Source organism: Salvelinus fontinalis, chromosome 7, assembly GCF_029448725.1.
Source record: "Salvelinus fontinalis isolate EN_2023a chromosome 7, ASM2944872v1, whole genome shotgun sequence".
Classification (NCBI taxonomy): Eukaryota; Metazoa; Chordata; class Actinopteri; order Salmoniformes; family Salmonidae; genus Salvelinus; species Salvelinus fontinalis.
In genome coordinates this window covers 16340406-16412494 of record NC_074671.1, presented here as the reverse complement: position 1 = coordinate 16412494, position 72089 = coordinate 16340406, and the positions used below count along the sequence as shown (strand labels likewise).

At 42.9% G+C, this 72089-nt stretch overlaps 2 protein-coding genes across 3 annotated transcripts in view; one reads left to right on the top strand and one right to left on the bottom strand.

Moving 5' to 3' along the window:
• The window catches only part of si:ch211-161h7.8 (thiosulfate:glutathione sulfurtransferase), a 6682-nt gene extending 2638 nt beyond the window's left edge, over positions 1-4044 (bottom strand). The window contains exon 1 of one of the 2 annotated variants that reach the window (XM_055928453.1): positions 3642-4044. In XM_055928453.1, the coding sequence (XP_055784428.1) occupies positions 3642-3792 (151 nt within the window). In that variant the 5' untranslated portion in view covers positions 3793-4044. Of the gene's footprint in view, positions 1-1725; positions 3607-3641 lie in introns of those variants that run through there. The other variant, XM_055928456.1, reaches the window with a different exon arrangement.
• Positions 4045-12473: 8429 nt separating this feature from the next.
• Positions 12474-49919, top strand: LOC129859087 (SH3 domain-containing kinase-binding protein 1-like). The gene is made up of 19 exons (XM_055928452.1): positions 12474-12770; positions 14197-14354; positions 29573-29675; positions 30998-31104; positions 32129-32273; positions 34039-34112; positions 34247-34330; positions 37117-37186; positions 37346-37440; positions 44945-45046; positions 45154-45205; positions 47017-47094; positions 47377-47515; positions 47703-47767; positions 48059-48168; positions 48239-48385; positions 48685-48911; positions 49069-49132; positions 49224-49919. The coding sequence occupies exons 1-19, from the start codon at positions 12767-12769 to the stop codon at positions 49260-49262; spliced, it is 1863 nt and encodes a 620-aa protein (XP_055784427.1). The 5' UTR covers positions 12474-12766; the 3' UTR covers positions 49263-49919.
• The last annotated feature ends 22170 nt before the right edge of the window (positions 49920-72089 follow it).

Below are 72089 nucleotides of genomic sequence, written 5' to 3'. Positions count from 1 at the left end.
GTTAGAATTTACTTAAACGGCCAATTGGGAACATCAGGACTGATCATGACATTCAAAGCTAGATATCTACTCAGACATTGTTTTAAAATGTTAAAAATTGTGAATGTGTCTACAATAGACTAGTGAAAACAACAAAATCACTGTATTACATGGGTAAAAATAGTCCTTTAACCGGTATATGGAGGGGTGCAACATTCACATGGGATGGGGGGGAACATGTCCCCCCCACATTCTGAAATTTCAAGATTAAAAAGTCTTCCCTTTGATCAGCAGGAGCCATTTGCTTTCCAACCTGTGTTTTCCTGCGATTGTATTTGAAATATTGCGAAAGGCCCGTTTTGGCTGTATGCTGTTCACTGAAAGATTGGGCAACACACAATAAACAGCTAGGATCCTCTGTGGCGAAGTTATAAGCCTACTCCTGGTCTAGTATTCTGAATTGTTTCATTTCTTTCTGAACAGACTGCAGTAATTCTATAACTTTGTCAAATTTATTTCAATGTATCATTCATTTCGTATAATGTTACGAATTACAATTCTGCCATCTCTCACCACAACATTGGCCAGTCGGTCATGTGTTGTTCTCAAACATCAAATCAAAATGTTATTTGTCACATGCGCCGAATACAACAGGTGTAGACCTTACAGTGAAATGCTGAATACAACAGGTGTAGACCTTACAGTGAAATGCTGAATACAACAGGTGTAGACCTTACAGTGAAATGCTGAATACAACAGGTGTAGACCTTACAGTGAAATGCTGAATACAACAGGTGTAGACCTTACAGTGAAATGCTGAATACAACAGGTGTAGACCTTACAGTGAAATGCTGAATACAACAGGTGTAGACCTTAGAGTGAAATGCTGAATACAACAGGTGTAGACCTTACAGTGAAATGCTGAATACAACAGGTGTAGACCTTACAGTGAAATGCTTATTTACAAGCCCTTAACCAACAATGCAGTTTTAAGATTTTTTTTATCTAGACTTGGAGCTCTGGTACCGCTTGCCGTGCAGTAGCAGAAAGAAAAGTCTATGACTAGGGTGGCGGGAGTCCTTGGCAATTTTTGTGGCATTCCTCTTACACCACCTGGTATAGAGGTCCTAGATGGCAGGAAGCTTGGCCCCAGTGATGTACTGGGCCATACACACTACTCTCTGTAGTGCCTTGTGGTCAGAGGCCGAGCAGTTGCCATACCAGGTGGTGATGCAATCAATCAGGATGCTCTTGATGGTGCAGCTGTAGAAGCTTTTGAAGATCTGAGGACCCATGCCAAATCTTTTCATTCTCCTGAGGGGGAATAGGCATTGTCATGCGCATTTCACAACTGTCTTGGTGTGTTTGGACCATGATAGTTTGTTGGTGATGTGAACACCAAGGAACTTGAAGCTCTCAACCTGCTCCACTACAGCCACTTCAATGAGAATGGGGGCTTGCTCAGACATACTTTTCTGTAGTCCACAATCATCTCCTTTGTCTTGATCACATTGAGGGAGAGTTTGTTATCCTGGTACCACTCTGCCAGGTCTCTGACCTCCTCCCTATAGGCTTTCTCATCATTGTCAGTGATCAGGCCTACCACTGTTGTGTCATCAGCAAACTTAATGATGGTGTTGGAGTCATGCTTGGCCATGCGTGAACAGGGGCCACAGGAGGGGACTGAGCAAGCACCCCTGGGGAGCCCGTGTTGAGGATCAGTGTGGCGGCTGTGTTGTTACCTACCCTCATTCCTGGGGGCGGCCCATCAAGAAGTCCAGGATCCAGTTGCACAGAGAGGTTTTTAGTCCCAGGGTCCTTAGCTTAGTGATGAGCTTTGAGGGCACTATGGTGTTGGACGCTGAGCTGTAATCAATGAATAGCATTCTCACATAGGTGTTCCTTTTGTCCAGGTGGGAAAGGGCAGTGTGGAGTGCAATAGAGATTGCATCATCTGTGGATCTGTTAGGGCAGTATGCAAATTGGAGTGGGTCTAGGGTTTCTGGAATAATGGTGTTGATGTGAGCCATAGGCAGCCTTTCAAAGCACTTCATGGTTACCTTGGTGTTCTTGGGCACATGGACTATGGTGGTCTGCTTGAAACATGTTGATATTAAAGACTCAGTCAGGGACAGGTTGAAAATGTCAGTGAAGACACTTGCCAGTTGTTCAACGCATGCTGACCTGTTTAAAAGGTCTTACTCACATCGGCTACAGAGAGCGTGATCACACAGTCATCCGGAACAGCTAATGCTCTCATGCATGCTTCAGTGTTGCTTTCCTCAAAGCGAGCATGGAAGTTATTTAGCTCGTCTGATAGGCTTGTGTCACTGGGCAGCTGTGCTTCTCTTTGTAGTCCGTAATAGTTTGCAAGCCCTGCCACATCCGACAAACACCCGAGCTGGTGTAGTATGATTCAATCTTAGTCCTGTATTGACGCTTTGGCTCTTTGATGGTTTGTCGGAGGGCATAGCAGAATTAGCATCTGCGTCCTCTGACCACTTCCAAATTGAACGAGTCACTGGTACTTCCTGCTTTAGTTTTCGCTTGTAAGCAGGAATCAGGAGGATAGAGTTATGGTCAGATTTGCCAAATGGAGGGCAAGGGAGAGCTTTGTATGCGTCTCTGTGTGTGGAGTAAAGGTTGGTCTAGAGTTTTTTTCTCTTCTGGTTGCACATTTAACATGCTGGTAGAAATTAAGTAAAACAGATTTAAGTTTCCCTGCATTATAGTCCGGCTACTAGGAGCATGCCTCTGGATGATAGCACAGTTGGTTAGGAGTACGTAAAAACGGCAGCCATCCTCGTCGGCACCATTCTGTCCAGAATGTTGCACAAACCATAAACCCAGGCCTCCCAACCAGAATACATTCTTAGAATAATCAGGCAGCGGCTGAAAACCTAAATTTTCACATTACTTTTTTTTAGGGGGCAGGACATTTTACGAGAAGGCAATTTCAATTAACTCTGTTTTTATTATAACTTTTACATTGCATTGAAAATTATTCAATAGGTTCTGGAACGAAACAGTCCAAAACAGAGGTGGCTCAAATTAAATCTGCAAGAAGTAACTTTTTGGGCTACCTGACCAAATACACATTGAAAAGTGGAAGCCACTCTAAGAAGCGGTCTAAGTGCGCTATTTCTATGTTTCCCGTTCTTAAGTTTAGGTTTTGCGTCTTTTACTTCGGTTTTGTACACCAGCTTCAAGTAGCTTAATATAAAATAGTTTTGGTTATGGAAAATATATTTCACAGAGGTTTAGATGGTGCAATGATTTTCAACTATACTTGCTTGTTTTGTCACAAACTGAAATTAGGCAAACTATTAGTATTTAGTAACCAGGAAATAGCGGAGTGATTTCTGCATAGTGCATACATTTTAAGCACTGTCAATGGGTAAGCTATATATAATTAATTCAAAAGTCCAAAATTGATGTATCAATCACAAATTGCCCTTAAATTAAAGGTGCCTTAGGCTATATGATGACATTGGTAACACATAGGCATTTAAGTTATTACACGGGTTTATATAGCGCAGTCACATTGAACAACAACTAGGTAGGTCTATGTTGAATTCAGGTTGAACAACTGATTTTATTAACCAAATTGACAGGCCTCAAGATGAGTGGTGACCGTGACAGGTGGAAGCATTATAGCCTACCGGGGTTGGGCAAAGAGGACTCGCTGAATCTGGTTGTTGAGGTCGTGAAACCACACCATTGGCCTCTCGTACCGAGCGAAACGCGGCTGCTGGTTTCGACAACGGTCAGAAATATTCTCCGTAACAGCAGACCGAACACCATGTTGACCATAGACCGTCTTCCCGTTGTAAGCAAAGCAACAAACTATAAATGTATTACACAGTATTTTCTTTCTGCCCTCTGCCGACAAATACGTGTTTACAATTTTTCAAGAGTGCACGTACCCTAACCATTGTTTAAGTGTTGAGAAATTCGGCCATGCCTATCTCGAGTCATATTATCGAGAAAGATAAGATTGAGGCTATTGCGTCGATTTATGAGTTCTAGGAATTAGGCGCATAGTGAATGGGCGCGTTCGAGCAGATTACTTTTCTCAAGTAGGTGACCATCGTTGATCACTGCCTTTCAACATGTGTTGCATTCCGGGAATAAAATTGCCCGACTGCATGAACTTTACCAAAAAAAATAAGTTTTTTACTGCAGCTTTCTGCAGTTCTTCACCAACTTCATCCTGCAGCCATCGCATGCATTGTGGAAGGCTCTATTGTTCTAACTAATAATTAATGTATTTTTGTTTGACCCACACGAACGTGACCAAAGGTAAGCGAGACATCTCACTTGGTAATTTTGTCTCGCCAGACGGAGCACGAGAAAGGGAACGCCCAGACGACAAATTCCCTTCTGGCGTGGACTAATAAAGTGTATTTTATCTTATCTTATACAGAAAGGAACCTTGACCATTGTTATAGTTTAGCCTATTTTACAATCAATATGTTGAGTTCCAGTGCAGTGCATGATAATTATTTACAGGACAAAACATAAAATGCCAAACTTGGCTGGGGCCCAAAAAGTTACATAGGTCTACTTCTACATCAGCGGTCTGCCAGTGTGCTGATACTGATGTGTTGTCGGGTCTGATGGTTTGTTTATATAGCAGGTTAGGATAATTAATATGACAGTTTAGGAGAATTCATGTGTCAGGTTAGGATAATTAACGCGACAGGTTAGAATAATTAACGTGAAAGGTTAGGATAATTAATGTATCAGGTTTGGATAATTAACGTATCAGTGATGACCCATCATTCAGGGCAGGTGGGGCTGTTTTTACCTAAAAAAATGTAAATACCAAAAATGTAATAAAAAAAATTGTGTGGGGGGGACTTGCCTGGTTTGCATGTTATTTTGCCATTAATGTGTCACATATCAGTTTTTTAAACAATGTAAAAAATATATATAATTGAGTTAATAGAGCTCCAAAATGCAGGTCTTTCAGTTTAGCTCAGTGCTTTCTGTGGTGGTGGGGCAAGCCAGCAGAAAATATGCAGCGTTGTTCAGTGTTCTGTCACTCATGGGAACACTACATCACCACCAAGTCAAAGGGTAGAGCTAGAGAATTCTACCTCCTTGAGTGCTGCCATAGAGTTACATTACAAGTGCCCATCCAAGAAGGCTCAAGGTTATTGGCTGCAGATAAAATGATGTCAAATCACATTATGTCTACAGTAGCTTTGATTGGACTGATCATGTCAACATCATACTTTAAAAATCTTAGCTAGCAGTCATAATAAATCAAGTCGACAATCTAATGGCAAATCCTTTTTAATCCTTGTCATATGAAGATAAATAAGAGAAATGATAGATAAACGTATCACTGCTCATCGGCCATTGGACATAAACATTACACAACAAGTTGGAAATGGCAAATTCAACAATGTGTGGTTTGGGAGGAATCAGTGACAGTGACTAACTGCAAGCATTGCAAAGCAATCACTCACCTGCTATTCAGTGGAGTGGCTGTGTGGTCCCAAATCTGGTATTAAGGGTCTCTTTTCCAAGTTTAAAATGATAAACATTCAACATTGGCCATGCTGTCAATGAAGCATGATTTGTGCCACATTCAAAATAACTGTTAAATCGGAACTGCGATAACTTGACTTCAGTGAGTTCAAGACAACTGGGAAGTCGGGAATAAACAAGCTCCGACTGAGAATATACGTTTTGAACGGTCATCCAACACGGAATTGTAAATCCGGCCTCTTTCTAGAGCTCCGAGCTGAAGATCAATGACGTCATCATAATTCGACCTTTACAGAGTTCCCAGTTGTTGTGAAAGCACCATACATCCAGAGAATGTCAGACTTTGAGAGGCTGAGAGAGGCAGCAGAGAGGTGCTGCCTACATACAGACTTGAAGTCATTGGCCACTCTAACAAATGGATCACTAGTCACTTTATTAATGCCACTTTAATAATGATGTTTACTCATCCCATATGTACATAATGTATTTTATACCATCTATTGCATTTTGCCTATGCCACTCTGTCATTGCTCATCCATTATTTGTATGTACATATTCTTATTCCATCCCTTTACTTAGATGTGTGTGTATTAGGTAGTTGTTGTGTAATTGTTAGATTACTTGTTAGATATTGCTACACTGTCGGAACTAGAAGCATAAGCATTTCGCTACACTCGCAATAACATCCATGGGTATGTGACTAATACAATTTGATTTGATGTTAATTTTTATTGTTTATTTCACTTTTGTTTATTATCTAGTTCACTTGCTTTGGCATGGTTAACATATGTTTACCATGCCAATAAAGCCCTTTAATTTAAATTGAATTGAGAGAGAGAGATAGAATTAGAGAGAGAGCTGCAACCAGAGGAGGGCAGCAGAGGACAAAACATAAACACATAAATGTAATTTTGTCCTTGAGACATTTTAATGACATACTGTAAAATTCTATCTGTTCTTATGGGGGACTGCTCATTTTGAGGAGTACAAATATGGCAGCTGGTAGCTTCAAAACCTCTAATTGGGGTTTATACATTGAACATCCCTGTTAGTGAGCATTTCTCCTTTGCCAAGATAATCCATCCACCTGACAGGTGTGGCATATCAAGAAACTGATTAAACCGCATGATCGTTACACAGGTGCACCTGGTACTGGTGCAGTTTGGTCACACAACACAATGCCACAGATGTCTCAAGTTTAGAGAGAATGTGCAATTTTGTATTTATTTTATTTCACCTTTATTTATCCAGGTAGGACAGTTGAGAACAAGTTCTCATTTACAACTGCGACATGGCCAAGATAAAGCAAAGCAGTGCGACAAAATCAAACAACACAGAGTTACACAAACAAATGTACAGTCAATAACACAATAGAAAAAATCTATGTACAGTGTGTGCAAATGTAGAAGATTAGGGAGGTAGGCAATAAATAGGTCATAAAGACAAATAATTACAATTTAGCATTCACACTGGAGTGATGAATGTGCAGATGATGATGTGCAAGTAGAGATAGTTGGGTGCAAAAGAGCAAGAGGGTAAGTAATAATATGGGGATGAGGTAGTTGGGTGGGCTATTTACAGATTGGCTGTGTACAGGTACAGTGATCGGTAAGCTGCTCTAACAGCTGATGCTTAAAGTTAGAGAGGGAGATATAAGACTCCAGCTTCAGTGATTTTTGCAATTCGTTCTAGTCATTGGCAGCAGAGAACTGGAAGAAAAGGCTTGTGTTGGCTTTGGGAATGACCAGTGAAATAAACCTGCTGGAGCGCGTGCTACGGGTGGGTGTTGCTATGGTGACCAGTGAGCTGAGATATATAGTGGGCCACTACCTAGCAAAGACTTATAGATGACCTGGAGCCAGTCGTTTTGGCAACGCATATGTAGTGAGGGCCAGCCAACGAGAGCATACAGGTCGCAGTAGTTGGTAGTATATGGGGCTTTAGTAACAAAATGGATGGCACTGTGATAGACTGCATCCAATTTGCTGAGTAGAGTGTTGGAGGCTATTTTGTAAATGACATCGCCGATGTCAAGGATCGGGTAGGATAGTCCGTTTTATGAGGGTATGTTTGGCAGCATGAGTGAAGGAGGCTGTTGTGAAATAGGAAGCCGATTCTAGATCTTGGCTCTCTATAATTCTCTCCTTCTCTCTTTCTTTCTCTCTCGGAGGACCTGAGCCCTAGGACCATACGTCAGGACGACCGGGCATGATGACTCCTTGCTGTCCCCAGTCCACCTGGCCTTGCTGCTATTCCAGTTTCAACTGTTCTGCCTGCAGTTATGGAACCCCTACCTGTCCCAGACCTGCTGTTTTCAACTCTTAATGATCGGCTATGAAAAGCCAACTGACATTTATTCCTGATTATTATTTGACCATGCTTGTCACTTATGAACATTTTGAACATCTTGGCCATGTTCTGTTATAATCTCCACCCGGCACAGCCAGAAGAGGACTGGTCACCCCTCATAGCCTGGTTCCTCTCTAGGTTTCTTCCTAGGTTTTGGCCTTTCTAGGGAGTTTTTCCTAGCCACCGTGCTTCTACACCTGCATTGCTTGCTGTTTGGGGTTTTAGGCTGGGTTTCTGTACAGCACTTCGAGATATTAGCTGATGTACGATGGGCTATATAAAATAAACTTGATTTGATTTGATTTAATTTTGCATTGGGGATGCTTAATGTGAGTCTGGAAGGAGAGTTTACAGTCTAACCAGACACCTAGGTATTTGTAGTTGTCCACATTTTCTAAGTCAGAACCGTCCAGAGTAGTGATGCTAGTTGGGCGGGAGGGTGCGGACAGCAATCGGTTGAAGGGCATGCACATAGTTTTACTTGCATTTAAAAGCAGTTGGAGGCCTCGGAAGGAGTGTGGTATAGCAAATCAAATCAAAGTTTATTTGTCATGTGCGCCAAATACAACAGGTGTAGACCTTACAGTGAAATGCTTACTTACAGGCTCTAACCAATAGTGCAAAAAAGCTCGCATTGAAGCTCGTTTGGAGGTTTGTTAGCACAGTGTCCAAAGAAGGGCCAGAAGTATACAGAATGGTATCATCTGCGTAGAGGTGGATCAGAGAATCCCCAGCAGCAAGAGCGACATCATTTATGTATACAGAGAAAAGAGTCAGCCCGAGAATTGAACCCTGTGGCACCCCCATAGAGACTGCCAGGAGTCTGGACAACAGGCCCTCTGATTTGACACACTGAACTCTGTCTGAGAAGTAGTCGGTGAACCAGGCGAGGCAGTCATTTGAGAAGCCAAGGCTATTGAGTCTGCCCATAAGATTGTGGTGATTGACAGAGTCGAAAGCCTTGGCCAGGTCGATGCTGCACAGTACTGTCTTTTATCAATGACGCTTATGATATCGTTTAGGACCTTGAGCGTGGCTGAGGTGCACCCATGACCAGCTCCGAAACCAGATTGCATAGTGGAGAAGGTATGGTGGGATTCGAAATGGTCGGTGATATGTTTGTTAATTTGACTTTCGAAGATTTTAGAAAGGCAGGTGTCGTGTAAAATTGCAAGATTATGTTATAGTGCTTGTAAGATTATATTATAATCTTTGTATTGCATTAGAATGGTTGTTTTATTCGACAGAATAGAATCTGTCGACTATTGTGTGTGTGTGTTCCACTGAGGATGGGCCTCTATGAGATAGCACTGACAGAGGATATTTCCGATGTCTTTGGCCAATAAAGCCTAAAGAGCATTCCAGATAGTGAGGTAATGTTTTTGTACTATGAAGTACCAGGAACGAGATTAGAACCTCGTTTTAGAGACCAAACTGAGCGATAATTTATAGCGAATGCAATCTGGCTAAGGGATACTCCTTTCTCAAGTAAAAGGCCCTTTGTGCAGAATTCCTAAGATCTGTGGTTCGTCATGTAAGTTGAGAGGGGTGTATCTTGGCTATAAAATATCTTTGTATTCGACTGTAGGGACTCTCAGAATTCATTATAGAGACTGACTTGATCTGAGAGTCAAAGGGCTATTGTAAAGCTCATATTATTAAAGATTAAGTTTAAGTATAACTCTGACTGGTGTGTGGTTTGTAACTCTCCTCATTTCGTAATACATGAAATTGCTACGACACAGGGCAGGATGGATATAGGTCTATAACAGTTTGGATCTAGAGTGTCTCCCCCTTTGAAGAGGGGGATGACCGCAGCAGCTTTCCAATCTTTGGGGATCTCAGACGATACGAAAGAGAGATTGAACAGGCTAATAATAGGGGTTGCAACAATTTCGGCAGATCATTTTAGAAAGAGAGGGTCCAGATTGTCTAGCCCAGCTGATTTGTAGGGATCCAGATTTTCTAGCTCTTTCAGAACATCAGCTGTCTGGATTTGGGTGAAGCAGAAGCGGGGGGGCTTGGGCAAGTTGCTACAGGGGGTGCTGAGATGTTGGCCGGGGTAGGGGTAGCCAGGTGGGAAGCATAGCCAGCCGTAGAAAAATGCTTATTGAAAGATCAATTATCGTAGATTTATCAGTGGTGACAATGTTTCCTATCCTCAGTGCAGTGGGCAGGAGGAGGTGCTCTTATTCTCCATGGACTTTACAGTGTCCCAAAACTTTTTGGAATTAGTGCTACAGGATGCAAATTTCTGTTTGAAAAAGCTAGCCTTAGCTTTCCTAACTGAGTATATTGGTTCCTGACTTCCCTGAAAAGTTGCATATCGCAGGGGTTATTCGATGCTAATGCTGAACGCCACAGGATGGCATGCTGACTGAAAGAATGTCCATCAAAGCTGCTGCCAGAGAATTGAATGTTCATTCCTCTACCTTAAGTCGCTTCCAACATCATTTTAGAAAATTTGGCAGTACGTCCAACCGTCCTCACAACCGCAGACCACGTGTAACCACGCCAGCCCTGGACCTCCACATTTGGCTTCACCTGCAGGAACACCTGAGACCAGCCACAAGGACAGCTGATGAAACTGTGGGTTTGCATAACCACATAATTTCTGCACAAACTTTCTCAGGGAAGCTCATCTGTGTGCTCGTCATCCTCACCAGGGTCTTGACCTGACTGCAGTTTGGCATCGTAACTGACTTCATTGGGTAAATGCTCACCTTCGATGGCCACTGGCACGCTGGAGAAGTGTGCTCTTCATGGATGATTCTCGGTTTCAACTGTACCGGGCATATGGCGTTGTGTGGGCGAGCAGTTTGTTGATGCCAATGTTGTGAACAGAGTTCCCCATGGTGGAGGGGGGATACGGTCTGTGCAGGCATAAGCTACGGACAATGAACACAATTTTAATTTTATTGATGGCAATTTGAATGCACAGAAGTACCGTGACGAGATCCTGAGGCCCATTGTCGTGCCATTAATCCGCCACCATCACGTCATGTTTCAGCATGATAATGCACAGCCCCATGACGTAAGGATCTGTACACAATTGCTGGTAGCTGAAAATGTCCCAGTTCTTTCATGGCCTGCGTACTTACCAGACATATCACCCACTCAGCATGTTTGGGATGCTCTGGATCAACGTGTGCGACAGAGTTTCCAATATCCAGCAAGTTAGCACATCCATTGAAGAGGAGTCGGACAACATTCCACAGGCCACAATCAACAGCCTGATCAACTCTATGTGAAGGAGATGTCGTGTTGCATGAGGCAAATGGTGGTCACACCAGATACTGACTGGTTTTCTGATCCATGTCGTTTTTTTTTGGTATCTGTGACCATTAGATGCATATTTGTATTCCCAGTCATGTGAAATCCATAGATTAGGGCCTAATTTATTTATTTCAATTGAGTGATTTCCTTATATGAACTGCAACTCAGTAAAATCTTAGAAATTGTTGCATTTATATTTTTGTTCAGTGTATATATATATATCAATATGCCATGTTAAACACTACGTCCACATTTGCAGAGATCGGATACAGATCAAATGTATATAAGGTTTCTACATACGAGAAACTATGTGATAATCTGCCCAACATGTCTGCAATGTAGGCAGCATGGAACGCCACCAAATTCTGTTCAGGCCTGTGCAGATTATCCAGTCTTTATTTTCAATGGCCGGAGGACGTTTATCATCTCATAATCCACATTAATATTATTGGCCCAGGGACGATTTTAGCATGTAAATCTTGGTGGGGGTAAACTCCCAAAAATATTTTTTAGATGCATGCCAGAAAAACCACTACATGAATTGCACTATAACGGCGACAAGCGGTGCCCACAAATGTTTAGGGCCTACATAAAGCGGTCCCTACAGCAGAGCTTTCTTGCCAGCACAATGGAGTGAATTTACCACCCCTACACCAGGCTATCAGCGGAGTCTTGTCTAGCAGCGAAACAATTCATTCAGCTTCGTTTACTGCCTTTAAAAAAAACAACATAGCTGATATGGTTGACCATATCTTCCTGGCATATTACATAATTTATGCAGCAGCATTTTTTGTCATTAAAGAAAAGTTGGATGACCGTTCAAAACATATGTTCCCAGTCTGACTTCCCAGTTGCAATGTTTGCGATTATCCACTGTCACCGATTCCTTCCAAACAACTCATTGTTGAATTTAAGTTTTCCAACTTGTTGTGTAATGTTTCTGTTCAATGGCCGATGAGCACTGATACGTTTCATCTATATTTACTCTTCATTATTTTTCTTAATTTGACAAGGATTAAGAAGGATTTGCCAGTAGACTTGATCCGCGAGGATGATTGCTAGCTGAGATTGTGAAAGTAAGATGTTGACATGATCAGTCCAATCAAAGCTACTGTACATATAACGTGACTTGACCTCATTTCTGTGGCCAATGACCTTGAGCCTTCTTGGAAGGGCACTTTTAATATAACTCTATGGTAGGACCCAAAGGCCTGAAATTTTGGATGTCTACCCTTTCTAAAGGACTGAAGCTAGCCTCTGCCCAACCTGCCCGGAATGACGGGTCGCCACTGTATAGGCCTATAAAAAAAATTATATCGTTTGTGTATCTGGAACGCACCCAATCTTTTGGTGGAAGATTCGTGATTTCTCGCGATATTTTTTATACTGACGTGGTACGCAGCTCAGGGCAAAGAGAAAGCGAGCGCGCAGATCTTTCTGTACATCAGTGGTTTTCCGCTATCTGACTGCTGTCTGGTGTGATAAGGAGATAAAGCGGAAGGAATATGGTTCCATCTCACGTCCCTCCGGCTGCAGCGCTGTCATAACGGAGTTTTCGTGCGGGCGGCTGGGGCTTGTACTCGGTCCACCGAATAACCAGGATTCCTGCCTTTCCCGTTTAACACGGTAGTCAGTCAGCAGTAGCTGAGCGTCACGGGAACAGATGGGTGAGTTGAGACAAGATGATTTTTTAATATATTTTTTTACCTTTGTGATTCGTCAATTTATAGTTGTAACAGTAGAAAACCTAAACACAACTGGACACACCTGGATACTTTACAGTACAGATGCTGAATGTAGTCTAAACTATGTTTTCGTTAGCTGCGTGTCCTGATGACCATAACGCGATGCTTAGGCGGGGAACTTGCGTGTGTGTTGCGAGTACAGCAGACAGTAAGAAGACATTGATGTGCTACAGATGATGACACGTTTACATTTTCATTCTCCGTCCTCTCTCTTCCCCTATCTCGCTCTTCCTCTCCCCATTTTTGCTCGAATATAGCCTAACTGAGTGTAAATGGGTTTAGTTGTAGAGTTACTGATAGGTAGTGAAGCTCCCTCCAGGTAAACCCCAGGGAGAAGTGGGGGGAGAGAGGAGGGGGAGAACCGGAAGAGAAAACAGCTTCATGATCTATACTGTAATACAGACTGAGATAGGCCAGATGTCCCCTCCTCTCTTCCTCCTCTATTTCAATCCTCTCTTCTTCTTCTCCTCTCTTCATTCTATTCCTGTAGTGCCTGTATAAGCCACCCCCCTAGTTGTGACCAATAATATACTCATTCAGATACCTACAGACACCACCTGGCACCATCAGTTGGAGTCCTGGTCCCCATGGTAACCAGACACCTCAGCAGCACCTCCATGGGGATTGTTATTGGTGGCCAGCTGACATATGAATATTCATGATGCAGCTGCAGTGTGTCATCAGTGTTGTGTGTGTGCTCTACTACTGAGTTGGGAGTGTATTAGGTCTACAGGCATAGTTGGTACACACATATGGTTCCTCTGTTCTTTCTCTCAGTACAGAGAGGCACAGGGTAGATGGGGATAGATATGGAGAGAATGAGAGGATGTTTTAGGGGTTGGGAGCTAGGAGGATTGAGTTATAGCAGTCCTCCGTCTCATTCCACCATTCCCGTGGTTACATCCCCACCATTCCCGTGGTTACATCCCCACCACCACCCACACAACTATGACAGCGATCTGTGTATTTGTGTGTCCTTTTACAAACTGAGCTATTCTCTTTGGGCGCATTCCTGACTTGGGATGCAAACACAACTCAACTATTGCGGAAATCAAATAACATTTTATGGGTCACCTGCACAGTTTAGCAGGTGTTATGGCGGGGCAGCGAAATGCTTATATTCCTAGACCCTATCAGTCAATGCAGTAAATGACTACAATTAAAAATAAATAAAAAACAGGAACTAAATGATGCATTCATGTCAATGGAAAAGTTGATGACTTCGGCACAGATCTCTCACATTAAGATTCAGGCTTAAGTTTGTTAGCCATTAAGTCTAAATAGTTTGTCTTTTCTCTCTTGTCTCTCTTGTCTTTCTTTTTCTCTCTGTCTCTGTGTGTGTTTCCAGTGGAGGCGGTGGTAGAGTTTGACTATGAGGCTCAACAGGAGGATGAGTTGAGTCTGCGTGTCGGTGACATCATCGTCAAGGTAACCAAGGATGACGGAGGGTGGTGGAAAGGAGAGATAGACGGACGGAGGGGGCTGTTCCCAGACAACTTTGTCAGAGTGAGTAACAATGACAACACACACTCAATGTTGTTGTTCCCATATTGTGTTTCAAGAGCATTGTACAACCAAGTGTTTAGGATCTGTAGCACTTTTTAACTGTGTCAATGCATTTAGAATGTCAATGAAAATGCTTCACAGTGTTTAAATTGTAAATACCTCAACATGTTTATTCACCATAACACTTTTTAAACACATTAACATATTTATTTAGCACAATGCGTTTTAGGTTTTAAAAACTAAACACTGGGGATGAGGTTTTAACAGTGTAGGGTGTAAAGCACAATTTGCATATTTCCCAGCATGCATTTCAGGTGAATGTGAGAGACCCACCCATCAAATTTATTTATATAGCCCTTCTTACATCAGCTGATATCTCAAAGTGCTGTACAGAAACCCAGCCTAAAACCCCAAACAGCAAGCAATGCAGGTGAAGAAGCACGGTGGCTAGGAAAAACTCCCTAGAAAGGCCAAAACCTAGGAAGAAACCTAGAGAGGAACCAGGCTATGGGGGGTGGCCAGTCCTCTTCTGGCTGTGCCGGGTGGAGATTATAACAGAACATGGCCAAGATGTTCAAATGTTCATAAATGACCAGCATGGTCAAATAATAATAATCACAGTAGTTGTCGAGGGTGCAGCAAGTCAGCACCTCAGGAGTAAATGTCAGTTGGCTTTTCATAGCCGATTATTAAGAGTATCTCTACCGCTCTTGCGGTCTCTAGAGAGTTGAAAACAGCAGGTCTGGGACAGGTAGCACGTCCGGTGAACAGGTCAGGGTTCCATAGCCGCAGGCAGAACAGTTGAAACTGGAGCAGCAGCACGGCCAGGTGGACTGGGGACAGCAAGGAGTCATCATGCCAGGTAGTCCTGAGGCATGGTCCTAGGGCTCAGGTCCTCAGAGAGAGAGAGAGAGAGAGAAAGAGAGAATTAGAGAGAGCATACTTAAATTCACACAGGACACCGGATAAGACAGGAGAAGTACTCCAGATATAACAAACTGACCCTAGCCTCCCGACACATAAACTAATGCAGCATAAATACTGGAGGCTGAGACAGGAGGGGTCAGGAGACACTGTGGCCCCACCCAATGATACCCCCAGACAGGGCCAAACAGGAAGGATATAACCCCACCCACTTTGCCAAAGCACAGCCCCCACACCACTAGAGGGATACCTTCAACCACCAACTTACCATCCTGAGACAAGGCCGAGTATAGCCCACAAAGATCGCCACGGCACAACCCAAGGGGGGGCGCCAACACAGACAGAAAGATCACGTCAGTGACTCAACCCACTCAAGTGACGCACCCCTCCTAGGGACGGCATGAAAGAGCACCAGTAAGCCAGTGACTCAGCCCCTGTAATAGGGTTAGAGGCAGAGAATCCCAGTGGAGAGAGGGGAACCGGCCAGGCAGAGACAGCAAGGGCGGTTCGTTGCTCCAGAGCCTTCCCGTTCACCTTCTCACTCCTGGGCCAGACTACACTAAATCATATGACCTACTGAAGAGATAAGTCTTCAGTAAAGACTTAAAGGTTGAGACCGAGTCTGCGTCTCTCACATGGGTAGGCAGACCATTCCATAAAAATGGAGATCTATAGGAGAAAGCCCTGCATCCAGCTGTTTGCTTAGAAATTCTAGGGACAATTAGGAGGCCTGCGTCTCGTGACCATAGCGCACGTGTAGGTATGTACGGCAGGACCAAATCGGAAAGATAGGTAGGAGCAAGCCCATGTAATGCTTTGTAGGTTAGCAGTAAAACCTTGAAATCAGCCCTTGCCTTAACAGGAAGCCAGTGTAGGGAGGCTAGCACTGGAGTAATATGATCACATTTTTTGGTTCTAGTCAGGATTCTAGCAGCCGTATTTAGCAATAACTGAAGTTTATTTAGTGCTTTATCCGGGTAGCCGGAAAGTAGAGCATTGCAGTAGTCTAACCTAGAACTAACAAAAGCATGGATTAATTCTTCTGCATCATTTTTGGACAGAAAGTTTCAGATTTTTGCAATGTTACGTAGATGAAAAAAAGCTTTCCTTGAAACAGTCTTGATATGTTCGTCAAAAGAGAGATCAAATTTTATTTGTCACATACACATGGTTAGCAGATGTTAATGCGAGTGTAGCGAAATGCTTGTGCTTCTAGTTCCGACAATGCAGTAATAACCAACGAGTAATCTAACCTAACAATTCCACAACTACTACCTTATACACACAAGTGTAAAGGGATAAAGAATATGTACATAAAGATATATGAATGAGTGATGGTACAGAACGGCATAGGCAAGATGCAGTAGATGGTATCGAGTACAGTATATACACATGAGATGAGTAATGTAGGGTATATAAACATAGTGGCATAGTTTAAAGTGGCTAGTGATACATGTATTGCATAAAGATGGCAAGATGCAGTAGATGATAGAGTACAGTATATACAGTATATCACAAAAGTGAGTACACCCCTCACATTTTTGTAAATATTTGAGTATATCTTTTCATGTGACAACACTGAAGAAATGACACTTTGCTACAATGTAAAGTAGTGAGTGTACAGCTTGTATAACAGTGTAAATTTGCTGTCCCTTCAAAATAACTCAACACACAGCCATTAATGTCCAAACCGCTGGCAACAAAAGTGAGTACACCCCTAAGTGAAAATGTCCAAATTGGGCCCAATTAGCCATTTTCCCTCCCTGGTGTCATGTGACTCATTAGTGTTACAAGGTCTCAGGTGTGAATGGGGAGCAGGTGTGTTAAATATGGTGTTATCGCTCTCACACTCCCATACTGACTGGTCACTGGAAGTTCAACATGGCACCTCATGGCAAAGAAATCTCTGAGGATCTGAAAAAAAATAATTGTTGCTCTACATAAAGATGGCCTGGGCTATAAGAAGATTGCCAAGACCCTGAAACTGAGCTGCAGCACGGTGGCCAAGACCATACAGCGGTTTAACTGGACAGGTTCCACTCCGAACAGGCCTCGCCATGGTCGACCAAAGAAGTTGAGTGCACGTGCTCAGCGTCATATCCAGAGGTTGTCTTTGGGAAATAGACGTATGAGTGCTGCCAGCATTGCTGCAGAGGTTGAAGGGGTGGGGGGTCAGCCTGTCAGTGCTCAGACCATACGCCGTACACTGCATCAAATTGGTCTGCATGGCTGTCGTCCCAGAAGGAAGCCTCTTCTAAAGATGATGCACAAGAAAGCCCGCAAACAGTTTGCTGAAGACAAGCAGACTAAGGACATGGATTACTGGAACCATGTCTTGTGGTCTGATGAGACCAAGATAAACTTATTTGGTTCAGATGGTGTCAAGCGTGTGTGGCGGCAACCAGGTGAGGAGTACAAAGACAAGTGTGTCTCGCCTACAGTCAAGCATGGTGGTGGGAGTGTCTTGGTCTGGGGCTGCATGAGTGCTGCCGGCACTGGGGAGCTACAGTTCATTGAGGGAACCATGAATGCCAACATGTACTGTGACATACTGAAGCAGAGCATGATCCCCTACCTTCGTAGACTGGGCCGCAGGGCAGTATTCCAACATGATAACGACCCCAAACACACCTCCAAGACAACCACTGCCTTGCTAAAGAAGCTGAGGGTAAAGGTGATGGACTGGCCAAGCATGTCTCCAGACATAAACCCTATTGAGCATCTGTGGGGCATCCTCAAATGGAAGGTGGAGGAGTGCAAGGTCTCTAACATCCACCAGCTCCGTGATGTCGTCATGGAGGAGTGGAAGAGGACTCCAGTGGCAACCTGTGAAGCTCTTGTGAACCCATGCCCAAGAGGGTTAAGGCAGTGCTGGAAAATGATGGTGGCCACACAAAATATTGAAACTTTGGGCCCAATTTGGACATTTTCACTTAGGGGTGTACTCACTTTTGTTGCCAGCGGTTTGGACATTAATGGCTGTGTGTTGAGTTATTTTGAAGGGACAGCAAATGTACACTGTTATACAAGCTGCACACTCACTACTTTACATTGTAGCAAAGTGTCATTTCTTCAGTGTTGTCACATGAAAAGATATACTCAAATATTTACAAAAATGTGAGGGGTGTACTCACTTTTGTGATATACTGTACATATACATTTGAGATGAGTAATGTAGGGTATGTAAACATTATATTAAGTGGCGTTGTTTAAAGTGGTTAGTGATACATTTTTACATAAATTTCCATCAATTCCCATTATTAAAGTGGCTGGAGTTGAGTCAGTATGTTCCATTAAATGTTAGTGGTGGCTGTTTAACAGTCTGATGGCCTTGAGATAGAAGCTGTTTTTCAGTCTCTCGGTCCCTGCTTTGATGCACCTCGCCTTCTGGATGATAGCGGTGTGAACAGGCAGTGGCTCGGGTGGTTGTTGTCCTTGATGATCTTTATGGCCTTCCTGTGACATCGGGTGGTGTAGGTGTCCTGGAGGGCAGGTAGTTTGCCCCCGGTGATGCGTTGTGCAGACCTCACTACCCTCTGTGTGGCCACAGCCATACGGTTGTGGGCGGAGCAGTTGCCATACCAGGTGGTGATACAGCCCGACAGGATGCTCTCGATTGTGCATCTGTAGAAGTTTGTGAGTGATTTTGGTGACAAGCCGAATTTCTTCAGCCTCCTGAAGAGGTGCTGCTGCGGCTTCTTCACAACGCTGTCTGTGTGGGTGGACCAATTCAGTTTGTCCGTGATGTGTACGCCGAGGAACTTAACTTACTACCCTCTCCACTACTGTCCCGTCGATGTGGATAGGGGGGTGCTCCCTCTGCTGTTTCCTGAAGTCCACAATCATCTCCTTTGTTTTGTTGACGTTGAGTGTGAGGTTATTTTCCTGACACCACACTCCGAGGGCCCTCACCTCCTCCCTGTAGGCTGTCTCGTCGTTGTTGGTAATCAAGCCTACCACTGTAGTGTCGTCCGCAAACTTTATGATTGAGTTGGAGGTGTGCATGGCCACGCAGTCGTGGGTGAACAGGGAGTACAGGAGAGGGCTCAGAATGCACCCTTGTGGGGCCCCAGTGTTGAGGATCAGCGGGGTGGAGATGTTGTTACCTACCCTCACCACCTGGGGGCGGCCCGTCAGGAAGTCCAGTACGCAGTTGCACGGGGCGGGGTCAAGACCCAGGGTCTCGAGCTTGATGATGAGTTTGGAGGGTACTATGGTGTTAAATGCTGAGCTGTAGTCGATGAACAGCATTCTCACATCGGTATTCCTCTTGTCCAGATGGGTTAGGGCAGTGTGGTTGCGATTGCGTCGTCTGTGGACCTATTGGGTCGGTAAGCAAATTGGAGTGGGTCTAGGGTGTCAGGTAGGGTGGAGGTGATATGGTCCTTGACTAGTCTCTCAAAGCACTTCATGATGACGGAAGTGAGTGCTACGGGGCGGTAGTCGTTTAGCTCAGTTACCTTAGCTTTCTTGGGAACAGGAACAATGGTGGCCCTCTTGAAGCATGTGGGAACAGCAGACTGGGATAAGGATTGATTGAATATGTCCGTAAACACACCAGCCAACTGGTCTGCGCATGCTCTGAGGACGCGGCTGGGAATGCCGTCTGGGCCTGCAGCCTTGCGAGGGTTAACACGTTTAAATGTTTTACTCACCTCGGCTGCAGTGAAGGAGAGCCCGCAGGTTTTGGTAGCGGGCCGTGTTAGTGGCACTGTATTGTCCTCAAAGCGAGCAAAAAAGTTATTTAGTCTGTCTGGGAGCAAGACATCCTGGTCTGCGATGGGGCTGGTTTTCTTTTTGTAATCCGTCATCAGATCAGGGTCCAGAGTAATGCCGAGGTCCTTCACAGTTTTATTTGAGACGACTTTACAACCATCAAGATTAATTGTCAGATTCAACAGAAGATCTCTTTGTTTCTTGGGACCTAGAACAAGCATCTCTGTTTTGTCCGAGTTTAAAAGTATGACTGTGTTTTTTGGTGAGAGAGACATAGTTGTTGATTTCAATAACTTGATTGACCATACCTGAACATGTTACTTTTTAAAATATAAAATAAACTCCAACTTGGCAATAACTAAAGGCCATTCACATATTATACATGTCATCCGTTGTTTAGTTATGACCTAGTTATCCTCCATAATGTGTTCTGAAAATCTTGACTCATGGGCCTCATCAGACCTGCAAGTCACAATACACTGGTTTGTGAAGTGATTAAATCTTATTGGAATACAGATGGAGGGTGTATATCAAACAATTTAAATATTTTTTCACTCAAGACATGGCATATGGGGGAGCAGTGAGATACCCAATCGGTTAGATGATACTTTTCTCGTCAATCTTCTTGGGGAAAAAAAATGTATAGTTAAAGATTGTACTAAAAATCGCTCCACCATTTCCTGGTTGCTAAAATTCCAAAAGTTCTTCTAATTTCAGTTTATGTGGCAAAACCAACAGGTAGAGAATCATTGTACTGTCTAAACCAAATATTTGCATAACCAATACTATTGTATTTTCAGCTGTTTGAAGCTGGTGTATAAAACCGAAAGTGAAATACGCAAAAAACTAAACTTAAGAACAGAAAGTGTAGAAATAGCGCACATAGAACTGATCTACCTCTTCTTAGACGTGCTTTCATTGAGATCTATAACACACATTTTTATGTGAATTTGGTCGGTCCGCCTAAAAAAAGTTACATATTGCAGCTTTTGAAAACTCGAAATCAACCAAAGGTCAAATGCTTTACTATCTAAAGGTTGCAAGTGCGTGGGCGACGGAGAGAAACAAAATGGTGCAGTTTAAGGCCATGTGGCGGAGAGTGATGCAGGCGCTGGAGATGGGGGTGTGAGCAGTTGGGTCCTGGCAGGAGTGATGTCGTGGATGTTTGTGTGCATCTGTATGTTGTCGTTTTGTATGTGGATATTTTGTATTATAAAAATATATATAATAAATAAAATATTAAAGCCAATATTTTTTCACCCAAACCTGCACTCAGAATGACTGCTATGGTGAAGGACTTAACAAACAATAGTAGCTTAACCATCTAAACTGGAACCACCATCTCAGCAACGGGTGTAATAAATCCAACCCCTTACAGATTGGATTAGTTTAGAAAAATGCAAGTTATTTATCTTTGTATAGTATACAATCAAGTAATCAATCAATGTGCAGGAGGAAACATAGATATTAAAACGAACTATTCTAAAAATCAACCTGCAACCAAACATGCTGGACAAAACTGATAATGAGGCCCCGCCCATGTCTTTTTCTCTCAGAGAGTTGAACTCAACACAGTTGAGAAACAATAACACCACGGGAATGGAAACATTTCTTGAATCAAATGTCTTGTTCAGTTATGCTGAAAAGGTAGGTTTGATTGATTGATTGAATTTATTTGACAATTTGTCAAATCTATACATAAGGGCGCTCCAGCTGGTGACGCCTCCACATACAATTGAAGGAAATCATCAAGGATAACACAATAAATCTTAACAGCTTATTTCCATTATGGTCCTTTTGAAGAGGGAAATGTGGCAGACATTCCTAATACTGATCTGAATAGAAGGCATGGAAAGTCACATCCATTTCTATTGACTAAAGCCACTCTTAACAGGACTACGGGAAAGTAAACACTAGTGTTTAAAATGTGAACACTTAGGAGATGAAGGTGCTCTCCTGGTTGGAAACTGACTGGAAAAAGCTCACTATCATGTTTAATCTTGCATTCGAAATGCTTGTGTTTAGGATGAGAACACTTATTGGCAAATCTAAATGTCTAACGTTAAAGTTTTAAACACGTCACGTTCCATGTTTTTTACAGTGTAGCCTAATGAACCTAATGAATGGTTCTGCGAACCTGTAAAGAACACAAACATGGTCTTTGAATGTCCTGGATGGGAGACCAGATGCTGCAGCAAAAACACTGACACCAGTATCTAACAGTGGTGTGGTTGTGTGGTACGGGGGAAGCATCCACTTCCTTTCACAGTAGAGGAAGTAAAAATGATACAAGCAAACATGAACCCAGTGTTGTGTGTTTCTTTAACCCTGACTGGTCAATGATAAAGTTGATCTAGAATAGAACGGACGAGATATTCATCTGCTCAGTTGTTGCTCCTAAAAGTCATGATTTAATAACTGTTGTGTTGAATGTCACTGCTCCCACAGATTACACTCACCCTGTGCTCAGTTTGTGTGAGTCATGAGTCATGCATGTTATCATTCTCTTGTTCTTCCCAATAAAATGTGCATTTGTTCACTCCCCTCATGGGATGAATATTTTTCAGAGAATCTTTCAGGTTTCAACACCAGGAATAATACATATTATGCAGAGCGTCCCGAGAAATAACTATCTGTGGTGGCCCCCAGTTGAGCAGTGAATTTCAACCACAGATTCAACCACAAAGACCAGGGAGGTTTTCCAATGACATGCAAAGAAGGGCACCTATTGGTAGATGGGTGTAAAAGCAGACATTGAATGTCCGTTTGAGCATGGTGAAGTTATTAATTACACTTGGGATGGTGTATCAATACACCCAGTCACTACAAAGATATAGGCGTCCTTCCTAAACTCAGTTTGCAGAGAGGAAGGAAACCACTCAGGGATATGAAGATGAGGCCAATGGTGACTTTAAAACAGTTACAGAGTTGAATGGCTGTGATAACAGAGAACTGAGGATGGATCAACAACATTGTACGTATTACTCCAGAATACTAACCTAACTGACAGAGTGAAAAGGAAATCCTGGTAGTCTGCTTTCTACCAGACACTGGGAGATGAATTCACCTTTCAGCCGGACAATAACCTGATGAAGGAAAAAGGAAACCGCACACTGCTCTTAATAGTATCACTGATCTTTAATAAGCTTGCGTATCGGCCTCACGGCCTTCGTCAGAGCTTTTGTGATTATCTAAAAAAGTAGCACCGTTATGTAGACCTAGCCCCACCCACATCCGTTACACGCATCGAAAGGGGTTGGAGGCGAAGGAAAAATAAATAAGTGCTACCAAATATAACAATATGCATTTCATAAATATTCGAATAAAGTGTGTAAATAAGACGTATTAAACACGTCTGTAAAACAACAATGAAGACATAGCACGTTTTCATTAATCATCGTATGAAAACATCAGAGTAATCTTAAATAGGAACATAATTCATGTTCAAATTCACAACATAACATACATAGGCATTTCATCATTAAGTCCTTTAGGAAATAATGTCTGGAGGGTGAAAATCCCAAAACATTCTCTTTTACTCAGAGTATTATTAATATCACCTCCCCTGTCTGATATCTCAACTTTCTCTATACCACAAAATCTAAAGGTGGAAATGTCATGCTTCAGGTCATTAAAATGTACTGCGACTGGATAATCCGTGTCGCTTCTCCTGATTGAACTTTTATGTTCACTAATTCTCTGTTTGAGAGAGCGGGAGCTTTTACCGACATAGCAGAGCCCACATGGACATTTAATAATGTAGATATGGGTGGTGGAACACGTAATAATGTCATTTATTTGGAACCGTTTTCCTATGTGTGTGTTGCAGAAATATTCACACTTCATCATATTGTTGCACTGTGCGCATCCTCTGCATTTATAGCTACCATTTGGTAGAGGGCGTAAAAGAGCTTGGCTGATTTTCTTTTGTGGCTGGCAGTTGGCATGAACCAATTTATCGCGTAAATTCCGACCTCGCCTATACACAATAAGTGGTGGTAAAATATGCCAGTGTTTCTTGACCACATCTCCCACTTTTCGCGAATTCAAAGTATATGTAGTTGTGAACATTACGGAGTGTTCTGTAGCTTTAGCGGGTCTTTTTTGTAGCAGTTCATCTCGTGTTTTTTCCAATGCCAAATTAAGAGCTTCAAACACACATTGTGGCGAATAGCCTCTTCTTAGAAACCTAATGCGCATCTTCGCTGCTTTTTCTAGATAATCCTCTGTGGAGTGGCATATACGGCGCAGTCTAAAAAATGGCTTCTTGGAAGTCCTCTTTTTAATGGCTCAGGGTGGAAGCTGTCACCCTGTAAAGAGTATTTCTGTCCGTTTCTTTTCTGTACAGAGTTGTAAACAGGGTTCCATTTGATTTCTCAGGACAATAACCTAAAACACAAGGCCAAATCTACACTGAAGTTGCTTACCAAGAAGACAGGGATGGTTCCTGAGTGGCCGGGTTACAGTTTTGACTTAAATCTACTTGAAAATCTATGGCAAGACCTGACAATGGTTGTCTAGCAATGATCAACAACCAATTTGACAGAGCTTGAAGAATTCTTGAAAATAATAAATGGGCAAATGTTGCACCATCCAGATATGTAAAGCTCTTAGAGACTCACCCACTCAACTGTAATCATTGCCAAAGGTGATTCTACAAAGTATTGACTCAGGGCAGGGCCGGCGCCAGAACAATTCAGTTGGACCGGCCATGTGTGCACCCGCATGCGCGTTCATAATTAGTTTCAATAAGTGTAATAGTAAAGGCCATAGGCAGCTGGGGAATTTCAAGTTTGGAGAAGCTTACAATTTATCCTACCATTTCTACCGATCTATCTTTTATATGCACATTTTTGTGGAACAGTTTAATTTCAATAATAACATTTTATTTTCTCAATCATTGTCACGTGGTTAATCATAAAAATCTGAAATAAAATGATAAAATGTTCAAATTCAACTGAGGTGAGAGCAGCAGCCTCTCCCATATGAACACATTGATACACTGTGATCCATTGGCGGCTAAATGAGCTCATAGAACTCCGAGATAGCCTATAGGCCAATGTAGCAGTAGGTCTATCCATCTCAACAAAGTAAAGCTGACAAATAAAAACAGTAGAAAATAACCTGATAAATTCTGGTTCTTTCAATCACAATCATCTCTCTTCTCCACCTGTCTGCCTCCCTTTCTATCTGTCTTGACTTGAGCTATTGCTAGTGAAAAAACAAAACCAAAACTTTTGGACAAAACCAAAACTTGTTTATCACAAGTTTAGAAGGTTGTGAACTCTGCAAGCAATGTTTCCACTCCGAGAATGAGAACGGTGAATTACTGTAATTAATACATGCATTGATAGAAGTGTATGTAACCATATGATGAGGGAATAACAGCACATTTACTAGGCCTACTGGAGACATATATAATGGGGAATTGATCAAAAATGTACCATCAAAGGGCAAAGAATTCACACTGAAAAAATGTATGGGCAAGAATTGGCGGTAGACAGCTGAGCACATTCTGGAGAGCTGCACCATATCTTGTCCAAACAGCCCTCCTCCACACACAGGTCTGCACATTATACCCCTAGAACACCATTGGTCTTGTACTGGACAGATTTAGGTAAGAGTTAGCCCTCTCACTTCGCCTTTTCCTGTCTGCTAAAACTATATCACCGGAGAAAGCATCTAAGTGAGTGGAACAGCACCCCTCTATATATAGACCATGTATCTGACGCGGTCTGGCCAGAAATAGTATGACATGCTATAATATTTTGGTCCAGACAGCATTAGATATATGGTCAACACATACTGAGATGTAAATGTAAACATTTCTAAAAACATCTTTTCACTTTGTCATTATGGGGTATTGTGTGTAGATGGGTGAGAGAGAAATACAATGAATACATTTTTAATTGAGGCTGTGACAACAAAGTGTGAAATAAGTCAGTGGGTATATTCTTTCAGAAGGCTCTGTATGGTCACTATGGCAGGGTTCTCCCCAAACAAGAGGGGTGCTGCACCACCTTGGCAGCTTGGCTGTGCTAAGAATTACACATTTTATGATTCCCTTCTCCATCTTTCTGATGTAAAAAGGGTTTTATAAATATATTTGATTTAGATTATTATCATTTGTTTTGGTATTAATAAAGCATCTCAGAGCAGATCATAATGCATAACATTACATGGACAGAGGGTACCTGCTCCTAGATCAGCACTCCTAGTCTGTAATGCTTTATGGATATGGGCCCTGCTGGTATGTGTTAGTACTAGGCTGGAACAAAAACCTGTAAAAACAACTGCTTTCCAGGACCAGGGTTGGAGAATGTTAATCTCAAAGGAAAAGAGTTTGACTAGATGTGTGTGTGTGTGTGTGTGTGTGTGTGTGTGTGTGTGTGTGTGTGTGTGTGTGTGTGTGTGTGTGTGTGTACAGTCGTGGCCAAAAGTTTTGAGAACACAAATATTAATTTTCACAAAGTCTTCTGCCTCAGTGTCTAGATATTTTTGTCAGATGTTACTATGGAATACTGAAGTATAATTACAGGCATTTCATAAGTGTCAAAGGCTTTTATTGACAATTACATGTAGTTGATGCAAAGAGTCAATATTTGCAGTGTTGACCCTTCTTTTTCAAGACCTCTGCAATCCGCCCTGGCATGCTGTCAATTAACTTCTGGGCCACATCCTGACTGATGGCAGCCCATTCTTGCATAATCAATGCTTGGAGTTTGTCAGAATTTGTGGGGTTTTGTTTGTCCACCCGCCTCTTGAGGATTGACCACAAGTTCTCAATGGGATTAAGGTCTGGGGAGTGTCTTGGCCATGGACCCAAAATATCAATGTTTTGTTCCCTGAGCCACTTAGTTATCACTTTTGCTTTATGGCAAGGTGCTCCATCATGCTGGAAAAGGCATTGTTCGTCACCAAACTGTTCCTGGATGGTTGGGAGAAGTTGCTCTTGGAGGATGTGTTGGTACCATTTTTTATTCATGGCTGTGTTCTTAGGCAAAATTGTGAGTGAGCCCACTCCCTTGGCTGAGAAGCAACCCCACACATGAATGGTCTCAGGATGCTTTACTGTTGGCATGACACAGGATTGATGGTAGCGCTCACCTTGTCTTCTCCGAACAAGCTTTTTTCCGGATGGCCCAAACAATCGGAAAGGGGATTCATCAGAGAAAATGACTTTACCCCAGTCCTCAGCAGTCCAATCCCTGTACCTTTTTCAGAATATCTGTCTGTCCCTGATGTTTTTCCTGGAAAGAAGTGGCTTCTTTGCTGCCCTTCTTGACACCAGGCCATCCTCCACAAGTCTTCGCCTCACTGTGCGTGCAGATGCACGCACACCTGCCTGCTGCCATTCCTGAGCAAGCTCTGTACTGGTGGTGTCCCGATCCCGCAGCTGAATCAACTTTAGGAGACGATTCTGGCAATTGCTGGACTTTCTTGGGCGCCCTGAAGCCTTCTTCACAACAATTTAACCACTCTCCTTGAAGTTCTTGATGATCCGATAAGTGGTTGATTTAGGTGCAATCTTACTGGCAGCAATATCCTTGCCTGTGAAGCCCTTTTTGTGCAAAGCAATGATGACGGCACGTGTTTCCTTGCATGTAACCATGGTTGACAGAGGAAGAACAATTATTCCAAGCACCACCCTCCTTTTGAAGCTTCCAGTCTGTTATTCGAACTCAATCAGCATGACAGAGTGATCTCCAGCCTTGTCCTCGTCAACACTCACACCTGTGTTAACGGGAGAATCACTGACATGATGTCAGCTGGTCCTTTTGTGGCAGGGCTGAAATGCATTGGAAGTGTTTTTGGGGGATTCAGTTAATTTGGATGGCAAAGAGGGACTTTGCAATTAATTGCAATTAATCTGATCACTCTTCATAACATTCTGGAATATACGCAAATTGCCATCATACAAACTGAGGTAGCAGACTTTGTGAAAATTAATATTTGTGTCATTTTCAACTTTTGGCCGTGACTGTACAGTAAGCAGGTGTTTCCTGTTCTGACATTGCAAATCTGTTCCTCTTCCTTTTGTTATATCAGTTTGGTTTCCTTCTATAGAGAAACACACTCACTTATACTCTGACACACTGAGGTGTGAATGTGTGTGTGTGTGTGTGTTATTGCATTAGTCTGTTAGCTGCAGAGCAGGGATTATGAAACTGCATCCTGACGAATGCATTAAAGAACTGTGAAATACACAGCCTTGTGTGTGAATAAAAAGTGTGTATGTTGCAGCTGTAGGGATTTGCTGACGTACACACAGTAACTCGGGTAGGGCAACGCTGACGTACACACAGTAACACGGGTAGGGCAACGCTGGCGTACACACAGTAACACGGGTAGGGCAACGCTGGCGTACACACAGTAACTCGGGTAGGGCAACGCTGACGTACACACAGTAACACGGGTAGGGCAACGCTGACGTACACACAGTAACTCGGGTAGGGCAACGCTGACGTACACACAGTAACTCGGGTAGGGCGACGCTGGCGTACACACAGTAACACGGGTAGGGAAACGCTGACGTACACACAGTAACTCGGGTAGGGCAACGCTGACGTACACACAGTAACTCGGGTAGGGCAATGCTGACGTACACACAGTAAATTGGGTAGGGCAATGCTGACATACACACAGTAACTTGGGTAGGGCAACGCTGGCGTACACACAGTAACTCGGGTAGGGCAACGCTGACGTACACACAGTAACTCGGGTAGGGCAACGCTGACGTACACACAGTAACTCGGTTAGGGCGACGCTGACGTACACACAGTAACTCGGGTAGGGCGACGCTGGCGTACACACAGTAACTTGGGTAGGGCAACGCTGACGTATACACAGTAACTCGAGTAGGTCAATGCTGGCGTATACACAGTAACTCGGGTAGGGATTTGCTGGCGTACACACAGTAACTCGGGTAGGGATTTGCTGGCGTACACACAGTAACTCGGGTAGGGATTTGCTGGCGTACACACAGTAACTCGGGTAGGGATTTGCTGGCGTACACACAGTAACTCGGGTAGGGATTTGCTGACGTACACACAGTAACTCGGGTAGGGAAACGCTGACGTACACACAGTAACTCGGGTAGGGAAACGCTGACGTACACACAGTAACACGGGTAGGGCAACGCTGGCGTACACACAGTAACTCGGGTAGGGCAATGCTGACGTACACACAGTAACTTGGGTCGTGTGTGTCCTGTGATAGTTTACATAAGAAAAAAAGGGCAAGACACAATAACTGCGTTTGCGTTTGTGGGTGGACATGAAGTGTGTGTGTGTGTGTTCCTCTTCCTGCTCATAAAGGGTTAGGTGTCTCGGGTTACAGACCTTTTAACCATTACCATGACTTCAGCACCTAATAGATAGATGGGACATAAGATACACAGAGATACAAAACATTCAAACTCTCTCTCTCTCTGTGTGTGTTTCTGTCTCTCTCTCTCTCTGTGTTTCTGTCTCTCTCTCTCTCTGTCTCTGTCTCTGTCTCTGTCTCTGTCTCTGTCTCTGTCTCTGTCTCTGTCTCTGTCTCTGTCTCTGTCTCTTTCTCTCTCTGTCTCTGTCCAGGAGATGAAGAAGGAGGTGAAGAGAGTGGCGGGTCCTAAATCTGATTTGTCCAATGGCAGTACAAGCCTTGTACCTGAGACTGACCTACGACCAGCCAGGAAAGGTACCCCCCCCCCCCCCCCCCTTCACACACACACATCCTTAGGTAGGTTAATATCCCCCTGCTCATACACAGATCCTATTAGAGTGATAGGGATTAGCGTCAGGTTATCCTTTGTCCTTCACACACACGTGCACACATTCCTGGTACTACCGTTCACTAAAGGAATTATTCACAATATTAACAGTACTATATATATACATACTGTTGAAGTCGGAAGTTTACATACACTTAGGTTGGAGTCATTAAAACGCGTTTTACAAACACTCGAAAAAATTTCTTGTTAACAAACTATAGTTTTGGCAAGTTGGTTAGGACATCTACTTTGTGCATGACACAAGTAATATTTCCAACAATTGTTTACAGACAGATTATTTCACTTATAATTCACTGTATCACTGTATCACAGAAGTTTACATACACTATGTTGACTGTGCCTTTTAAACAGCTTGGAAAATTCCAGAAAATTATGTCATGGCTTTCGAAGCTTCTGATAGGCTAATTGACATAATTTTAGTCAATTGGAGGTGTACCTGTGCATGTATTTTAAGGCCTACCTTCAAACTCAGTGCCTCTTTGCTTGATATCATGGGAAAATCAAAAGAAATCAGCCAAGACCTCAGGAAGAAAAAGCGTAGGGTCTTCCATTCCTGTGGTGGTCCTCATGAGAGCCAGTTTCATCATAGCGCTTAATGGTTTCTGTGACTGCACTTGAAGAAACTTTCAAAGATCTTGAAATTTTCCGTATTTTCCGTACCTTCATGTCTTAAAGTAATGGACTGTAATTTCTCTTTGCTTTTCTGAGCTGTTCTTGCCATAATATGGACTTGGTCTTTTACCAAATAGGACTATCTTCTGTATACCAACCCTACCTTGTTACAACACAACTGATTGGCTCAAATGCATTAAGAAGGAAAGAAATTCTACAAATTAACTTTTAAGAAAGCACACCTGTTAATTGAAATGCATTCCAGGTTGCTACATTGTTAAGCTGGTTGAGAGAATGCCAAGAGTGTGCAAAGCTGTCATCAAGGCAAAAGGTGGCTGTTTGAAGAATCTCAAATAAAAAATATATTGTTTAACACTTTTTTGGTTACTACATGATTCATATGTTATTTCATAGTTTTGATGACTTCACTATTATTCTACAATGTAGAAATTAGTAAAAATAAAGAAAAACCCTTGAATGAGTGTTCTAAAACTTTTGACCGGTAGTGTGTGTGTGTATATGTGTGTATATAATGTTAGTATGTGTGCAGTGGGCTACAAATAATATTTGTGAACATAATAAATAGTTAAATAATATTCTAGTGTGTGTGTTCCAGGAGATCAGATCAGCCAGAGGAGGTGTAAGGCTTCCTTCAGCTATGTTCCCCAGAACGAGGATGAGTTAGAGCTGAAGATAGGAGATGTCATCCACATACTGGGGGAGGTGAGAGGGGAGGCTGACATACTGGGTGAGGTGAGAGGGGAGGCTGACATACTGGGCGAGGTGAGAGGGGAGGCTGACATACTGGGGGAGGTGAGAGGGGAGGCTGACATACTGGGGGAGGTGAGAGGGGAGGCTGACATACTGGGCGAGGTGAGAGGGGAGGCTGACATACTGGGCGAGGTGAGAGGGGAGGCTGACATACTGGGGGAGGTGAGAGGGGAAGGCTGACATACTGGGGGAGGTGAGAGGGGAGGCTGACATACTGGGCGAGGTGAGAGGGGAGGTTGACATACTGGGCGAGGTGAGGGGAGGCTGACTGTGTGTTTGGGTGTGTGTCGTTTTCAACTTTTTCTTTACTGTAGTAACTTCCTCCTCTGATGGCCACATGACAGATCTGTTAAACCACATTATAATACTGTAGTGACCCTGTGTTCACAGTCATGTATATTAGCTCCTCCACGGGAGCTAGCTGTCTTACACCATGGAGAGCATGCAGGTCTCCCAACCAGAACCTTGTGCTTTCAATTTTAATCTTCAGACAACTTCACTCTCCCTTCCTGTTTCATTACAATATTGACTTGTGTGTTCAGGTGGAGGAGGGCTGGTGGGAGGGCAGTCTGAAGGGTAAGACAGGGATGTTTCATGTGTTCAGGTGGAGGAGGGCTGGTGGGAGGGCAGTCTGAAGGGTAAGACAGGGATGTTTCATGTGTTCAGGTGGAGGAGGGCTGGTGGGAGGGCAGTCTGAAGGGTAAGACAGGGATGTTTCATGTGTTCAGGTGGAGGAGGGCTGGTGGGAGGGCAGTCTGAACGGTAAGACAGGGATGTTTCATGTGTTCAGGTGGAGGAGGGCTGGTGGGAGGGCAGTCTGAACGGTAAGACAGGGATGTTTCATGTGTTCAGGTGGAGGAGGGCTGGTGGGAGGGCAGTCTGAACGGTAAGACAGGGATGTTTCATGTGTTCAGGTGGAGGAGGGCTGGTGGGAGGGCAGTCTGAACGGTAAGACAGGGATGTTTCATGTGTTCAGGTGGAGGAGGGCTGGTGGGAGGGCAGTCTGAACGGTAAGACAGGGATGTTTCCCTCCAACTTCACCAGAGAGCTGGGGGACACGCCCCCTTCACGAGACACATCCACTAGGTCATCACAGGAGGAGCTACGCAGCAACAAGACCAGTGAGTCACACACTCATCACAGCCATGCACATGCACAAACCATCACAAGCTAGGTTTTCATCCAATTGGTGACAGATTTTCATGCGAATATTCTAAAATCTGCATAAAGTAAATATGCTCATTTTCCCACCAGTGGCGTGTTTCCACTAAACAGACTTGTTATGGATAAAAATCAGTGCGTGATGACGTAGTGCGCACACAAAGGAACTTTTGGCTTATATTTTCACATACCAAATAAAAATTCTAAAATTCAATGTGTTTCTATTGCATTTTCAACTCTACTCTAGCCAACAGCTACAGATACATGATGTATTTACTATTGATTTCTATTTGTCAAACGGCAGTCAAGCATAGATCATCATGTCACCAGAATAAGACCCTCGATATTAATTGGAAAGCAGCATCAAGCTCATTACCGTGCACTTTCACCACCCTGTGAAATGAATCATAATTGATTTAATCTGTAGTCTGTGGTGGCATATTTCTGCTTAACCAAATGAGGAGAGTTACAAACTACACACCAGTCAGAGTTATACTTAAACTACATCTTTAATAATAATAATAAGCTTTGCAATAGCATTTGACTTTCAACAATTCCCTATTTCTAATGAACCGTTGAGAAGTACCAACAGAAAAATACAAATATCTTTTATAGCCAAGATACACCCCTCTCAATTTACATGACGAGCCATAGATCTTAGGAACTGTTGACAAAGAAATACTTTTTCTTGAGAAAGGAGTATCCCTTAGATAACATTCGCTATTAATTATCGTTGAGTTTGGTCCCTCAGACGAGGTTCTAATCTCATTCCTGGTACTTCATAGTACAAAAACACCAACTCATCCAATGGCATATATAAATTATCAACTCTAGATACTCCCATCTCAAGTAAGCCCCCTCTTGACCCCACTCCTGGACAAGCTCACTGAGGGGAGTGAGCCTCTAGGTCATACACTGTCCCAGGATAAGTGTAAGATCAGAGAGGACATACAATGTTTCCAGACACTGCCATACACCTCCCCCCAATGGGAAAAGGAGGGAGTGACTGGCGCACAGACATTGTGGAGACAAGTAATTGGTTCCCCATTAATCACGCCATCCCTTCACATGGCTTAAGAATAGGTAAAGACACATTCACATATGAAGACATTGTACCATTCTGTTCTCTTCCCTTTCTGATATTCTGCAAACTGCCAACACTATAGTCCAAAAGGATACATTTTTATGACAAGTATCTCACATAAGCATATTATGCAAATAAAACATCTTAATTATCTATGTTACCCCACTAATTCTGATTCATCCGCCACAAGTCTAATAAAGTGCATGGTTTCCCGACGAGTCGTAGTGGGAGGACCACACAACATGTCATCCATCGCATGACTCCAAGCTGACTTCGATGTGATGGTTGTCATATCAATATTTCCGTATAAAAACGTTTCCACCGTCATTTCTTGTAAAATTCATTTGACCACCTTGTCTAGTGGATTTAGTTTTGTTGACATTTGGAAAGTTTTCCATCAGGCCTGTCGTGACATATTTTTATCCAACGTTTACTTTACACACAAAAAGGTTGGATGGAAACCTGGTTACTAATCAAATGTTTTTTATATGCATGAAATGGCAGATCAATATTCATATGATGTAACACAATTAAAGAACATTGTTACATGATTCTGCTGAACTCAACAAGGTTTCTAATAAATTGTTAGCATAAATAGTCATTGTGTGTGTGTGTGTGTGTGTGTGTGTGTGTGTGTGTAGGTAAAGACAGTCCAGGCAGCGAGAGTGACGGTGGAGAGAGTCGCTCTGACAGTGGAGAGATTCAACCCAAGAAGGTCTGTCTGTCTGTGTCTGTCTGTCTCTGTCTCTTTCTGTCTGTCTGTCTGTCTGTCTCTGTGTAGTTTAATAACAGTTTCATGATACGCGTAATGTGTTAGAACAGTATTGTCGTGGTAACGTGTGTCTCCAGGTTCGAGGGTTTGGGTTCGGTGACATCTTTAAAGACCAGCCCATCAGACTGGGACCTGCATCTGGAGACATGGAGGGAGGGAAGGTGATACACGCACAAACTTAAAGGGATAGTTCAGGCAGAATCTATATTTGGGTGGAATTACCCTTACCTTGAGTTGTCCGAAGGCCCATAGTGACAGAATCCACAATAGTCCAGCTGTTTAAACTCATGAATTTAGATGATCCGAATTATGGAAGCTCCTGGCTATGGCAGAAGGAAACAATGGACTATTGTGGATTCTGTAACTATGGGCCCTCAGACACAACTCAATGTAAGGGAAATTCCACCCAAGTATAGATTCTGCCTGAACTATCCCTTTAATGGTGCATACAGATGTAGGATTTTAATTTGAGCCAGTTTGCTAAAGCAGGAAAATAATTATTCAGCAGTAAGAAATGTGAATTATTATATGGATTATAATTAATGGACATTTGTCTTTAGGGTAAATCATGTCTGACATTTTTATAGTGAAAATCACAAACGTTTGGAAGCCTTTTTAAACCTGAAATACACTACAAAAGAATTTCCCAAACTCGGTCCTTGGGACCACAAGGGTGTACATTTAGTTTTTCCCCTACCACTACACAGCTGATTCAAATAATCAACTCATCTAGCTTTGATCATTTGAATCAGCTGTGTAGTGTTAGGGCAAAAACCAAAACGTACACCTCTTGGGGTCCCGAGGACCGAGTTTGGGAAACGCTGCACGACAAGTTAAGATCCTACATCTGTATACAATGTCAGTGTTTACGTGTAAATGGGAGGAAGGAAGTCCATTCCAGGCTCCTCCTTTTCCTCTTTTTCAGTTTCAGGAAGTACCTCATTATATCACACACACACCGTTCAGTGATGAAGGCGTGTGAGAGCGCTCTACAGGGAGGGAGGGAGTAACGGAGGGAGGGAGGGAGGGCAGTAGAGGTTTTCACCTACATGTACACACAGACACAGACACACACACTGAGTCATTGTGGCTGGCAGGGCTGAAATAGCATGGCTGATGTAGCAGGCCTGTGTCTAGAACCACAGGACTAGGGTAAGACAAGCCTACATCTCCTTTTCTCTCTCTCTTCACTTTGTTCTCTCTCTCTCTTCACTTTGCTCTCTCCTTTTCTCTCTCTCTTCACTTTGCTCTCTCTCTTCACTTTGCTCTCTCTCTCTCTTCACTTTGCTCTCTCTCTCTTTACTTTGTTCTCTCTCCTTTTCTCTCTCTCTTCACTTTGCTCTCTCCTTTTCTCTCTCTCTCTTCACTTTGCTCTCTCTTTCTTTCTCTCGCTCTCTTCACTTTGCTCTCTCTTTCTTTCTCTCGCTCTCTTCACTTTGCTCTCTCTTTCTCGCTCTCTCTCTCTTCCTCCCTTTCTCTCTCTTTTCAATTTGCTCTCTCTCTTCACTTTGTTCTCTCTCTATCTCTCTCTCGCTCACTTCACTCTCTCTCTTCACTTTACTCTCTCTCTCTTCACTTTACTCTCTCTCTCTCTCTCTTCACTTTACTCTCTCTCTCTCTCTCTTCACTTTGCTCTCTCTCTTTCTCTCTCTCTTCACTTTGCTCTCTCTTTCTCTCTCTCTCTCTCTCTCTCTCTTCACTTTGTTCTCTTTCTCTCGCTCACTCTCTCTCTCTCTCTCTCTCTCTCTCCACTTTGCTCTCTTCTCTCTCTCTCTCTCTCTCTCTTCACTTTGCTCTCTCTCTTTCTCTCTCTCTCTTCACTTTGCTCTCTCTCTTTCTTTCTTTCTCTCTCTCTTCACTTTGTTCTCTTTCTCTCGCTCACTCTCTCTCTCTTCACTGCTCTCTCTCTTTCTTTCTCTCTCTCTTCACTTTGTTCTCTTTCTCTCGCTCACTCTCTCTTCACTTTGTTCTCTTTCTCTCGCTCACTCTCTCTCTCCACTTTGCTCTCTCTCTCTCTCTTCACTTTGCTCTCTCTCCTTTTCTCCTGTCACACTCTCGCTGTATTACAATGGAGTCTGATTTATAACGGGACTGTGTGGATGATGGCAGGGTCATGTTTGGTTTAGGGTGTGTCTTGTGTAGTGTTTGTTGTGTATGAGTATATTGATCTGTATCAGTGTTTGTGTGTGTGAGAGTTTTGGTACGTGTCAGGCTGTGTGTGTGTGTTTGTGCTGATGTGTGTAGGATATTTTGCAGCCTGTCCTGCTGTGCGGGTGGCTGTGTAGTGGTGGTTTATGGGAAGTGTAATCGCTGTTCTCTAATGATAATTGGGCTGGTGGTGGGAGAGGGGTTTAGATGGGAGGGGGTTACTTTTGGGGGTGGGTCCTGGTAGTAGCCTTTAAACACAGATGTAGGATCAGATTGTCCAACCTCCAAAAAATACAGTGTCTACAGTTAACTTGTGTACTAGACTGACGTCTATCTTCCCCTGAGGGCTGAGGAGTATCCAGCTGTGTGTCGCAGTCTGACGTTACTTAGAGAGAGAGAGAGAGAGAGAGAGATCCACATGGCTTTAAATTAGAACAGCTCGACAGGGTAGAAAGAGGGATGCAGTGGGAGGAAAGAAGAGAGAGAGAGAGAGTGGAGGGAGAGGGAACTGGGACTGAAGGGGGAGAGAGAGAGGCAGGAAGTTGGAGAGGGGACTGAAGGGAGGGAGGGAGGGAGGTGAAGAGGGACTGGGGGAGAGAGAGGGGCAGGGGGGAGAGAGGGGGGGAGAGGAGTTGGGATGTTCTTCTGAGTGTGAATCAGAGAACTGTGTGTGTTTGAGACAGACCGGGCCCTGTGTGTGCGTGTGCGTGTCACATAGACAGGGCCCAGTCTGTCCGGAATTGATCGCAAATGGAGTATTCTGGGAATGTAGTTTCCTGTGTGTTTCCCTCCTCTCTAGGCACAGGTTAGGAAATCACCCTCTGTTTCCCTGGAAACCATGAAGGCGGATCCTGAGGGCATGGTGAAAGGTGAGAGGGAGGGGTCTGGGATCTTCTAGACAGTGTCTCAATTGCTGTTTCACACCTAGAATAAGATAAAGACTCGCACCTGCTGAGTCTCTTGATTTACTTTAATAAACCTGAGTTTTGGGATTCAACTTGAGTGTCTGTATTCTGATTGGTTCCCAGGCCGTGAGCTGTGTAAGGTCATCTTCCCATACGACGCCCATAACGAAGACGAGCTGTCAATGAAAGAGGGAGAGATTGTCACCATAATCAACAGGGTGTGTGTGTCTAGCCTCTGAGTGTCCATGCATGCCGTTGTGCATGTGTGTATCAGGTTTGGGGTTAATTCCACAATTCCACAATCCCATTTCAATTCCCTCTACCTGTAAATTCCAAATTCCATTTAATTCAAATTCTGGAGTAAATTCTTTATTTTAAGTGCATTAAATCCATTAATGAGGAGATGTATAAATATTGAATTCCAATTCAAGCAGCCCTTTCTACTCGTACCCGTATACGGGTTGAAAATTGCACTAATAAGCACCTAAGTTGGAACACTGTAGCTGGCTGTACAGTAACATGCTATACATGATGTCAGAGCTCTGGCTCTTCGGTTCACAGCGCTGTGTGGATTTTGACTGACAGCCTTTTTGAACTTGAGCACCGCACGCCAAGAAGTTGCCCCCATCCCTCCTGCTGATTGGGCAACTTTTGCACATTTTTGGTCACAACTTTTGCACATTTTTGCACATTTTTTATGTAAATAAAAAAGGACTATATATTTTGAAAGATGAGACGTTGAGGATTATAATAAATACCGCTTTGTCATACAAGCAAGCCAAACGCCTGTGAGTGCAAATGTCCACTTCACATTTCCATATCATAAAACTAATGTCATATACAGTGTCAGCGTTTATGATCACTATGTTTGATGTACAGTTACAAGATGACATGACGTCATATGTCCTGAACAGAAGGAGCCTATAAGGAACTGAAAACACACCTTTCTATACGCACCAAAGACTACATGTCATATTATATTTTATAACTTAGCTAGTCATGTTGGCAATAGAGCAGACCTTCAAATGATGCCCACTTGACCCAGATTGCGAATTCTAATGGACTGTTTTTGGATTGGGTAAACTGCAGGACTGTGTTCTGCACAAAACAACTCCAAGGTGTTCTGCTCTAGTTCCTCAATGGCACTGCTAGGAGAACTTTAAAAAAGCACCTTATAATTGAAGACTCTTCTTTGAGTCATAAAAGTGCATTGAAATGACTAAATAACTGCACACTTTGGAGAGGTGTGTGACCACTTGGAGACACCAGTTTTTCGTCGTATGTTGCACCTACCCCAAATATACCAAGAATATTCTTATCATGTTACTGAATATATCCAGAATATTTTCAGATTTCTTTATCAGCAAATGCAGCAAAAAGTACAGTAAATGTAAAACGATCATACAATCAACAGTGTAATGTTTGGGTTGTCTTGTGTCAGGTGAACTGTTGTGTCCTCACCTGAACGACCAGTTCCCGAAGGAAATTGCAGAACGGCGTAAAGTTCTGTATCCAATTTTCAAGGAAAATCGATTAAAAGGGAAACGAGTAGCTCTCATCGTCGATAAACTATATATTGATAACTAGTTGTTCAGAGACACAAAGACTACTCCATGGCTATTTAAAAAAATTACAAAGTGCTTATAGGCGAGGAAAATAATGAAACACAATTCTAGCCCGGTTATGGATTGTAATAATACAACAGAAAATATAGCTTTTCTATATATTTTCAAATATAACTAATTGAAACACAAAAGCACTAATTCAACATGGTGGAGATAAAGACTCAGTAAACAGAAGGCACAGTATGTGTGGATGGTGTGTGTTTTTTTGTTGATGTGTGGCGTTGAGTGAGAAAGGAAATTGTTGCATATCCCAGAATCAATGTATTGCTGTGAGCGGGGGTGTGAGAGCTTTCAATGTTGTTCAGATGATGGATATACTTTTTGTAATGAATTATACGTCTTATTTATTTATTGTCCCATCATGGTGGAACAGCATTTTAAAATAAATTCTACATTTAATTTATTTATTGTCCTATCACGGGGGACCGTGTTTCAGGGAAAGGGGTACATTTGACCTCCATCATCTTGGACGTGACAATGGTTAATAACATCTCCCCATTTCTGCCCATTTTTCTGCACAGTCTTGCAGGCCTTCTCATGCAACTGTATATGCATTCATAAATTAAGACCTTTCTTGAGTTGGGCTCTGGGATGATGGAACTGTTGAGAATGTGAGCTTATGGTTGTGTGGGGGGAAAGGGTTGAGTGTGTGTGGGTGTATGTGCGTATCCCACAACTGTTGCGAAGGAGTAAAAGATGTTAGGGACAATATAGGATGATTCACAATAATTGTTTGCTAATATAATAATTGCTTGCAATAATGTAATTTTGGTAATGGCGAGACTGGTGAGAGGTAAAATCATTTGCATAAATTGCCTACATTACTACAAATATTGATAACTAATTATGGAAAATAAGAAACAGGATTTTAAACATTTTTTGTTGTTGTTGATGGCTATATATAGTACACATCGAGGTGAGGGCGATGGAAATGCATTTGGCGGTTGATCTACTTCTGTTCTGTGGGTGGCACTGTGTGCTCTTTTCAAAGGATGGATCCCAGTCTCTTCAGGGCTATGGGATACGGGGGGTCGAGGGTGGTCTGTCGGCCATTGGGATGACAACCCAACTCGGGATGAGGAGGGCTTTTAGTAGGTGGAATGGTGGGGACCAATTGGAGGTTTACTTAGTAGCAATGCAAATATCATGGTACAGAAAACATCATGTTACTTTTTATGGTACGTTTACAAACATATATTTTGATAAATAGAATTGAAAGTTGTGTCTCAGTTTGTTAAGTGTTGAAATAAGTATAGCCAGTTATAGTTGTAATGGCCTAGCAGACAATAAGAAAAGACGATCAGTATTTACCTGGCTAAAAGAGAAGGAATATAATATCTATTGTTTACAGGAAACTCATTCAACCGTTTTAGATGAAGTTTTGTGGAATAAAGGACTGGGGGGGCGAAATATACTTCTCCCATGGGCAAAGACATTCAAAAGGGGTGATGATATTAATTAACAGTAATTTTGATCCAAATGTGCAACTTGTCCAAACAGAACATCAAGGTAGATGGATTATTTTAAATATGTTATTGGACAATAAACAGATTTGGCTTATTAACCTATACGGTCCAAATTATGATCCAAGCTTCTTTGAAAATATATATATGAATTTATCAACTCTACAAGCAACACTAGACTCTATTATTATGGTGGGAGATTTTAATGCGGTCTTAAATACCTCAATGGACCGGAAAGGAAATCACACTACAAACTATCACCCTCAGGCACTTAAGGAAATCATGAATGTCATGGATATATTGGAATTAGTGGATATATGGAGACTTAAATACCCTGACCTAGTGAGATATACATAGCGGAGGCTCAATCAAGCTAGTCGTCTTGACTACTTTCTTACACCATTCTCTCTGGCACCAAATGTTTAAAAAGTGTTGATAGGGGACAGAATGCAGTCGGATCATCACATAATTGGCATATATATTACTCTTACAGAATTTCCATGTGGCCGAGGATATTGGAAATTTAATCAAAGCCTACTAGATGATAAATTGTTTAGAACTAGGACAGAAGAATTTATAACTGACTTTTTCAGACATAACATAGGTACAGCAGATCCCCTTATTGAATGGGACACTTTTAAATGTGCCTTTAGAGGCCATGCAATTCAGTACTCATCTATAAAACAAAAGCAATTTAGATCAAAAGAGTCCGTATTAACAAAGGAAATTGAAGAACTAACAGTACAGTTAGATAGTAATAAAAACTGTACCATAGAGGCACATAATAAGTTAGAGGAAAAACAAAAAGAAATGGAAGAACTTATTCAAGAAAGATCCAGTGTAATATTATAAATATTATAAAAATAAAGCGAACTGGATGGAATATGGGGAAAAATGCACCAAATTCTTTTTAAATCTTCAACATAGAAATGCTACCAATTTTTTTTTATTGGAACTTGTTACAAATGGGGTCATGCATGATTCAGCGAATGATATTTTGAAAGAGGAAGTAAAGTACTTTAAGAATATGTTTTTGTTTCAGTCTCCTTCATCTCCACTAACCGAAGCTAATTGTATGGATTTTTTTCCTATTAATAATGTAAAATTAACATCTGTACAGAAAGAATCATGTGAAGGCCAAATTACAGAGGAGGAACTTCTTGGTGCAATTAAAGCCTTTAAGGATGGGAAAACTCCAGGGCTGGATGGCATACCAGTGGAAGTACAAGTATACCAAACTTTTTTTTGACATACTCAGAGGACCATTATTAGCATGTTTTAACCACTCCTATATAAATGGTAGATTATCAGACACGCAACAAGAAGGTCTGATATCATTATTACTGAAACAGGACCCAAGTGGTATATATAAAGATCCAGTCCATTTAAAAAAGTGGAGGCCTCTTACACTTCAGTGTTGTGATGCGAAAATCCTAGCAAAATGCTTGGTGCATAGAATTTAAAAAGTATTGTCAGATATTATTCATCCTAATCAGACAGGTTATTTACATGTACGGTACATTGGAGATAATATAAGACAAGTACTGGAAACAATAGAATACTATGTAATATCGAGGACACTAGGCCTGATTTTCATAGCTGATTTTGAAAAGGCTTTTGATAAAGTACGACTGGAGTTCATATATAAATGCCTAGAATATTTCAATTTTGGGGAATCTCTTTATAAAATGGGCTAAAGTTATGTATAGTAACCCTAGGTGTAAAATAGTAAATAATGGCTACATCTCAGAAAGTTTTAAACTATCTAGAGGAGTAAAACAAGGTTGTCCACTATCGGCATATCTATTTATTATTGCCATCGAAATGTTAGCTGTTAAAATTAGATCCAACAATAATATTAAGGGATTTGAAATCCGTGGCTTAAAAACTAAGGTGTCATTGTACGCTGATGATTCATGTTTTCTTTTTAAACCACAATTAGAATCTCTCCACGGCCTCATAGAGGATCTAGATACTTTTGCTATCCTCTCTGGATTAAAACCAAATTATGATAAGTGATATTACGTATTGGATCACAAAAAAATGCTAATTTTACATTACCGTGTAGTTTACCAATTAAATGGTCTGACGGAGATGTGGACATACTCGGTATACAAATCCCAAAAGAAAGAAATGATCTCACTCCAATAAATGTTTATAGAAAGTTAGAAAAAATAGATAAGGTCTTGCTACCATGGAAAGGAAAATATCTGTTTATTTGTGGAAAAATCACCCTGATCAACTCTTTAGTCATATCACAGTTTACCTATTTGCTTATGGTTTTGCCTGTGACTTGCTTTTTAAATTATATGAACAAAAAATATTCCATTTTATTTGGAATGGCAAGCCAGACAAGATTTAAAGGGCCTGTTTATATAACGAATATGAAATTATAAAATATTAAACCATTAGACCTCTCACTAAAGGCATCAGTCATACAAAAGTTATACTTAAATCCAAACTGGTTCTCTAGTAAATTGGTAGGAATGTCTCATCCTATGTTCAGAGAAGAGCCTTTTCCCCTTTATTCAGATTACACCTGCTCACTTTCAGTTGTTTGAAAAGGAAATCATCTCCAAAATATTGTTATTTTTTAAACAAGCCATAGAAAGTTGGTTGCAATTTCAGTTTAATCCACCTGAAAAGACAGAACAAATAATAGAACAAATATTGTGGTTAAACTCAAATATACTAATTGATTAAAAAAAACATATTTTTTTAAGACATTTTTAAAAAGGTATAATTTTTGTGAATGATATCATAAATAGGACTGGTAGAGTTATGTCACACATGCAGCTAACCCAGACATATGGAAATGTCTGCTCAACCCAAAATTATAACCAACTAATTGCAGCATTACCACAAAAATGGAAGAGGCAAGTAGAAGCGTAAAAAAGTAAGAAACGTGTCTGTCGGCCCTGCATTAAAGAACATAAATGGTTAAAAAAGTGTGATAAATAAAAACATATTCCAATTTCATTTAAGGACCAAAAAACTGACAGCTGTGCCATATAAATTGCAAAATAGTTGGGAAGAGATTTTCGATGTACCAATTCCATGGCACATGGTTTATGAATTGATACGCAAAACAACACCAGATTCAAAAATTTGAATTTTTATATTTAAATTACTATACAAAATTCTTGCAACCAATAGAATGTTATATATGTGGGGGATACAATCTTCCCAGCTCTGCAGATTCTGCTGTGAGGAGGCAGAGTCATTTGATCATTTATTTTGGTATTGTCTATATGTAGCTCATTTTTGGTCACAGGTCCAGAAATGGCTGAAGAATTGCAACATTTGCCTAGAACTAACGCTGCAGATAGCAATATTGGGTGATTTGAAAAGACACAGTCAATCAATGAATAATATAATAATTATTTTAGCAAAAACAATCTGTAGATGCTATGAGAATAGAAAGGTTCAGTACTTTTGTGAAGCATCACAGCACAGTTGAAAAGTATGGCAAATCCAATTAAATTCAAACATTACAATTCCATAGCTGGAAGATTGTTTTGTATTCAACATAAATGCTCCCCGTCATGAGTGAATTCAAAAATGTAATTGCAATTTAAAATGGCATTTTAATTGACCCCAACCCCGGTGTGTATTATGCTTGGGTTGCATCCAGACTGTCCTTCTCTCACGTTGGGCTGTATTACCCGTTTGGTACACGACGGGGCGCCAAAAAGCCAATTGGGCATCTTTTACCAGAATGGTAACAAAATTAGCACAACTATAGGTGAATTTCCATGGAGGCTGCTAGCTAAATATGCTAACGAGCGCAAATGAAAATAAACGAAAAAGATAAAATGCATAAGAAATATATTGCTGCGTTTGGTAAACGCAGATCAACTTAATTTTTTGCTTCAGTTGCGCTTCTCCACTAGGATGAGAATTCACGAACGGGCATTCTATCAGCAGACAGCCTATGACTGATGTGGAGCTACTTTTCTCTGGTACTTTTCTTGGTGTAGCCAGCCTATTTTTCTTCGGTAGAATGCAATATTAACTTTAAGCGAAACATTAGGAAATGTAGCTGGTTACATTCTTTATATGATAAACATTAGAAATATGATGGCCATGCATCATTTTTTGCAAAGAAATACCTTGCTTTTTCATTGTAAGCTCATTTACTTGTGTGGCTGGCAGCCAATTAGCGTCGCACTTCTGTAGTCATCTGATGACAATAAAGCTGTTTTCTGCCGAATGTGGTCCACTGATGTATTTTCTGGGAAGGAAAACTATAGTTGCACGTCCCTGATCACTCTATTGAAGCAAAAAAAACACTTCACTTTCAATATAAACCGTGACCCCTGTCAATAAACAGCTGGACTCACAAACACGTGACTGGCTCAACTGTTGTGGGGAACTACGTTAAGCTTCCTAATGTAAAATAATGTGACAGGTGAAATGAAGAATGTGATCTGCTTTATCTCCTAATGTATTGCACAAGTTGACTGCAGGTATTTAGTTAAAGTAGCTACAAATATTCAAATGATTGAAAATAGTTTCAACGGTATTGAAACCCATCCCGTGGCTGTTTCCAAATACCCCGGTATAGAGTTTATACGGTATACCGCCCAAGCCTAGTGTGTTTAACCTGTGTATGTGGATTCTGTGTGTTGTAGGACTGTGCTGACGCGGGGTGGTGGATGGGGGAGATAGGGGGGAGAAAGGGAGTCTTCCCTGATAACTTTGTCAAGCTGTTAATACCTGATGTGGAGAAAGAGGTAAGACGCACAAATATCATTAGATTTTTTTATTGTTATTATAGTGTTCAACGAATGACATTTCATGAGAGCAAAATCACTTAGTGTTTCTTTGTGTGCGTTTGCAGAGACCAAAGAAGCCGCCTCCCCCCAGCGTCCCTTCGGGTAAACACACCACAGGTAATCCCCCATCTCCTCTCTCCACAGGCAATCCCCCATCTCCTCTCTCCACAGGTAATCCCCCATCTCCTCTCTCCACAGGGAATCCCCCATCTCCTCTCTCCACAGGGAATCCCCCATCTCCTCTCTCCACAGGTAATCCCCCATCTCCTCTCTCCACAGGTAATCCCCCATCTCCTCTCTCCACAGGCAATCCCCCATCTCCTCTCTCCACAGGTAATCTCATCTCTCCACAGGTAATCTCCTCTCTCCACAGGTAATCCCCCATCTCCTCTCTCCACAGGTAATCACCCCATCTCCTCTCTCCACAGGTAATCTCCTCTCTCCACAGGTAATCTCCTCTCTCCACAGGTAATCTCCTCTCTCCACAGGTAATCTCCTCTCTCCACAGGTAATCTCCTCTCTCCACAGGTAATCTCCTCTCTCCACAGGTAATCTCCTCTCTCCACAGGTAATCTCCTCTCTCCACAGGTAATCTCCTCTCTCCACAGGTAATCTCCTCTCTCCACAGGTAATCTCCTCTCTCCACAGGTAATCTCCTCTCTCCACAGGTAATCTCCTCTCTCCACAGGTAATCTCATCTCTCCACAGGTAATCTTCCATCTCCTCTCTCCACAGGTAATCTTCCATCTCCTCTCTCCACAGGTAATCCCCCATCTCCTCTCTCCACAGGTAATCCCCCATCTCCTCTCTCCACAGGTAATCCCCCATCTCCTCTCTCCACAGGTAATCCCCCATCTCCTCTCTCCACAGGTAATCCCCCATCTCCTCTCTCCACAGGTAATCCCCCATCTCCTCTCTCCACAGGTAATCCCCCCCATCTCATCTCTCCACATGTAATCTCATCTCTCCACAGGTAATCTCCTCTCTCCACAGGTAATCTCCTCTCTCCACAGGTAATCCCCCCATCTCATCTCTCCACAGGTAATCTCCTCTCTCCACAGGTAATCCCCCCATCTCATCTCTCCACAGGTAATCTCCTCTCTCCACAGGTAATCCCCCCATCTCATCTCTCCACAGGTAATCTCCTTTCTCCACAGGTAATCCCCCCATCTCCTCTCTCCACAGGTAATCCCCCCCATCTCCTCTCTCCACAGGTAATCCCCCATCTCCTCTCTCCACAGGTAATCCCCCCCATCTCCTCTCTCCACAGGTAATCCCCCCATCTCCTCTCTCCACAGGTAATCCCCCCCATCTCCTCTCTCCACAGGTAATCCCCCCATCTCCTCTCTCCACAGGTAATCACCCATCTCCTCTCTCCACAGGTAATCTCCTCTCTCCACAGGTAATCCCCCCATCTCCTCTCTCCACAGGTAATCCCCCCATCTCCTCTCTCCACAGGTAATCCCCCCCATCTCCTCTCTCCACAGGTAATCCCACTATTTTTCTTCACTTTACTGCTCCTTTATCACAATCCTCTATCTCTCCTCGCTGCTCTTCTCTGCTCAGCCACTGGTACCGTTTTGTGCGTGTCTCAATCATCTCTCTATCTCCATCTCTGCTCTTCTCTGTTTTGTGTTATTGTGTGTAAGGGAGAGAGATAGAAACTAGGAGCAATGGTGATAATTAAACAGGCAGAGAACCAAATGGTGATAATTAAACAGGCAGAGAACCAAATGGTGATAATTAAACAGGCAGAGAACCAAATGGTGATAATTAAACAGGGAGAGAACCAAATGGTGATAATTAAACAGGCAGAGAACCAAATGGTGATAATTAAACAGGCAGAGAACCAAAGATAGAGATATCTATAGGGAAGAGTGTCAGTAATGTCACCCTCAGTTGACCGCTGACCCCTATGTGACTTGTAGAGAAAAGGTCAGAGGTCAGGAAGGTACCCCCGGAGCGCCCAGAGCACGTGCCTCACAGACCACCTGACGACAACAAAGGTACTACAGTACTACTACAGTAATACTATAAAAAAACTACTAACTCTGCCTCAGATCTGATGACAACAGAGGTACTACTACTACTACTATACTACTAGTACCATTACTATACTACACTATTCCACAATCACCTACAATGCCTGCTTTGGCTTGCTGCAGCCTGACTACTACCCTATATGGCCCTATTCAGCCTGCCTGCCTTAACTCTCTTCGCCTCTTCAGCTGTGCATGTGTGCGCGTGTGACATCCCCACTTATCCCGTCCATATATGTGTATGTGTAGGTGAGGAGGTGAAGAATGGAGAGATCCCTAAGCCCGTCCTTCCGTCCATCCCTCCAAAAAAGCCCCGCCCACCAAAGACAAGCTCCTCCCACCTCCCTCCCCGAGGCCCAGACAGACCTGAGAGACCTCCTTCTGTACCGTCAGTACACACACACACACACACACACACACACACACACACACACACACACACACACACACACACACACACACACACACACACACACACACACACACACACACACACACACACACACACACACACACACACACACACACACACACACACACACACACTAAAGTTGTCAACTGGTCTGCCTGTTCAGGTGTGAGAGCCCTACGTCTGAGAGTGGGACTCCAGATCCTGCCTCTGACATGTCAAAAGACGTTGGTGAGTTTGACTGAGAGGACAAAGGGCAGACCTGGGCAGTTTGACAGTTATGTGACAGGACACTAGTCCAATCAGAGTAGGGAGTTGGCTTACTTAAGAGACAGAGAGGTTTGAATATGAATGAAGATCCTCAGTTCTCTCTCTCTCTCTCTCTGTCTCTGTCCATATGTGAGGAGTTAGCTGCCCTAGCCTTCATATTGGTCAGGGAACTGTGTGTTTGTTTGTGCCTGTTCTCTGGTAAGATCTTATGTGTTCCTGTGGATTAACAATATAATGTATGTCTGTGTGTAGATGTGGTTTATTTGGACCCGCTAGTCTTGTCTACAGAGAAACTAAGCCATCCCACCGCAATGCGACCAAGAGTCCTCGTCCGCAGACCGCGCTCCCTGATCATCAGCACAGTAAGTGTACGCACACACACACATTATTTTCTTTAACATGTCTTGATGACACCTCTCTCCTCTCTCTCAGTCTTCTCTGTCCAGTATTGACCTGCTGGACTCTCCTCCGGTGGAGGAGCAGAGAAGGGGGAAGGACAGAGAAAAGGAGAAACTGCAGGACTCCTTGTGTCCTAGACCAGTAAATGTCTCTAAGAGGAAAGCACTTCCCACCATCACTGTAAGAATTTGTTGAATTTAAATGTGTTGAGTTATATTTTAGCAGTGAATCAGTGTATTGTGTGTAGTATATTGTGTGTGTTTGTGTATTCCTGGATCATCAAGTTGGCCTGCGAAAACTTAAAAGGATTTCTGGTTTATTAATGAACCTAGACCTGTGTATGAGTTGCTGATGGAAACAATAGAATCAATCCATGCCCATTTCAAGCATATCTTCCTAACAAATGGGAAGTTATTTCCAAACATTTAAGTAAGTTAGCTGGCTAACTCATGAATCCTGATTTGTGCCATACTCCACAGGTACCTGACAGTAAGGGTGTGCTGACACCCAAGCCTGCTGTCCTTCACCCACCGTCGACAGAAAGCCTGGCCCTCCGCCCTATAAGCCCCTCCCCTTCATACGCAAAACCCACCTCTTCATGTATAAGCCCCTCCCCTGAGCCCAGGCCGATGCCCACCCTGGAGGAGCTGAGGGGACAACTGAGAGAGCTGAGAGCCTCTGTAGAACTGCTGAAGAGCCAACACAGGTGTGTGTGTGTGTGTGTGTGTGTGTGTGTGTGTGTGTGTGTGTGTGTGTGTGTGTGTGTGTGTGTGTGTGTGTGTGTTAATAGTGTGTGTGTGTGTGTGTTAATAGTGTGTGTGTGTGTGTGTTAATAGTGTGAGTGACTGGTGTCTCTGTCCCAGGCAGGAGATGAAGCAGTTGTCCAGTGACCTGGATGAGGAGAAGAGTATCCGCCTCACTATGCAGGTGAACACATCTAGTGCTAAACAACATTCATTTACCGCTGCTACATTTTTCATCTTAGCTGTACATTACATTTGGTGTTTGTCTTTTTCAGATGGAGGTGGAGAAGATTAAGAGGAGTTTATTTAAATGACCTTTCACCCTCCCCGGCGCATATTGATGACGTCACCTCACGCTGGAGCCAGAGTGTGATGTCATCCCGGGGCAGGGATCAGATGAACTAGTTTGTGCCAGAAATCAACATCAATGACAGACGATCCCAATCCCCTATTGTCTGTGTTGAAAAGGCTTGCTTATTTTTTTGTTTCCTGCTATCTGATTGGAGTGTTCTGGATCAAGGGCGTAGCCTCATTAGTACTCTGTCCGACACCACGCTACTCAAACACCTGGAACACCTTCACCTGCTGTTAGAGTGTGTGTGTGTGTCAGGATACAATGTTTCTATGGCAACCCCACATTGTGGCCTTCCTTCCTGTTTTAGATGTCTTTCTTTCTGATGACATAAAGACCGTTTCTGATGACATAAAGACAGTTTCTGATGACATAAAGACAGTTTCTGATGACATAAAGAGCGTTTCTGATGACATAAAGATTGTTTCTGATGACATAAAGATCGTTTCTGATGACATAAAGATCGTTTCTGATGACATAAAGACAGTTTCTGATGACATAAAGACAGTTTCTGGACTTCATATCTCCAGGAAAGTGAAATAGACTTTTATATTCCAGTGTTCTAAAGATGAAGATTATGGATGTGTGCCGATTTTAATAAAAAATTTAAAAAACTCAACCAACCTGTTTCTGTCTGTCACCCTACCCCCAGTAGAGGGAGCCACAGTATCAGTTACTCTGTCTCAGACTACCTTACCCAACCCAAACATACACATTTTTTATTTTACTTTTATTTAACTAGGCAAGTCAGTTAATAACAAATTCTTATTTTCATTGACGGCCTAGGAACAGTGGGTTTAACTGCCTTGTTCAGGGGCAGAACGACTGATTTTTACCTTGTCGGCTCGGGAATTCAATCTTGCGACCTTTCGGTTACTTGTCCAATGCTCTTACCACCAGGCTACCTGCCACCCCACATGTGTGCATTGTTTGTGTGTGTTTGTCCAGTGCCCCTCCACTGCTGTTTACTCTGTTGATTCAGGTAATTAGTCTGGTTGAACATCATAGTGCTGGACACATACACACACAGACACACACAGACACTTGCTTGTATAAACTGCTGTGTGTGTTGTAGACAAGTGTGTTACCATCTCTGTCTCATCAGGTAGTGTGTGCATGCTTTGTGTGTGTGTGTGTGTTGTTTTGATTAAAGACGCAGATCGTGTGCGACAGTTGAAGAATGTCCTCTAGCGGTGGACATAACTCCGCTTGGCTGTCTGGGGGTGTCAGACCAGAGGACAGACAGTGGATTATATATGGTGCTGAAGGAGATGGCTACCGGTTTACGATCCCGTAACCAATTGTGCTATTGTATATGTTTTTTCGCGTTATTTGTAACTTATTTTGTACATAATGTTTCTGCCACCGTGTCTTATGACCAAAAAGAGCTTCTAGATATCAGGGCAGCGATTACTCACCTCATACTGGAGGAATTCTTCTTCAACGAGTCGGACGAGAAGGATTTACTTCGGACGCCCGACATGGCCCTCATCCCCATCATTCGCAGGAGGAAAAGACGGAGATATCAAGGACGGCGGTCCGGGTGCCTTGTAAGGATCCGTCGCCGAGAGGGTGATCTACCTTTACCATTGGTTCTATTAGCCAACGTACAATCAATCAATAATAAAATAGACGAACTACGAGCACGTATGTCCTACCAAAGGGACATTAAAAACGGTAATATCTTATGTTTCACCGAGTCATGGCTGAACGACGATATGATTAACATACAGCTGGCGGGTTTTAAGCTTTTTCAGCAGGATAGAACAGCGGCTTCTGGTAACAAGGAGCAGCGGCCTATGTATATTTGTAAACAACAGCTGGTAACATGAAACCTAAGGAAGTCTTGAGGTTTTGCTCCCCTGATGTAGAGTATCCCATGATAAGCTGTACACCACACTATTTACCAAGAGAGTTTACAACTAGATTTTTCGTAGCTGTCTATATACCACGGCAGACCGATGCTGGCACTAAGTCCGCACTCCATGAGCTGTATATGGCCATAAGCGAACAGGAAAACACTCATCCAGAGGCGGTGCTGCTAGTGGCCGGGGACTTTAATGCAGGGAAACTTAAATCCGTTCTACTTATTCTCTACCAGTATGTTAAAGGTGCAACCAGAGAGGAAAAAACCTCTGGACCACCTATACTCCACACACAGGGACGCGAACAAAGCGTTTGGCAAATCTGACCATAATTCTATCCTCCTGATTCCTGCTTACAAGCAAAAACTAAAGCAGGAAGCACCAGTGACTCGGTCAATAAGAAAGTGGTCAGATGAAGCAAATGCTAAGCTACAGGACTGTTTTGCTAGAACAGACTGGAATATGTTCCGGGATTCTTCCGATGGCATTGAGGAGTACACCCCATCAGTCACTGGCTTCATCAATAAGTGCATCGATGACGTTGTCCCCACAGTGACCATACGTACATACCCAACCAGAAGCCATGGATTACAGGCAACATCCGCACTGCTGCTTTCAAGGAGCGGGACTCTAACCCAGAAATGTATATGAAATCCCGCTATACCCACCAACGAACCATCAAACAGGTAAAGCGTCAATACAGGACTAAGATTGAATCGTACTAAGGGCTTGCAAACTATTACAGACTACAAAGGGGAGCACAGCCGCGAGCTGCCCAGTGACACAAACCTACCAGACGAGCTAAATTACTTGCCTCGAAGCGAGCATAGAAGTAACACTGAAATATGCATGAGAGCACCAGCTGTTCCGGATGACTGTGTGATCACGCTCTCCGTAGCTGATGTGAGTAAAACCTTTAAACAGGTCAACATTCACAAGGCCGCTGGGCCAGACGGATTACCAGGACATTTACTCAGAGCATGCGCTGACCAACTGGCAAGTGTCTTCTCTGACATTTTCCACCTCTCCCTGACTGAGTCTGTAGTACTAGATTAAAAACATGAGTTGGCGCACACCCAGAAAATGTATTTTGTGTGGAGGTGCTGACAAACGGCAAATAAACTATAAACTATCAAAATAAAGAACGATTCAATCTTAGTCCTGTATTGACGCTTTACCTGTTTGATGGTTCGTTGGTGGGTATAGCGGGATTTCATATATAAACACTCCATATATAAACTCCCAGCAATTGAATGGGTATTTACCACCGCTTCGGCATCACTGTGCCTTCCTCAGAGTGATGTCATGAATACTTGAACCAGGATATGTAGACAATAGTGAGGGGTGTGTCATAATGATTAAGTTAATTAAAATGAATTAGTTAAACTGTTAAAAAAAACAATTGTTTATGGCATATTAAATATATTACGCTATTGTTATCATATAGAAACATAATTGAATATTATACATCATATTAGCATCAACATACAATTGAAGTCGGAAGTTTACATACACTTAGGTTGGAGTCAACGTTTAATCGTTTTTCAACCACCACAAATTTCTTGTTAACAAACTATAGTTTTGGCAAGTCGGTTAGGACATCTATTTTGTGCATGACACAAGTAATTTTTCCAACAATTGTTTACAGACAGATTATTTCACTTATAATTCACTGTATCACAATTCCACTGGGTCAGAAGTTTACATACACTAAGTTGACTGTGCCTTTAAACAGCTTGGGAAATTCCAGAAAATTATGTCATGGCTTTAGAAGCTTCTGATGGGCTAATTGACATCATTTGAGTCAATTGGAGGTGTACCTGTGGATGTATTTCAAGGCCTACCTTCAAACTCAGTGCCTCATTGCTTGACATCAATGGAAAATCAAAAGAAATTAACCAAGAAGAAAAAAATTGGTTCATCCTTGGGAGCAATATTCCTAATGCCTGAAGGGACCACGTTCATCTGTAAAAACAATAGTATGCAAGTATAAACACCATGGGACCACGCAGCCGTCATACCGCTCAGGAAGGAGACGCGGTCTGTCTCCTAGAGATGAACGTACTTTGGTGTGAAAAGTGCAAATCAATCCCAGAACAACAGCAAAGGACCTTGTGAAGATGCTGGAAGAAACAGGTACAAAAGTATCTATATCCACAGTAAAACGAGTCCTATATCAACATAACCTGAAAGGCCGTTCAGCAAGGAAGAAGCCACTGCTCCAAAACCGCCATTAAAAAGCCAGACTACAGTTTGCAACTGCACATGGGGACAAAGATTGTACTTTTGGAGAAATGTCCTCTGGTCTGATGAAACAAAAATAGAACTGTTTGGCCATAATGACCATCATTATGTTTAGAGGAAACACTTACAAACCAGACTCAGTTACACCAGCTCTGTCAGGAGGAATGGGCCAAAATTCACCCAACTTATTGTGGGAAGCTTGTGGAAGGCTACCCTTAACGTTTGACCCAAATTAAACAATTTAAAGGCAATGCTACCAAATACTAATTGAGTGTATGTAAACTTCTGGCCCACTGGGAATGTGTTGAAAGAAACAAAAGCTGAAATAAATCATTCTCTCTATTATTATTCTGACATTTCACATTCTTAAAATAAAGTGGAGATCCTAAATGACCTAAGACAGGGAATGTTTACTAGGATTAGATGTCAGGAATAGTAAAAACTGAGTTGAAATGTATTTGGCTAAGGTGTATGTAAACACCCCTCACTATTGTCATTGGTTGCACTAATTGCACTGTTTTTCTACATCATTTGGTTCAAGTATTCATGACATTACCCTGAGGAAGGTACAGTGATGCCGAAATGTTGGTAAATACCCATTAAATTGCTGGGAGTTTATATATGGAGTGTGCGACTTTCCTTATTTTGATAGTTTTGAGTCTGTAATACCGACATGTTTCAAGGTGGAACAGCCAAGTGGACCGGGAGCTCTAGGTGTGATGTCACATGTGTTAAGTCATGTGACCCCCCGGTTTCAGACATGTTCTGTCTGTGTGGACGGATCTGCAAGGACATCTTCCTCGAATCTGACTGTTAAGACACCAAGAACAGGGACAATGCCATCCAGTGGTGAGACAAACACACACAGGTTTGCCAGGACTGAAGCCCAGGAGCCCGAGCAAGCAGGGGGCCATGTGGCTATGTCCCATGAGGCACTGGCCCCAAGAAGGGGGCCTTGTAGGCTATAAATTGTCTCTTTTTCTCTCTCTAGGTACAGGAAATGTTTTGAACTCAGGCCACCTCTCTACTTTGGTGTCAACCTGGCTATTCTGCTCATTGTTGCTGGACAAAAGTTTGAGAGTTCCATTCGAGCTGAGGAAGATGGATAAGAACTCTACACTACTGTAGTACACCCGTAAACCCTTAAATGTAAACCTATCCTCTACACCCTTAACTTGACTGTGTCACTGGGGTTCCCCAGGGATCAATACTCAATTTCCTCTTTAGTCACTCACTCTCTCTTTTGCTGTTTCTCTTTTGCTCTCTCTCTCTCCCAGGTGTAAGGTTAAACAGTTTACTGGGTCGTAAGGGCTCGTTAGAGAAAATGAACAATTAATGGGATGTTAGTTACCGTTCTTCACCATTAGTATGTCAGCTGACGACATCCCTAAAGCTACGCAGGCTGCAGAAAAACTCTTCAAACTCAAACCTCCCTCCCATTTGGTAAAAGCAGACACACTCCATCCCTCTAGATCTCTCTGTCTCCTCTCTCTGCATCCCTCTAGCTCTCTCTCTGTGTCCTCTCTCCATCCTTCTAGCTCTCTCTCTGTCCTTCTCTCTCTCCATCTCTCTAGCTCTCTGTCTCCTCTCTCTCCATCCTTCTAGCTCTCTCTCTGTCTTTCTCTCTCTCCATCCCTCTAGCTCTCTCTGTCCTCTCTCTCCATCCCTCTAGCTCTCTCTGTCCTCTCTCTCCATCCCTCTAGCTCTCTCTGTCCTCTCTCTCCATCCCTCTAGCTCTCTCTCTGTCTCTTCTCTCTCCATCCTTCTAGCTCTCTCTCTGTCCTTCTCTCTCTCCATCCCTCTATCTCTCTCTCTCTCTCTCCTCTCTCTCCATCCCTCTAGCTCTCTCGCTGTCCTTCTCTCTCTCCATCCCTCTAGTTCTCTCTCTGTCCTTTTCTCTCTCCATCCCTCTAGCTCTCTCTGTCCTCTCTCTCCATCCCTCTAGCTCTCTCTGTCCTCTCTCTCTATCCCTCTAGCTCTCTCTCTGTGCTTCTCTCTCCATCACTCTAGCTCTCTCTCTGTCCTCTCCGTCACTCTAGCTCTTTCTCTGTTCTCTCTCTCCATCCCTCTAGCTCTCTCTCTGTTCTCTCTCTCTATCCCTCTAGCTCTCTCTCTGTGCTTCTCTCTCCAGCACTCTAGCTCTCTCTCTGTCCTCTCTCCATCACTCTAGCTCTTTCTCTATTCTCTCTCTCCATCCCTCTAGCTCTCTCTCTGTCCTTTTCTCTCTCCATCCCTCTAGCTCTCTCTGTCCTCTCTCTCCATCCCTTGAGCTCTCTCTCTGTCCTCTCTCTCCATCCCTCTAGCTCTCTCTCTGTGCTTCTCTCTCCATCACTCTAGCTCTCTCTCTGTCCTCTCTCCATCACTCTAGCTCTTTCTCTGTTCTCTCTCTCTATCCCTCTAGCTCTCTTTCTGTCCTTCGCTATCTCCATCACTCTAGCTCTCTCTGTCCTTCTCTCACTCCATCCCTCTAGCTCTCCCTCTAGCTCTCTCTTTGTCCTCTGTCTCCATCACTCTCTCTCTCTCTGTGCTTCTCTCTCTCCATCCCTCTTGCTCTCTCTGTCCTCTCTCTCCATCCCTTGAGCTCTCTCTCTGTCCTTCTCTCTCTCTGTCCTTCTCTCTCTCCATCCCTCTAGCTCTCTCTCTGTGTCCTCTCTCCATCCCTCGAGCTCTCTATCTGTCCTTCTCTCTAGATCCCTTCTCATCCCTCTAGCTCTCTCTCTCTGTTCTCTCTCTCTATCCCTCCAGCTCTCTCTCTATGTCCTTCTCTCTCTCCAGCACTCTAGCTCTCTCTCTGTCCTTCTCTCTCTCCATCCCTCTAGCTCTCTCTTTGTCCTTATCTCTCTCCATCCCTCTAGCTCTCTCTCTGTCCTTCTCTCTCTCCATCCCTCTAGCTCTCTCTCTGTCCGTCTCTCTCTCCATCCCTCTAGCTCTCTCTCTGTCCTCTCTCTCCATCCCTCTAGCTCTCTCTCTGTCCTTCTCTCTCTCCATCCCTCTAGCTCTCTCTTTGTCCTTCTCTCTCTCCATCCCTCTAGCTCTCTCTCTGTCCTTCTCTCTCTCCATCCCTCTAGCTCTCTCTCTGTCCTTCTCTCTTTCCATCCCTCTAGCTCTCTCTCTGTCCTCTCTCTCCATCCCTCTAGCTCTCTCTCTGTCCTTCTCTCTCTCCATCCCTCTAGCTCTCTCTCTGTCTTTCTCTCTCTCCATCCCTCTAGCTCTCTCGCTGTCCTTCTCTCTCTTCATCCCTCTAGCTCTCTCTGTCCTCTCTCTCCATCCCTCTAGCTCTCTCTCTGTCCTTCTCTCTCTCCATCCCTCTAGCTCTCTCTTTGTCCTTCTCTCTCTCCATCCCTCTAGTTCTCTCTCTGTCCTTCTCTCTCTCCATCCCTCTAGCTCTCTCTCTGTCCTTCTCTCTCTCCATCCCTCTAGCTCTCTCTTTGTCCTTCTCTCTCTCCATCCCTCTAGTTCTCTCTCTGTCCTTCTCTCTCTCCATCCCTCTAGCTCTCTCTTTGTACTTCTCTCTCTCCATCCCCCTAGCTCTCTCTCTGTCCTCTCTCTCTCCATCCCTCTAGCTCTCTCGCTGTCCTTCTCTCTCTCCATCCCTCTAGCTCTCCCTTTGTCCTTCTCTCTCTCCATCCCTCTAGCTCTCTCTCTGTCCTTCTCTCTCTCCATCCCTCTAGCTCTCCCTTTGTCCTTCTCTCTCTCCATCCCTCTAGCTCTCGCTGTACTTCTCTCTCTCCATCCCTCTAGCTCTCTCGCTGTCCTTCTCTCTTTCCATCCCTCTAGCTCTCTCTCTGTCCTTCTCTCTCTCTCATCCCTCTAGCTCTCTCTCTGTCCTTCTCTCTCTCCATCCCTCTAGCTCTCCCTTTGTCCTTCTCTCTGTCCATCCCTCTAGCTCTCTCGCTGTCCTTCTCTCTCTCCATCCCTCTAGCTCTCTCGCTGTCCTTCTCCCTCTGTGTGTGTGTGTGTCTGCGTGTGTGTGTGTGTGACTGTGTGAGCGAGTGTTGGTCCCGTGTGGCTCAGTTGGTAGAGCATGGCGCTTGCAACGCCAGGGTTGTGGGTTCAATTCCCACGGGGGGGACCAGGATGAATATGTATGAACTTTCCAATTTGTAAGTCGCTCTGGATAAGATCGTCTGCTAAATGACTTAAATGTAAATGTGTTTGTGTGTGTTGCGGTATGACATTAATGAGAAGACGGACTGTGTGCTGCTGGGCCGGGGGACCTATGTAGTGGTGTACGCTGGGAGTCTGTCAGTGTTGCTGCGGTCTAAGTGGAGTTTGTTGAAGGAGGCGACCATCGTCTTCTACACACAACAGATCTCTCTCTCTCTCCCTCTCTGTCTCTCTCTCCCCCTCTCTGTCTGTCTCTCTCCCTCTCTCTCTATCCCCCTCTCCCCCTCTATATGTCTGTCTCTCTCTCTCTCCCCCTCTGTCTCTCTCTCTCTCGCTCTCCCTCTCTGTCTGTCTGTCTGTCCCTCCCTCCCTCCCTCCCTCCGTCTGTCTCCCCTGTCTGTGTCAATATGTTGGTCTGGTATGTGTTCACTGGTATGACACACACCTATACTATTTTCATTGAACTGTTGATTTGCTCTTAGCAACTCTGAGATGCTGCCTTCTAGGCAGAGTTCCTCTGTCCAGTGTCTGTGTTCTTTTGCCCATCTTAGTCTTTTCTTTTTATTGGCCAGTCTGAGATATGGCTTTTTCTTTGCAACTCTGCCTAGAAGGCCAGCATCCCGGAGTCACCTCTTCACTGTTGACGTTGAGACTGGTGTTTTGCGGGTACTATTTAATGAAGCTACATGTTGAGGACTTGTGAGGCGTCTGTTTCTCAAACTAGACACTCTAATGTACTTGTACTCTTGCTCAGTTGTGCACCGGGGCCTCCCACTCCTCTTTCTATTCAGGTTAGAGAGAGTTAGCTCTGTTCTGTGAAGGGAGTAGTGCACAGCGTTGTACGAGATCTTCAGTTTCTTGGCAATTTCTCACATGGAATAGCCTTCATTTCTCAGAACAAGAATAGACTGACGAGTTTCAGAAGAAAGGTCTTTGTTTCTGGCCATTTTGAGCCTGTAATCGAACCTACAAATGCTAATGCTCCAGATACTCAACTAGTCTAAAGAAGGCTAGTTTTATTGCTTCTTTAATCAGAACTGTTTTCAGCCATGCTAACATAATTGCAAAAGGGTTTTCTAATGATCAATTAGCCTTTTAAAATGAAAAACTTGGATTAGTTATACACATTGGGCCATTGGAACACAGGAGTGATCGTTGCTGATAATGGGCCTCTGTACACCTATGTAGATATTCCATTAAAAACCAACCGCTTCCAGCTACATTAGCATTTACAACATTAACAATGTCTGCACTGTATTTCTGATCAATTTGATGTTATTTTAATGTTATTTTAATTTTAATTCTTTCAAAAACAAGGACATTTCTAAGTGACCCCAAACGTTTGAACGGTAGTGTATATACACATACATATATACATATATACATATACATATACACACTTTCTTTAGAATATACCTTCCTTTATTATTCCCAAACCCTAACACCCCTCCCTCAATTGGAGTAAACAAATAAACAATAACACTTAGGCTTCTACTTCCAGCTTACACATTCTATACACATTTAACAGACACTATCTATTTTACAATAGTTAGATTTAGTTTTTTAGACTTTTCTATTCTCATAGTTTCTACAGATTGTAAATTAAAGATGACATTTTTATATTATTGATCGATTGACTATGACTTTTCAATTCACCCAGTATTGCTATCTGCAATGTTAACTCTAGGTAAATGTTCAATTCTTCGGCCATTCTTGGACCTGTGACTAAAAACGAGCTACATATGGACAATACCAAAATAAATGATCTAATGACTTTGCCTCCTCGCAGCAAAATCTGCAGAACTGGGAAGATTTTATCCCCCATAAATATAACATTCTATTGGTTGCAAGAATTTTGTATAGTAATTGAAATTTTTAAAATGGAAATTTTGAATCCGGCGTCATTTTGCATGTCACTTCATAAACCGTGTGCTATGTAATCGGTACATCAAAAATCTATTTTTGAAATTTTGCCATTTATATGACACAGCTGTACATTTTTGGAAATTGGAATTGGAATATATTTTTATGTATCACAATTTCTTTAACCAATTTTGGTCTTTAATACAGGGCCAACAGACAAGTTCCTTACTTTTTCCCTCTGCCACTTGCCTCTACCATTTTTGTGGTAATGCTGCAATTAGTTGGTTCTAATTTGGGGTAGATCTGTCAGGTGTGCTCCCTCTCTGGCCTCTAGGTCACCAGGCTGCTCGTTTTGGTGCACACCTGTCACCATCGTTAAGCGCATCAGCACATTATGACACTCACCTGGACTCCATCATTTCCCTGATTACCTGCCCTATATATGTCACTCCCTTTGGTTCCTTCCTCAGGTGTCATTGTTTCTGTGTCATGTCTGTGCGTTGTTTGTGTTTCTTGTTTTGTATTTAGTTGCGTTTATTTATTAAAACACTCACTCCCTGAACTTTCTCCCCGACTCTCAGCGCACATCGTTACAAGAGCAAACATTTCCATACAGTATGTCTGTGTTAGCTGCATGTGTGACATAACTCCACTAGTCCTATTTCTGATATCATTTACAAAGATTACCTTTTTTTATAGAGGAACAGTTTTTTAAATCAATTAGTATATTTGAGTTTAACCACAATATTTGTTGTATTATTTGTTCTGTCTTTTCAGGTGGATTAAACTGAAATTGCAACCAACTTTCTAAGGGTTGTTTAAAAAATAACAATATTTTGGAGATTTCAAATAACCAAAAGTGAGCTGTTGTATGCTGAATAAAGGGGAAAAGGCCATTCTTGAACATGGGGGGAGACATTCTTATTAATTTAGTATAACTTTTGTATGACTGATGCCTTTAGTGAGAGGTCTAATGCTTTAATATTTAATAATTTCTGCCCTCTGAATTAATATTCATTACATAAATAGGCCCTTTTAATTTTGTCTGGCTTGCCATTCCAAATAAAACTGTATATATTTTGCTCATATAATTTAAAAAGCAGGTCACAGGCAAAACCATAAGCAAATAGGTAAACTGTGATATGACTAAAGAGTTAATCAGGGTGATTTTCCCACAAAATACAGGTATTTTCCCTTCCATGGTAGCAAGATCTTATATATTTTTGTTAACTTTCCATGAAACATTTATTGGAGTGATATCATTTATTTATTTTGGGATATGAATGCCGAGTATGTCCACATCCCCGTCAGACCATTTTATTGGCAAACTACACGGTAATGTAAAAGTTTTTTTATTTTTATTGATCCAATATATAATATAGTACACTTATCATCACATGTGTTGTGTTGTTCTACAGCAGGTGAAGAGTTTAATTCTAAAATGCTTGTATTAATTAAAGAACATGGTGAAAAAACTATGACAGACATGTATTAGGTTTAAAATCTATCACTTGATGGTTTTATTTAATGTTTTTTTTGTTGCAAAAGGCTATATGTCCACCTCCCTCTGAGAGAAATAAGTAGCATTACTATGTACATGTCAAGAACTACCAAGAACTGTAGATATGATACATTTGTGACATCAATATTTATATTTTTTTTACAAAAGTGCATCAATACAGTAATGGCGTAGCATTGACTATCATTAAATGTGAAGACTGTTAATTTATCAAATCAATTCTCTATCTGTAATTTAATTATGCGGTTAAACTAATCATGTAACTTTAATTAACTAGAAAGTTGGGGCACCACGGAAAAAAGTTTATATTTACCGAATTAACTCTCCAGATATTTTCACATCTTATCATTACAGTCACTTATTAATATATTTGATTACCTCATCAGTCTCATTACTGAACGTCGCAAACATTTCTGAACCCTAACATAAATCATGAATCAGTGATATACAAATTGGCTTAATTATTTATTTACTAACTAATCAATAACAGAATTACATAAACACACACAATAGGTCATACATTGGTTACTGACATGATAGAACAGTCCCTAGTTGGCTAAGCCGATATGACAGCTTGGTAGACAAAGGAAAGGGGTGGGGACAGTTGAAGAGCGGGAAACTCAAAGTTTGTAACTACACTCATGGAAATGCTAATACTTTTAACATGAGCAACTGCTCATTCGAAAATTAATTGCAATTTACATATTTACGAGTGTATGCCTTTGTTGTCCCTCTCTGCGATCGCCGGTCCGTCTGCTGGATGATAGTTAATCAGAGAGTCTCTGCTTGTTTAACGCTGGTCGCCGTGTCCTTTGTAGATCTGTTATAATGGATACGTCAGCGTACCCTGTAGTTCTTAGAGTTTTTCTGTTAGAATAGATGCTTCCGAGGTTGTCGGTATTCTCGTCCTAGACTCACACATATTTTCAGCTGCAGACTGATAAAGGTTACGGTCTAGGATTTACTTCTTCGGTAGTGATCGATAGTTTCAGAGTTTAGCCATTTCAACGTGGGGACTCTCTCCTGGCGTTATCTTGACTCTAGTTTGTAGATTTCTTAACCATTCGTGATGTACGGTTTACCGTGCGTCTCTTCGGCATAAAATGTACATTTTGTCACAAGTGCTTTTATACTCTGTGGAAGAAAGGGCAGTTCCATGATGCCTGATGTAATGTCTGGGATCACGGGGGCGTGGCCACTGACTAGTTAAGACTTCATATCTCAACACGTATCTCGTTTAGAAGGCCAACATCACATTACATCTTCTCACAAATAGTTTCATATTCAATCATATATTTTATACAACCATCAGATGTTTACACAACCAAAGACACAGTAATGTGTGTTTCATATCCTTCTATGAGATCACCAAATGAAACAAACTCGACATGACTGTCCCTTAAGTGTCCACGGACCATTCCCACATTTTCACAAATATAAATATTCTTAGGAGTTTTGGCAAGAAGAATGTCTTTGTTCTCCATAGGCTCTCTCCCTCGATACTCCATGGCAGCAAAGAGAGTTTCTCCCAGGAATTTATGACCGTTGTAAAACCTGTGGTGGGAAAGAGAGTGAGAGAGGGGGGAAGCCACGATATACACCCAAAAGGGCCACGTCGTGACAGTAATATGAGATCTATATGTAAAACATTTACATTTGACATTTTAGTCATTTATTTCTCTGAGAGTGAGGTGGATAAATAGCATTTTCCAAAAAAGAAATGGTCATTTAGCAGATGCTCTTATCCAGACCGATTTACAGTTAGTACATCCATCTTAAGATAGCTAGGTGAGACAACCACATCACAGTCAAATAAACAATACACCAACATTCCATTCCAGCTAAACAATGGATATATACAATATTGAATTTTAAAAAATCTAAATTCCATGAACAAATAAATATGAGAACAGTAATATTTTACACACACACAAAAGTACAATAAGCATTAATTTATTATGAAAAAAACTGACATGTAGAATTGTAATGATCCTGATCAAGCACATTGTGTGTGTATGTGTGTGTACAGTGGTTCCTCCTTTAAAAGTTGCGAGCTTACACCGCGGGACTTAGAGGTATCCAGCGTCACGGCTTCATTGCTCCAGACCACCACAAGGGGGAGTTAGAGCACTCATTATGCATTTGGGTCCCAATGTTTTCATATGACCAATCATGTCGAGTGGTTCCAATGACGAATTTGACGTGAGCCATTCATCGCTGGTGACCTTCTTCAGCAAAGATGACTGACAAAACATTATAGTGGAAGCAAATGTAAGTAATTATAACGTCATAATGAGTCAAGCAAAAAAGTACAATTGAGAGGAATATGTAGTGAAGGTCCAGGAACGGTAGTCGATGCACGGGCGCAGGGTTTTGTCCTTCTTCTCCACAAAGAAGAACCCTGCGCTGGCAGGGGCGGCAGAAGGACGGGTACCCCCTGCAGCCAGGGAGTCCTTGATGTATGTCTCCATAGCCTTGGTCTCCGGACCCGACAGTGAATACAGCCGTCCCCGGGGTGGTGTAGTGCCTGGGAGAAAGTTGATCCCGCAGTCATAGGGTTGATGTGGAGGAAGCGAAGTGGCCCGGGCCTTGCTGAAAACCTCCCGAAGGTCCTGATACTCCGCGGAGAGGTTTGAGGCTTCTTCTGAGCCCACAGGAAGACGTCCCGGGGCAGGCTACGCCAACTTCAGGCAATGGGCGTGACAGAATAGGTTTCCAACCCATGATAGTACCGCTGGAGCCAAGAAAACCCCAATACCACGGGAACCTGAGGAGACTTGATGAGCATAAACTGTATAGACTCACTGTGGTTCCCAGACACACGCAGGTGGATAGGAGTGCTCTAATGTCCATGGGAATGGAGAGGGGCTGAGTGGTGACGCCCAGCTCAAACACCAGGGTGGCATCCATGAAACTCTTGTCGGCCCCAGAGTCAATGAGAACCCAGAGAGATTTTGACTGGTCGCCCCACAGCAGGATGGCATGGAGATGGTCTGTGTAAGCGTTCGGCTGGAGCCTAGTTCTGCCGAGTTGCATCAGCTCCGGAAAAGGCGAGTCGGCAGACCTCAGAGACTCTCAGGGAACTCAGGTAAGCTCAGATTCTCCCGGGGACTTCCCGGGGTTCCTCGGAGGCAAGATGTGATCCTTGGGTGAGTGATTGGGACCAGAATCAGATCTACTCTCCCTCCTACGTTCCCATAGCCGCCCATCGATCCAGATGGTCAAGGCGATGAGTGAGTAGAGATCCGTTAGGCAGCTCCCAGGCTGCAAGCTTCTGCAAGCTTTGACCTCCTCCAATAATCCATGAAGGAATGTATCAAACAGGGATTCCGCGTTACAGGCACTCTCGGCAGCCAACGTGCGGAAATCAGACGCATAGTCCGCCACACTGCGGGAGTCTTGGCGAAGCTGGAGTAACTTCTGTGCAGCCTCTCTCCCGGACAATGGAGAATCTAAAACCTTTTACCTCAGCCACAAACTCCTCCAGGCTGAAACACACTGCAGATTGTTGTTCCCACACTGCTGTAGCCCAGGCGAGAGCCTTCCTGGACATTAGCATCATGAGATACGCCATCTTCAAGCGGTCCAATGGGAAGGACGAGGACTGTAGCTTGAAAATGAGGGAACACTGGGAGAGGAACGCCCGACAGGTTCCTGACCCTTCATCGAAGTGTTCCGGAGCAGGGTCTCTGGAAGCTGGGGTGGCCTGGAGAGACGCACTGCTGACAGTGGTGTTACTGAGGGGCTGGGAGGTTACTCTCATAGCCTCACAGATAATCCACAAAATTGCTCCAACAAAGTAACTCCTTGTGTCACTCAATGGTGGCTCCTTGGGAGGAGATGGTCCGAGTCTGCTCGGTCTGTCATGGCCACTTCGTACTATCAGACCTCAGGATAAGACCCAGATGCAGACAGTTCAAAATAACAAAAATGTATTGACAAAAAAGGGTGCAGGCAATCGACAGGTCAAGGGCAGACAGAGGTCAATAATCCAGGGCAGAGTCCGTAATATACAGAACGGCTGTCAGACTCAGGGTCAGGGCAGGCAGAATCGTCAAAAACCGGGAGAACTAGAAAACAGGAACTAACGAGAAACAGGAGTACGGGAAAAGAAACGCTGGTAGGTTTGATGAGACAACAGCAACTGGCAACAAACAAACATAAAACATAGGTATATTTTGCACAGGGGATAATGGGGAAAATGGGCAACACCTGGAGGGGTTGGAGACGAGCACAAGACAGGTGAAACAGATCAGGGTGTGACAATAACAAGGGAAGTAACTAGAGGGGATAGCGTTTTCCCTTCTCGACACAGTACAATCGGTCAATCGGCCTTCTTTGTTAGAGCTACAATATATTGTAATGCAACGCCCATGGACTTGAGAAGCTGAACTGATTATTGTATTTTTAAATGTAAATTAAAAACATGGCTCAAATGTATCCAAACCTGTTATCTGTGGTTCCTCATATGTAAGACGACAGTGGATGATAGTGTTGTTGTTGTTGTTAGAAGGATATATTATTGGATGTAATGTATTTGTATTGTTTTAGTGAGTATTTGTATAGTGGCTGTGTAAAGGCCTTTACCTGTCCAGGGACTACAGGTGCAAATGAGCTTTTGGCTAACCCCGGCACATTTACATGGATGTTGCACTATTGTAACATTGATGTGCATTGTCCCCTACAAAGAAATAAATAAATAGATTGAAAAGAATTGCCAGTAGATTGTCGACGTGATTCATGATGATGACTACTTGTCAAGCTTGATAGGTAAGATTTTGAAAGTATGATGTTGACATGATCATTCCAATCAAAGCTACGGTAGATATAACATGATTTGACATCATTTTATCTGTGGCCAATGACCTCGAGCTTTCTTGGATTGGCACTACTAATGTAAATCTATAGCAGCACCCAAGGGGGCTTGAACTTTCTAGCTCTCCCTGTAGATTTTGCGTTGACGTAGTGACATAACACTGAGCCAATCACGGCGCAACTAGATAAGATTACCAACCCCTACACTTATTTTCTCCTGGCTGCCCCACCACCACAGAAAGCACTGAGCTAGGCTGAAACACCGACATTTTGGAACGAGCTTATTCATGTTTGTATGCAGCTTTATTAACTCAATATTTTTTTTAACTTTGTTTGCAAACTGATATGTGGTACGTATTAATCCCAAATTAACATGCCAAACAGGCAAAATATGAGTTTATTTTTTTGCTAAACATGGGGGGCTCAAAATAGGTTGCCACTGATCACCGCAATCGAAACAAATAATCTGCTCAAACCCCAACCAAGGATTATCAAAAGCCGTACTTTAAATTCTTTGACAACACAAAGATTCCTAGATGCCCTTCCAGACTCCCTCCACCTACCCAAGGACATCGAAGTTCAAAAATCAGTTAACCACCAAACTGAGGATCTAAATATAACCTTGCGTAATACCCTAGATGCAGTAGCACCTCTAAAAACAAACAAAAAACATTTGTCACAACAAATTAGCTCCATGATGTACAGAAAACACCCGAGCCCTGAAGCAAGCTTCCAGAAAATTGGAATGGAAATGGCGCTCCACCAAACTAGAAGTATTCTGACTAGTTTGGAAAGACAATACCATGCAATATCGACAAGCCCTCACTGCTGCTCGATCAGCCTACTTTTGCAACCTAATTGAGGAGAATAAAAACATTTTGATACCTTATTTTTGATACTGTCGCAAAGCTAACTAAAAAGTTGCATTCCCCAAGTAAGGATGGCCTTCACTTCCGCAGTGAGGAAATCATGAACTTCTTTGATGAAAAGATCATGATCACTAGAAAGCTAATTACAGACTTCTCTTTGAATCTGCGTATTTCTCCAAAATTCATTTGTCCTGAGTCTGCACAGAACTGCCAGGACCTAGGATCAATGGAGACACTCAAGTTTTTTAATCCTGTATCTCTCGACAGATTCACAAAAATAGTCATGGCCTCTAAACCTTCCAGCTGCCACTGGACCCTATTCCAACGAAACTACTGAAAGAGCTGTGCTTGGACCTCCTATTTTGAACATGGTACAGCAACTGCACCGTCTGCAACCGCAGGGCTCTCCAGAGGGTGGTGCGGTCTGCCCAACACATCACCGAGGGCAAACTACCGGCCCTCCAGGACACCTACAGCAACCTATGTCGCGGGAAGGCCAAATAGATCATGAAGGAAGGACAACAACTACCCGAGCCACTGCCTGTTCACACATCATCTAGAACACACATATCATCCAGAAGGCGAGGTCAATACAGGTGCTTCTATCTCAAGGCCATCAGGCTGTTAAATAGCCATCACTAGCATCTTAGAGGCTGCTGCCCTAAAGACATAGACTTGAAATCACTGGCCACTTTAATAATGGAACACTAGTCACTGTAATAATGGAACACTAGTCACTTTAATAATGGAACACTAGTCACTTTAATAATGGAACACTAGTCACTTTAATAATGGAACACTAGTCACTTTAATAATGGAACACTAGTCACTGTAAGGAGTGACGTCGGACAGGAGAAGCAGGTATGCAGAGTCAAATATTTAATAGGGAAAAGACATAGAGCACGACAGGAACAGCGTCAGCACACGGGTAAACAAGGACATATGACAAACGTCCATCCCGAAGCAGGGAACAGAGCTAGGAAACAGACAGATATAGAGAAGGCAATAACACAGGTAATAGAGTTCAGCTGAGTCCAATGAGCGCAGCTGCGCGTGACGGGGAAAGGCAGGTGTACGTACTGATGGTGGCTTGATTGCGTAATCCTGGTGAGCCTGGCACCCTCGGGCGCCAGGGGGAGGAAGAGCGGGAACAGGCGTGACAGTCACTTTAAGTTAATAATGTTTACATATTTTGCATTACTCATCCTATATGTATATACTGTATTCTATTCTATTCGACTGTATTTTAGTCTATGCCGCTCCGACATTGCTCGCCCAAATATTTATATATTCTTAAATCAATTAATTTACTTTAGATTTGTGTGTATTGTTGTGAAATTATTAGATATTACATATCACTGCACTTTTGGAGCTAGAAACACAAGCATTTTGCTACACCTGCATACATAACATCTGCTTAACATGTGTGTGTAACCAATCAAATTTGGTTTGATTTGATAATAAACAGCTCCCTATCCTCCGGATACATACCAAACTCACTAAAAGTGTCAGTAAAAAATAATCTCCTGAAAAAGTCAAACCTTGACCTGGAAAATATTATAAAACTATCGACTTATATCGAATCTCCCATTCCTCTCAATTAAAAAAAAAAAAGCTGTTGCGCAGGAACTCACTGCCTTCCTGAAGACAAACAATGTATACGAAACGCTCCAGTCTGGTTTTAGACCCCATCATAGTACTGAGACTGCACTTGTGAAGGTGGTAAATCACCTTTTAATGGTGTCAGACCAAGGCTCTGCATCTGTCCTCGTGCTCGATAACCACATTCTTTTGGAGAGATTGGAAACTCTAATTGGTCTACACGGACAAGTTCTTGCCTGGTTTAGATCTTATCAACCACTCAATCAAATGTATTTATAAGGCCCGTTTTACATCAGCAGATGTCACAAAGTGCTATACAGAAACTCAGCCTAAAACCCCAAACAGTAAGCAATGCAGATGTATATGTAGAAGCACGATGGCTAGGAGAAACTCCCTAGAAAGGCCAGAACCTAGGAAGAAATCTAGAGAGGAACAAGGCTCTGAGGGGTGGACAGTCCTCTTCTGGATGTGCCAGATGGAGATTATAAGAGGACATGGCCATTAAAGCCAGATCGTTCTTCAAGATGTTCATAGATGACCAGCAGGGTCAAATAATAATCAGGGGTTGTAGAGGGTGCAACAGGTCAGTACCTCAGGAGTAAATGTCAGTTGGCTTTTCATAGCCGAGCATTCAGAGGTCGAGACAGCAGGTGCGGTAGAGAGAGAGAGAGAGAGTCGAACATAGCAGGTCCGGGACAAGATAGCACGTCCGGTGAACAGGTCAGGGTTCCCTATCTGCAGGTAGAACATTTGAAACTGGAGCAGCAGCACGACTAGGTGGACTGGGGACAGCCAGGAGTCATCGGGCCAGATTGTCCTGAGGCATGATCCTAGGGCTCAGGTCCTCTGGGAGGGGAGGGAGAGAGGAGAGAGAGAGAATTAGAGGGAGCATACTTAAATTCACACAGGACACTAGATGAAACTGGAGAATTACACCAGATATAACAGACTGACCCTAGCCCCCGGCACATAGACTATTGAAGGATATATGAAGGAGACTGAGACAGGGGTGGGTCGGGGGACACTGTGGCACCATCCGACAATATCCCCAGACAGGGCCAACCAGGCAGGATATAAACCCACCCACTTTGCCAAACCACAGCCCCCACACCACAAGAGGGATATCAACAGACCCCCAATTTCTACCCTGAGACAAGGCTAAGTATAGCCCCCGAAGATCTCCTCCACCGCACACGCCCAAGGGGGCGCAAAACTGGACAGGAAGATCACATCTGTGACTAAACCCACTCAAGTGATGCACACCTCCTAGGGACAGCATAGAAGAACACTAGTAAGCCAGTGACTCAGCCCCCGTAATAGGGTCAGAGGCAGACAATCCCAGTGGAGAAAGGAGAGTCGGCCAGGCAGAGACAGCAACGGGCGGTTCGTCACTCCAGTGCCGCCAGACTATACTCAATCATAAGACCTACTGAAGAGATGAGTCTTCAATAATGACTTAAAGGTCGATCACATGGATAGGCAGACCATTCCATAAAAATGTAGCTCTATAGGAGAAAGCCCTGCCTCCAGATGTTTGCTTTGAAATTCTAGGGCCAATAAGGAGGCCTGCGTCTTGTGACCATAGCGTACATGTAGGTATGTACGGCAGGACCAAAGCGGAGCGATAGGTAGGAGCAAGCCCATGTAATGCTTTGTAGGTTAGCAGTAAAACCTTGAAATCAGCCCTAGCCTTAACAGGAAGCCAATGTAGAGAGGCTAGCACCGGAGTAATATCATCACATTTTCTGTTTCTAGTCAGACTTCTAGCAGCCCTGTTTAGCACTAACTGAAATTTATTTAGTGGTTTATCTGGGTATCCGGAGAATAGAGCATTGCAGTTCTCTAATCTAGAAGTGACAAATGCATGGATTATCTGTTCTGCATAATTTTTGGTCAAAAAGTTACAGATTTTTGCAATGTTACGTAGATGGAAAAAAGCTGTCCTTGAAACAGTCTTGATATGTTCGTCAAAAGAGAGATCAGGGTCCAGATTACCGCCGAGGTCCTTCACAGTTTTATTTGAGACGACTGTACAACCATCAAGATGAATTGTCAGATCCAACAGCAGATCTCTTTGTTTCTTGGGACCTAGAACTAGCATCTCTGTTTTGTCCGAGTTTAAAAGTAAAAAATGTTCTGCCATCCACTTCCTAATTCCTGAAACACAGGCTTCCAGGTCAGGGAATTTTGGGGTTTCACCATATTTCATCAGAATGTGTAGCTGTGTGTTGTCCGCATAGCAGTGAAATTTGACGTGTTTCCCGAATGACATCACCAAGAGGTAAAAATATATAGTGAAAGCTATATTGGTCCTAAAATGGAACCTTGAGGAACGCCGAAACTTACAATTTGATTTGTCAAAGGACAAACCATCCACAGAGACAAACTGATATCTTTCCGACAGATAAGATCTAAACCAGGCAAGAACTTGTCCGTGTAGACCAATTTCTAATCTCTCCAAAATAATGTGGTGATTGAGGGTGTCCAAAGCAGCACTAAGGTCTAGGAGCACGAGGACAGATGCAGAGCCTTGGTCTGACGCCATTAAAAGGTAATTTACCACCTTCCCGAGTGCATTCTCAGTAATATAATGGGGTCCAAAACCAGACTGAAGCATTATGAATACATTATTTGTCTTCAGTAAGTTGATGCGCAACAGCTTTTTCAGAAATATTTCAGAGGAATGGGAGACTCAATATAGGCTGATAGTTTTGTTACATTTTCCAGGTCAAGGTTTGGCTTTTTCAAGAGAGGCTTTATTACTGCCACTTTTAGTGAGTTTGGTACGTATCCGGAGGATCGGGAGCTGTTTATTATGTTCAACATAGGAGGGCAAAGCACATGAAGCAGCTCTTTCAGTAGTTCAGTTGGAATAGGGTCCAGGATGCAGCTTGATGGTTTAGAGGCCATGACTATAACAGATTTCAAGGTTTTACTGCTAACCTACAAAGCATTACATGGACTAGCTCCTACCTATCTCTCCGATTTGGTTCTGCCATACATATCTACACGTACGCTACGGTCACAAGACACAGGCCTCCTTGCTGTCCCTAGAATTTTTAAGCAAACAACTGGAGGCAGGGCTTTCTCCTATAGAGTTAAATTTTTATGAAATGGCTGCCTATTCATGTGAGAGACACGGACTCGGTCTCAACCTTAAGTCTTTACTGAAGACTCATCTCTTCGGTACATCCTATTATTGAGTGTGGTCTGGCCCAGGGCTGCGAAGGTGAAGGGCAAGGCACTGGAGTGACGAACCACCCTTGCTGTCTCTGCCTGGCTAGCTCCCCTCTCTCCACTGGGATTGTCTGAGATGACACTCAGTTCATAAAACAGGAAAGGTGGGTAAACGTTAAGCTAATGCTGATTTTGGTGTAGTAGGTGCATGAATGGTAAGATTGCATCACGTTGCGTAACCAGTGTTCTAGATGCTAGCGTGCACACACACACACATACACACACACACACACACATACACACACACACACACACACACACACACACACACACACACACACACACACACACACACACACACACACACACACACACACACACACACACACACACACACACACACACCCTGTGTGGAGGAGGAATGATACATGAAGATGTGGTAGGCTATAAACAGGTCTAACAGCATGTTAAATCATTCACTTTCAACTAACTCCATGACATTAAACTTATCATGACATGAGATGAAACTGATCCAACTCAAACCAGATGAACATACCCCAACTTCTGTCAGAGTCTAAGCCTTCAGTCTGACCTCCAATCTAGTTGGACCATCTTTAATTTTTTATTTAACCTTTATGTTAACAGGGAAGACATATTGAGACCTAGGTCTCTTTTACAAATGTGCCCTGAATAATACAATAAAAAATACACATTATACAGAACAAATA

Bases quoted from the DNA above. Each gene is read 5' to 3' on its own strand.
- LOC129859087 (XM_055928452.1), top strand. The intron at 32,274-34,038 runs GTGAGTCACACA...GTGTGTGTGTAG, and splicing joins GCTACGCAGCAACAAGACCA to GTAAAGACAGTCCAGGCAGC. The intron at 48,912-49,068 runs GTGTGTGTGTGT...TCTCTGTCCCAG, and splicing joins CTGCTGAAGAGCCAACACAG to GCAGGAGATGAAGCAGTTGT.